Source organism: Cervus elaphus, chromosome 24, assembly GCF_910594005.1.
Source record: "Cervus elaphus chromosome 24, mCerEla1.1, whole genome shotgun sequence".
In the NCBI taxonomy this organism is placed as follows: domain Eukaryota; kingdom Metazoa; phylum Chordata; class Mammalia; order Artiodactyla; family Cervidae; genus Cervus; species Cervus elaphus.
The window spans coordinates 12,617,154-12,668,308 of record NC_057838.1 but is presented as its reverse complement, the minus strand read 5'-3'; the positions used below and the strand labels follow the sequence as shown (position 1 = coordinate 12,668,308).

General features: G+C 36.8%; 2 protein-coding genes and 1 pseudogene across 4 annotated transcripts; all 3 read right to left on the bottom strand.

Moving 5' to 3' along the window:
* Positions 1-10,362: 10,362 nt before the first annotated feature.
* On the bottom strand, positions 10,363-12,593 carry LOC122683102 (olfactory receptor 1030-like). Of its 3 annotated transcripts, none has more exons than XM_043886663.1 (2): positions 12,582-12,593; positions 10,363-11,289 (listed from the first exon to the last, which is right to left on the bottom strand). In XM_043886663.1, exons 1-2 carry the CDS (start codon positions 12,591-12,593, stop codon positions 10,363-10,365), a joined length of 939 nt encoding a protein of 312 aa, XP_043742598.1. The 3 variants fall into 3 exon arrangements, with proteins under 3 accessions (XP_043742598.1, XP_043742596.1, XP_043742597.1); XM_043886661.1 differs by lacking the exon at positions 12,582-12,593 and adding an exon at positions 12,186-12,200; XM_043886662.1 differs by lacking the exon at positions 12,582-12,593 and having other exon boundaries at positions 10,363-11,301.
* Positions 12,594-23,507: 10,914 nt separating this feature from the next.
* LOC122683280 lies at positions 23,508-24,445 on the bottom strand (annotated as a pseudogene).
* Positions 24,446-38,063: 13,618 nt separating this feature from the next.
* On the bottom strand, positions 38,064-46,239 carry LOC122683211 (olfactory receptor 5M10-like). The gene is made up of 2 exons (XM_043886823.1): positions 45,322-46,239; positions 38,064-38,210 (listed from the first exon to the last, which is right to left on the bottom strand). Exons 1-2 carry the CDS (start codon positions 46,237-46,239, stop codon positions 38,064-38,066), a joined length of 1,065 nt encoding a protein of 354 aa, XP_043742758.1.
* Between the last annotated feature and the right edge of the window lie 4,916 nt (positions 46,240-51,155).

The window sequence follows — 51,155 nt, the reverse complement described above, 5'->3', positions numbered from 1 at the left end:
TCAGTATTTAATTTAAAATAGAGCACATTTACATAGTTTCAAATGTTTTTCTGCAAGTCTTTTCACAGTTGAGAAACTTAGATCTTTTCTACAAATCATTATCATGAATTGGTCACTTACACTCCCTTTAAATATTGCTTTTCTTTAAAACTATGATTCTTTTTTTCAGAATAATTTTGATGTAGTATCTAAAGTGTCAGCAATTGAAATTCATTGTTTTTCCCCCACAAGTGGATGATTTAGGGAAATGGAACAGATAGATCTTTATAGAACCAGTGTCTATCTACCTGCCACTCTAATCTGAAGGTTATTTTCTAGGTAGTCCCTCATCCTGTGTTGCATGTTCATTTTATCCACCCTTGCCTACCTCAGGTGACCCTCACGTGACCAAATCTTACTTCAGTAAGATATCCCAGGCTATCCTTAGCTTTGTATATTTCAGCCAATTATTTAGGGCAATAATTGGCTTATGGGACTCAAAATTAAACCAGTGTTTTTGTATAAATAACAGGGAAAAATACAGTACCTAAACAATATGTGATTATTTTTATATATATACACATTTATCAGTGGTATTAAATATTAAGAGAACGAATAAATTAGGTAAAATTATGTGTTAAAAATGTCCCTTTGAGGAGAAGACAGTCTTTTAAAAAGTGATTGACAGACCCTCCCCAAACCGTAATAATTTTGTTGTAACTTTACCTCATTTTAACTCTTTCAGAAAATAAGAATAAACTGTATGATAGGGGTTCAATTTGAGTTCTGTAAAGGTCACACTGTTAATAATAATCATATTATCTATAAAACTGAGACAGTATGTAAGAAATCATAAAGTGTTTTTCTCAACTTTCGTACATGATAAAGGAGACCATCGCCTTGGAAGAAAATCTATGACGATCCTAGACTGCATATTGAAAAACAGAGACATTACTTTGCTGACAAAGGTCTGTCTAGTCCAAGCTGTGGTTTTTCCAGTAGTCATGTGTGGATGTAAGAATTAGACCATAAAGAAAGCTGAGCACCTAAGAACTGATGCTTTTGAACTGTGGTGTTGGAGAAGACTCTTGAGAGTCCCTTGGACTGCAAGGAGATCCAACCAGTCCATCCTAAAGGAAATCAGTCATGAACATTCATTGGAAAGACTCATGCTGAAGCTGAAAATCCAATACGTTGGCCACCTGATGTGAATAACTGACTTAGCAAGGAAAACTTAGAGAGAAGTGGACGGAAGTGGCTCTGGGCACTATAAAGCTTGGTATTCTTGACAGACACTCTCAGCCTGAGGCTCTGTCTTGTGGCCTTTGATCTGTTTCTTTTTCCATTGTGAAACCACTCCATGGTATATTTTTAAATACTTGTACTGTGAGAAAAATAGAATTTAGCTCAGCTGGTAAAGAATATGCCTGCAATGCAGGAGACCCCATTCTGATTGCAGGGTCCAGAAGATCCCCTGGAGAAGGGATAGGCTACCCACTGCAGTATTCATGGGCTTCCCTGGTGGCTCAGATGGTAAAGAATCTGCCTACAATGCAGAAGACCTGGGTTTGATCCCTGGATTGGGAAGATCCTTGGGGGAGGCCATGGCAACCCACTCCAGTATTCCTGCCTGTAGAATCCCATGGTCAGAGAAGTCTGGCGAGCTACCGTTGATGGGGTTCCAAAAAGTCAAACATGACTGAGTGACTAAGCACACAGCCCAGCAAACTGTTCAATACCTAGTCCTACCTGTCAAAGAAGAGTGATTTCCCAGTGACAGCATGGATATGAAGCAGCTGAGGAATTTATACCAAAATTGTCACAGAGGGATCAGCACCCTAGGGTTCAATTATTTTTCACAGAAAGTCATCTAGACTATAAATCACCATGAGTGATTTACTCTTTTAAAATCTTAAGCCCATTGAGGACATGATTCTTGGCTCTCCCCAGTATCTTCAGGGAATCAAATCTGAAATGGTATACTAATGGGACCCATTGTTTTTTTTTTTTTTTTTTTTTTTTAACTTATGCCTAAATGTCTTGATATTTTGAGACTTAACTTGGGGAAGTTAAGTTTTCATGCAGATAGAAGACTGAATGATATAGGAAAACCATCAGATGGTCAGATAACTTTTGCTGCATTTGAACTACTTATTTACTGATTCTGAACATTGCTCTTTATATTTTAAATTGTTGTAGTAATAAATACCTAGCAAAGGGAACACCATGGATATACAGATAATATAAATGTGCTGATGCTTCCTTTGTCAGTCTAGACCATCTATACAGCTTGTCTTTTTCTTTTCTTTTTTTTTTTTTTTTGCCTACCTGGAGCTTAATCCTTAAATTCCATCAATAGAGCTCTTCAAGTGTCTAGTTTCCATATGAGTTAGGCCAGCGAGAGAAACCAGGAGCATAACAGAGATGAGAGGAAGAGAAAAGTATCCAAATTTCATTTTCATTTTCTCCCAGTTTCACAATGAAGTGTTAAGGCGGCTGCATCTTTTCAAGGAAAATCCCTGCTGAGGTGTGTGCTGAAAAGGTGGCCTGGCACGTTCTTCCTGGATCTCGTGACACTAGAACCCTGACAGAGGCCCTTGTGTTGACTACTTCAGGACTTGTATGAAAATCGCCTTATGAACTTAGCCTCCAGATGCTTCACATTCTTGGACTGATTTATTTAACTCTGCCAGTATTCTCCTCATTAAATTAAATTCTTTCCATTAAATTCTCTTCAGTTAAAACATGTGAGTAGGATTTTGTTTGACATCCCTGAGCTCAGACCAGAGTGTTACACAATAATTTCTCAATAAATGTTGTGACTAAAGTGAAATTTCTGGCTTTAACCATTGCTGGATACTAAAGGGGCCATTGAATCACCATCCTTCTGGGTCATGGATCACTTGCAGACTCCACACAGGAGTCAGAGATTAAAATTACTAGCATTGTGCTGTGCTTATTCACTCAACAGATCTGACTCTTTGTGACATCATGGACTGTAGCCTGCCAGGCGCCTCTGTCTATGGGGATTCTCCAGGCAAGAATGCTGGAGTGGGTTGCCATGGCCTCCTTCAGGGGATCTTACCAACCCAGGGATTGTACCCAGGCCTTTGCATTGCAGGTAGAGTCTTTACTGTCTGAGTCACCAGGGAAGCCCGAGAACACTGGAGTGGGTAGCCTATCACTTCCGCAGGGGAACTTCCTGACCCAGGAATTGAACCAGGGTCCCCTGCATTGCAGGTGGATTCTTTACAAGCTAAAACACCAGCATTGTTGCAGATAAAACTGGATATGAGAATGCAGCTTAGACATGCTTCTCTTCCCCTTTTTCGAGAATTAGAGTCACCCAGGCACAGCAGAATAGTCAGAGAACTGTTGCCCCCTCCTCCCCTTTGCCATGACCAAGTAGCACGTCTGATTGAGATGGACATGGGTATCAACCACACGGAGCAGAAAAGGACATTTCTATCGATGATGAGGCACCTGCAGTGATCTTTTTCATCATGTCATGTATTTCCATTCACCAACCAGTGTAGGCAAGTGGGAATCTATAGAGAGGATCTGAAGTGTCCTTCAAAATCAGCACTGCTTTTACACTTGCCTCTGGATATCTTTGAAATAAAGATCCTGCTCAGTAGACTACCAAAAGCACAATCACTTTAGAGGATGCACACACATAACGCACACCAGTCACGAGAACTAACATGTGATTCGACATGTGAACAACACATTCACATCTTTGAAAATGCACAGCTTGAAGGTTCATATGTAAAGGACTTATTGTATATGAATACAGTTTTGCTGTTTGTGATGACATGGATTCACTTGGAGGGCATTAAACTACTGAAATAATGCAGAAAGAGAAAACACACAAATGTTGTATGATATCACATGTATGTGGAATATCAAATACATAACAAACTTGTGAATTAAGCAAAAAAGAAGCAAACTCAAAGATATAGAAACCAAGCTATGGCTGCCAGTGGAGAGAGGGAAATGGGGAAAGGCAGTATAGGGTTGGGGAAAATCGAGTTATTATGAGAATATGTAAAATCATGTGTATGAAACTCTTAAAAATTTTAAAGCACTGCAGAATTTAAAAAATCTTTCACTAAATAAAAAAGTGTAATATAAAACACATAAAATGTATATATATATATATATATATATATATATATGTATGTATGTGTGTATGTGATGCAAAGACACCATATCACCATATATGATCTTACTTTGGAAACTGTAGGCATGTGTGTGTGCACACAGTTAACACAGAGCACTGCAGAAAACCATGTGTGAGTTGCTCCCTCAAACACAAAGGTTTTACTTCATTGAGGCTGTGACTCATTTCTGTCTATGAGTTTCCAGTCAAGATGCCACAACCTTTGCTGGAAAATAGGAGTTAGCACCGAGTTACAGGTGTTCTGAAAGGAGTGTGTAGGAGAAAATGCTCTGAAACAGCATATTCATTTGTATGACAGCATCAAGATGGCTTAGGAAATTTTTCATGATCTTTAACACACAAGAAACTCAGGAGAGAAAATAAGTGGTGATTACTAAAACAGAGAAAAATGGAAGGAACATGATCAAGACTTGGGAATTTCAAATGTATAAAGATGTGGCAGGAAACTGAACTAGAGAAGATCATTTGAAGAAGGATTTATTTATTACATATCACTTGATGTTTGCCTGTGGGACCAAAAGTGGTCTTGACTCATAAGCTCAATGACTTATGTGAGATCCAGACGTAACACCTACTGAAGTAGAATAGAGCTACTGATAAATGGAAAGACAAAAAAGAAAAAAAGTCCATTGAGAGAATTTGGGTACACAGAAAATAACAGTTGACCTGGCTGCCTGGTAAGGCTGGAGGGAAGATGAGAATCTTCTGAACAAGGTACTTATAGGTTAACTGGTTCATAGCCAAGAAGAGCCTCTATCTGTTGGAAAAAGTATATACAAAAGGATTAGCTCAAGGACAGTTCAGTTCAGTTCAGTCGCTCAGTCATGTCTGACTCTTTGCAACCCCATGAATTGCAGCACACCAGGCCTCCCTGTCCATCACCAACTCCTGGAGTTTACTCAAACTCATTTCCAATGAGATGGTGATGCCATCCAGCCATTTCATCCTCTGTTGTCCCCTTCTCCTCCTGGCCCCAATCCCTCTCAGCATCAGGGTCTTTTCCAATGAGTCAACTCTTCGCATGAGGTGGCCAAAGTACTGGGGTTTCAGCCTCAGCATCAGTCCTTCCAATGAACACCCAGGACTGATCTCCTTTAGGATGGACTGGTTGGATCTCCTTGCAGTCCAAGGGACTCTCAAGAGTCTTCTCCAACACCACAGATCAAAAGCATCAATTTTTCAGCACTCAGCCTTCTTCACAGTCCAACTCTCACTTCCATACATGATCACTGGAAAAACCATAGCCTTGACCAGATGGACCTTTGTTGGCAAAGTAATATCTCTGCTTTTTAATATGCTATCTAGGTTGGTCGTAACTTTCCTTCCAAGGAGTAAGCGTCTTTTAATTTCATGGCTGCAGTCACCATCTGCAGTGATTTTGGAGCCCAGAAAAATGAAGTATGACACTATTTCCACTGTTTCCCCATCTATTTGCCATGAAGTGATGGGACCAGATGCCATGATCTTAGTTTTCTGAATGTTGAGCTTTAAGCCAACTTTTTCACTCTCCTCTTTCACTTTCATCAAGAGTCTCTTTAGTTCCTCTTCACTTTTGTCATAAGGGTGGTGTCATCTGCATGTCTGAGGTTATTGATATTTCTCCTGGCAATCTTAATTCCAGCTTGTGCTTCTTCCAGCCCAGCGTTTCTCATGCTGTACTCTGCATATGAGTTAAATAAGCAGGGTGACAATATACAGCCTTGACGTACTCCTTTTCACCTATTTGGAACCAGTCTGTTGCTTCCTGACCTGCATATAGGTTTCACAAGAGGCAGGTCAGGTGGTCTGGTATGCCCATCTCTTTCAGAATTTTCCACAGTTTATTGTGATCCACACGGTCAAAATCTTTGGCATAGTCAATAAAGCAGAAATAGTTGTTTTTCTGGAACTCTCTTGCTTTTTTGATGATCAAGGACAGTAGAAAGCTACAAATTGTTAAACCTGAAAGTAGGACTTTGTACACTACAGATAAGATCCAGTACAATAGCAAATATACTGTATCCTTGTCAGAAATGATCAAACATTGCAAGACAATGAGATGAGAGCATTGCATCTAATATAAGGGTTTCTGAGACCAGAACACTGTTAACATATTAGTTGTATGTACACAAACATGCCATTCCTGCAAGACAGAGGACAATCTACTTGTATAGATGAATTTTGTAGGATATTTAATTACAAGTCAATGAGAAAATATTTTGTTTCAGAAAAAAGCAGTAAAGGTAAAATTTTAGCATGAATTCACTGTAAGATGGTTTTCACATCCTCTGTTTTATTTGTTTGCTTTGCTTAATATCTCATGAAAACCTTCAAAAGGCTATTAAAATCATGGATCCTCAATGAAAATAAGGCACCCCCACACAATCTTAACAAGAAATAAAAAAATCAATATGCAAGTGGTTCTTAGGTGTCCACCTCTAATGATAAGATCTCTTGTACTATGATCAGGTCCATCATATGCCTGAGGACAAGTCCTTATATTAGTGTGTGGGGAGCAGAATGTTTGCCTTTCTTGGTTCTTCTGCACCACTGACGGCTCTGTAAAATATTATTCAGAAAGAACAATAGAAATTTCAATAACTTTGTTGCCCAGGAAATTAGTTGAATTTCAAACTGACACTGAAGACAAAAAGGAATGTCTGTACATAACTTGATAAAACAGTGTGTAAATTGTAGGCATTAGATTGAGACTTTACTAAAGTTTCTTTTGACTAAAAAGAGAAAGTGGAAGCACAGAGACTTACTTCTGGTTTGGATGTGCACTTGTTTTCTCTAACTCTGATTAAGATAGTTCATTGATCCTCTCTAAGCCGAGAAATGTAACCACATTTCTAGCAGGATATGGGAGGTAGGGACCCACTTTTAAAGCAAATCTCAGAAGAACTTAGTGGTAGCCAGGAGTGTGACATTGGGAATCAGCCCCCCTCAAAATTCATTGGAACACCTGGGATCAGAGAGAAAATCACATGTCTTAGTTTTATTCTCCATAATTTCAAATCACTGTTTGCCTTAAAAACTATATGTGGGAACACAAAAAATATCAAATTGAAAGTTTGATGGCTGCTTGTTTTATGTTTTCCCTTTCTTTTATAATGAAGCGACGTCCTCTCCAAAATTCAGAGCTCTTATCAATATCCTTCATGATGAACGTGGATGTCTTGAACAGGTCAGGCATTAACAGGAGTTTGAAACTGGCAAAGTGATTGGCAGACATCATTTATATAGGTAGGCTGACTCCTCAAAACAATCCAAAGAGGCAGTTGACTCACACTTGAAGTTTCATCTAAACAGATAGAGGTTCTTTTAATGGAAAATTGAGTCACTAACTGACCTTGTGCTACATGGCTAGTATGTGTTAGGGTAGGGTTTGAGCTCCTGCCTTCACAAACCCAGTTGCCTACAGTTTCAGTCACAGGTAGTTTCCCACCTCAACCTGAAGACCAGTTTCCACAGTTAGCGCAACACTAAAACAGAAAAGAAGAAAACTAAGGATGATAATATTTTACCCACAGAGAAAAACAATCCGAGAGTGCATCTATCTCTATAATCAAACTAAAAGAAGCCGGAAAATAAAATATTTTTTAAATACTGAAAACAAGTATTTGTCTTGGTATATTCATATCCAAATAAATGCTCCATTCCAAATGGACAAGCGATATTCTTAGATAAGTGGATTGAAGGGAGTCTTACTAACAGAACTAATTAAGGGTTTATAACACTCAGAAGAAAACTAAGCTATAAATGAAGAGTGACAGCAAAGTGAATTGTTACAGAAACATGGATAAATGTCACTAAAGTTAAAGGAACATGGATATGGAATCAATATTTAATATAAATATACTTGAAATCATATGCTACATAGGTAATGTGTAAACTTTATTATTAAATAATTTATTATTAGTGATGAATTCTATGCCTGTAATGAAAGTTTGTTAGTTAGAAGCAGGGTATATTTGTAATTAAAATATTCTAAACCCCTTTTATTATTTAACAGTAAAGTAGATGTACTGATTAATGACTAAGTTAAGACAAGTATGAATATAAAATTTAAGGAAATTTATTGAAAATAGATGATAGAATGTGTCATAGTCAAACAAGGAGTAAAAAGAAAAGAAATTTAGAAAATATGATTTAATTCACAGTGGGTAAAATCAAAAAGCTTTGACCAATCTAGACAGCATATTAAAAAGCATAGATATTACTTTGCCAACAAAGGGCCTTCTAGTCAAAGCTATGGTTTTTCCAGTAGTATGGATGTGAGAGTTGGACTATAATGAAAGCTGAGCGCTGAAGAATTGATGCTTTTGAACTGTGGTGTTGAAGAAGATTCTCGAGAGTCCCTTGGACTGCAAGGAGATCCAACCAGTCCATCCTCAAGGAGGTCAGTCCTGGGTGTTCATTGGAAGGACTGATGCTGAAGCTGAAACTCCAATACTTTGGCCACCTGATGTGAAGAACTGACTCACTGGAAAAGACCCTGATGCTGGGAAAGATTGAAGATGGGAGGAGAAGGGGACGACAGAGGATGAGATGGTTGGATGGCATCACTGATTCAATGGACACAAGTTTGAGCAAGCTCTAGGAGTTGGTAATGAACAGGGAAGCCTGGCATGCTGCAGTCCATGGGGTCGCAGAGAGTCGGACATGACTTGAGCGACTGAACTGAACTGAACTGACTGAACTGGAAACAATAAACATACTGCTAAAGAGCTATGATTATCAGAAACAACTTCTAGTTTTTAAGTATCAGAGATGGGATATAAACTATATATGATATGAGGAATAATACTAACTTATTACTTGACATAATTTAATAATATAAACTCCATGTTTAGAGAACTATGAAAAGAAAAAAATCCACAAACATCTCTCTCATGTCTTATGTGTGAAACAATAAAACTTGTGTGAAGATACTGAAGATCTGAAAAAAGCAGAGAAGTCAACTAACTTGGCCGAATAGAGCCGTATTCTGTTCAACTGCCATCTCTTCTGAGAGTTTTCCAGAACCCATAAGATTCCCCCACTTGTATGCCTCAGGAGGAGATGCCAAAGGTTGAGCAGTAATGTCCATGACATGGAGATGTGTGAAAATCCTAAACAAAAGTGTCATTGTGTGAATACTTAGTGATGATTTCTTATGCCTTGACAAGTGCTCTTTATATTATTTTGTGTTTATGGTTGTGAGCTGGTAAAAGACCATAATAAAAAATAATGAATGAAAGTAAAATATCAGTTTTAAAAGCAGAACACATATTGATAAAACAAATCAAAAGATTTTTTTTTTCAAAATCTAAAGGCAATTTGGATTTTCTGCCAAATGATTTAATAATGAGGATTACGATGGACCAGTACTAACATCTAAACAAGTTTCTTAGAGTAATAACTTAAGATACCCAACGATCTTCACTGACACACAAGGTAAACAAAGGAAAAAAAATCAAGCAAACAAAGGAAAAAACCTTTCTTCCTGATATGGCTGACAAGTTTTTGAAAATATTTCAGAAACTATAAACCCTCCAAATCAAACAAATTTTATTGTCTTAGCACCACTTGGTAAATCTGTCTTCTATAACTTTGAGTACTGTGAATAGAATTTTCCGTCCTTAGTAATTTCACAGAGCAATAACAATGCTGTCTGGTCTTGTCATTAAATTCCTATGTGACATTTACTTTAAATACACTAAAATAAAATGATCTGACACATTCCTCCAAGTCTCATAAGCGAATACAAAAGAAAATAAAGGCCAATAGGAAGAGTGATTTATTAATTGAAAATTATCTCTGATTAGTTAGAGAATATCAATATATTATATACCTCTGGTGAAATGTGTATCTGATTTGACAAACAATTTCTCTTGAAACACTTGCTTATTGCTCTTTTTACATCTTTGGAAGGCTGTAGGTTTGTATATTAAGACTTATATTAAAACTCTGTACACTTATGAGTAAAGTGGATTGAATAAACTGTCCTTTATTAACTTTATACAGCAATAACAATGCTGTCTGGTCTTGTGTTTTAATTTATATGCAGCATTTTTTTTAATACACTGAGTCACACTAATAATAGGCTAACATTCCTCCAAGTTTTATAGGTGAATTAAAAAAAAAATTCATAGTCAAAATGATTTTTTAATTTAAATAACTCACTAACTGATCAGACAATATGGATATGTTACATACCTGTGATCAAAATGCGCACTCTATTTGGCAAAAAATTTCCTTTGTATCATTCTCCTTACTGAGTTTTTAACATCTTTGTTCTGAAGGCTGTAGATCAAAGGATTTAGCATAGGACTCACAAAGATATAAAAAACAGCTACAATTTTGCCCTGTTCTACAGATGTCTCAGAAGGGGGCCTCAGGTACATGCAGAACAGTGTCCCATAAAAGACAGTGACAGCTGTCAGATGGGACCCACAGGTAGAGAAGGCCTTTCGTCTCCCTTCTGCAGAGCGGATACGCAGAATGGCCGTAAAGATGAAAATGTAGGAGATGAGGATGATGGTGAGAGAACATGTGAGGTTGAAACCAGCCCCCACAAACATGGCAGTCTCATTGAAATTAGTATCTGAGCAAGCCAGGACTAAGAGAGGTGGGTCCGCACAGTAAAAGTGGTTGATTTCATTGGGTCCACAGAAGGTGAGACGGAGCATCAGGATGGTCTGGGTAAGACCATTTGCAAAACCATAAATGTAAGGAGCAGCAACAAGAGAGATGCAGACACCTCGGGACATTTTGCTGGCATATAACAAGGGTTTGCATATGGCCATGTAGCGATCATAAGCCATCACTGTGAGCATATAATAATCTGCAATCACCAGGGCAATGAAAAAGTGGAACTGTATAAAGCAGCCAAGGAAGGAAATGGTTTTTCTCTTGGATAAGAAGTGAACCAGCATCTGAGGAGTGACATTGGTGGCATAACAGAGATCTACAAAGGAGAGGTGGCTGAGGAAGAAGTACATTGGAGTCTGAAGATTTGTGTCAGTTCTGATTAACAAAATCATGCCCACATTTCCAATGACTGTGATCAGGTAGATGACTAGGAAGACCACAAAGAGGACAGGCTGCAAGTCAGCTCGATCTGTCAGTCCCAGGAGAAGAAACTCAGTCACTTCTGTGTAGTTCTCCTTTAACATTGTGTTTGCTTAGCTTCCAATGAAGTCTAAATTAAAGGAAATAAAAATGAATTTATCCTTTGTCTTTTTTCCATTACCCACATCATCACCTTATGCCTACTCCTCTCAAACTTGTAAACACATGTGGCACAAAGTAGTAACCTAGGGGATTTCCCTGGAGACCCAGAGGTTAAAACTTCACCTTCCAGTACAGTGGGCAAGGATTTAATCCCCAGTTAGGGAGCTAAAATCCAACATGCCTCGTGGTCAAAATACCAAAACATAAAACAGAAGAAATATTGTAAGAAATTCAGTAAAGACTTCAAAGATGGTAATTTGCGAGGGAGAGATTTGGGGAAAATAATGTATGTCAGACTTTATTTTTGGGGGCTCCAAAATCACTGCAGATGGTCACTGAAGCAATGAAACTAAAAGATGCTTACTCCTTGGAAGGAAAGTTATGACCAACCTAGATAGCATATTAAAAAGCAGAGACATTACTTTGCCAACAAAGGTCCATCTGGTCAAGGCTATGGTTCTTCCAGTAGTCATGTATGGATGTGAGATCTGGACTGTGAAGAAAGCTGAGCACTGAAAAATCAATGCTTTTGAACTGTGGTGTTGGAGAAGACTCTTGAGAGTGAGTTCCTTGGACTGCAAGGAGATCCAACCAGTCCATCCTAAAGGAGATCAGTCCTGTGTGTTCATTGGAAGGACTGATGCTGAAGCTGAAACTCCAGTGCTTTGGCCACCTCATGCGAAGAGTTGACTCATTGGAAAAGACCCTGATGCTGAGAGGGATTGGGGCCAGGAGGAGAAGGGGACGACAGAGGATGAGATGGCTGGATGGCATCACCGACTCGATGGACATGAGTCTGAGTAAACTCTGGGAGCTGGTGATGGACAGGGAGGCCTTGCATGCTGCGATTCATGGGGTCGCAAAGAGTCGGACAGGACTGAGTGACTGAACTGAACTGAACTGAATGTATTAAAAATTTCCTCTTGGGGAGGAGACAGTTTTTTCAGAATGATTGACAGAATCATCCCCAAATCATTATGACTTTCTTGTAACTCTAGTTCATTTTCACTCTTGCAGAAAGTAATATAAATCTGTGATAGGAATTCAATTTAAGTTCTTTAAAACATTTAAAAGGTCCCATTGATAATAGTAATCATATTACCTGTAAAACTGAAACAGCATACAAGAAATGATAAAGTGCATTTCTCAACTTTTGTGCATTATAAGGAGACTATGAAGGTGATGCTGGAAAAATCTACAGTTTCCTTTAGTAGCACATAACTAGGTATGTCATTGTCATAATGACTCTTATTAATAGCTACAAGGCCAGGGATGGATATGGATCATATTTAAAACACTTTGTAAATGAAGCACTCCTGCTTTATTGCCCATTTGCACTATTTCATTGCTCTTGATATATCTGAACTATTTGACCAGGATGATAAAATACAAGTTGTTATCTAAATCAATGAAATAGCAACCATTTGGTATTTCTTCTATAATTTCCTAAGATTATGGTTATTCTCATAATAAGGAAACATTCTTTTGGTTCTGATTGTGTCTTCAAAGTGTGTATTTAATAGATCATCCCCCAAATAATTAGCATGTCCATTCCATTTTTACTGTGAGGAAATAAGACAGTAAAAGCAATGAATAATCCAGATCATTTACCTGAATACTTTATGGTAATAATCTTCTTTTAACAGAGACAAATCACAACATCATACACGATTGGGCAAGGAAAACTCAGAGAGAAGTGGGCAGAAATGACTCTTGAGGCCAACAAGCTTTGTCCTCTCGACAATCACCCTCAACCTGAGGGTCTGTCCTCTGGCCTTTGACCCATTTCTTTTTCCATTTTGATACTACTCAACAGTATATTTATAAATATTTGTACTATGAGAGAAATAGCACAGTTTAAACCTGTTCAGTTTCTTCACCTAATGTTAATGAGGGTAGCAATTTTCACCAAATGAGAACATGCACTAACCTCCCCATGAGGTATGTGTCCAAAACAACTAGTCTACTACTTAGAAATGACTCTTGAATCTGAGAGTCACATTTTTCATACTGAATTGTGTTTTATATTTGATGTGTGTGTTTATGACATCGTTTTGGGGGGAAATATTATATCAGCTTCATCAGGTGAAAGCTGGTGACAGTTAGAAGGTCAATATAGCAGAAAGCCAGCTTTGCTGGTGCCTCAGACTGTTAAGAAACACCCACAATGCAGGAGACATAGATTCAATGCCTGGGTCGAAGATCTTCTGGAGAAGGAAGTGACTACCACTCTAGTATTCTTGTTTTGGAAAATCCCGTGGACAGAGGAGCCTGGTGGGTTACAGTCCATGGGGTAGCAAGTAGTTGTATATGACTGAGTGACTTTCACTTTCATTGCAGAAAGTACTCAATAAGCTAACTACTTAGCTGATGATTTAGATAATACTGCTATTCTTTTACCCCCAGTATAGAGAAAAATAAGAAAAAGAGCTTTTTAAAAAGAACTTTGCCCAATTTATAAAATAAAATGATTTCATGAAACTTTTAATGAAGACTACTTCTCTCATTGTATTTATTCTAAATATGTACTGTTCTTTTCTATGTAAACTCAGAAATTTTATTAAAACTTATTTAAAAGGTGTTAAAAGAAGACATTTGCTAATTTATGAGAATAGCTTTCAAGCCAAATATTTTTATTTTTATTGATTAAAATATGTATTTCTAGATTTCAAAATATATGTTAACAATGCCTAGTCCTACCTGTGAAAGAAGAGTGATTCCCCAGTGACAGCATGGTTGTGAAGATCCGGAGGGGTTTATACCAGAATCATCAAGGAGGGGCCACTCCCCAGGGCTCAATTATTGCTCACAGAAAGTTTTTTAGCCTGTAACTAACCACGAGTGTTTTACTCTTTCTAAAATATTAAGACTATTGAGGACATGGCTTCTTGCCACTCTCCAATATCATCAGGGAATCAAATCTCCTGAAATTATAAAGCAATGGGACTCATTCTTTGTTTTAACTTATGCCTAAATGTCTTGATATTTTAAGACTTTACTTGGAGGACATAAAAGTTCTCCTGATTACAACATGCAATATAGAAGAGTGTGTGATATATGAAAGCCATTGGAAGATCAGACAACCTTGTTGCATTTGGGATACTTATTTCCTGATTAGGAGCATTGTTCTTTACATTTTAAATAGTTATAATAATACTTAGAAAAGTCAATACTGTGGGTATACAGATAATATAAATGTGCCAGTGATTCTTCACTTGTCAGCCTACCCCATCTAGACCTATTGTCTTTTTTCTCTACATTTTTGTCCCATGGAGTTTAACCCTTAGATTCCATCGATAGAGCTCCTCTAGTGTCTTGTTTCCATCTGAGTTTGGCCAATGGGAAAAACCAGGAACATAACAGAGGTGAGAGGAAAAGTGTCCACATTTCTCTTTCAATTTCTCCCAGTTTCACAATGAAGTGCTAAGGTGGCTGCATCCTTCCAAGGAAATTGCTTTTGCTGAGATGTGTGTTGAGAAGGTGGCCTGGCATGCCCATCCTAGTTCTCGTTTCACTGGACTACCCAGCAGTCCTTGTGTTGGCTGCTTCAGGTCGGTATGAAAACTGCCTTCTGAACATAGCTTCCAGTTGCTTCAACTTCTTGGGTTGATTTCTTTAATATTGCCAGTGTTCTCTTCATTATTTGAATTCTTCCCATTAAATTCTCTTCAGTTAAACCATCTGAATAGAAAGGTGCTTTGTCTCATGTCCCTGACTCTGACCAGAGTTCACACAATATTTACTCAATAAATGTTGCAATGGAAGATATATTTTAGTTGCACCATTGTTGGGTGCTAAAAGGGCCTTTGAATCACCATCCTTCTGGGTCATGGATCACTCGATGGCTACACACAGGAGCCAGAGATTAACATTACTAGCATTATTGAAGATAAAACTGAATTTGATATGTGACTTAGATATGCTATTCTTCCCCTTTCTTGAGAACTGGAATGACTCAGACACAACAGAGCAATGAGATAACCAGTGCATCCTCCTCCCCTTTCCAGAGCCATAATCAAGCAGCCTATCTGATTGAGATGGGACATTGGTATCAATTACAAAAAGAAAAGGATGTTTTCTATTGATGATGAGGTACCTGTAATGATCTTTAAAGTCATGTATGCCATCAGGGTAAGTACATAGCAGTATATGGAAAGAATCTGAACTGTCCCTCAAAATCACCACTGCTACACTTACTTCAAGACATCTTTGGCGTGAGGTAAAGATATTCCACCACTGCACTCTATACAGTACTGTACAGGGGAGTACAAAAAAGTGCAACCAGTTGTTAGAGGATTCACGCACGTAATATATGCCAGGTGTGAACTAACTTACGTGATTTGCCATAGGAACACACATTCACATCTTTGAAAGTTTTCAACTTGATGGTTCATTTTTAAAGGACTTACTGTACGTGAATGCAGTTTTGCTGTTTGCAGGAACATAAATGGATTTGGAGGATGTTATGCTACTGAAATAAGGTAGATAGAGGGAAAAAAAGACAAATATTGCATCACATACATGTAGAATATATTTTAAAAAGAACAGCATGTATATTATCTATGGTGAAACAGGTCACCAGCCCAGGTGGGATGCATGAGACAAGTGCTCGAACCTGGTACACTGGGAAGACCCAGAGGAATCGGGTGGAGAGGGAGAGGGGAGGGGGGATCGGGATGGGGAATACGTGTAAATCTATTGCTGATTCATGTCAATGTATGACAAAACCCACTGAAAAAATAAATAAATAAATTTAAAAAAAAAAAAAAAGAGAGAGAGCTCAGGCCAGACCGCTTCATTCTCTGATCAGAAAAAAAAAAAGTAAAACAAACTTGTGAATTAAAAAAAAAAGAAGCAAACTCACAGATATAGAGACCAAACCAGTGGTTACCAGCAGGGACAAGAAAGCAGGGGAAGGCTATATACATTAGAGGAAATAGTAGTTATTATGGGAATATATAAAATCATGTGTATCAATCTTTTGCAAATGTTGAAGCTCCACTGAATTTAAAGAATCTTTCACAATATAAAATTTAATATAAAACATGCCTGCATAATAAGTCGCTTCAGTTGTGTTTGACTCTTTGTGACCTATGAACTATAGCCTGCCAGGCCCCACTGTCCATGGGGATTATGCAGGCAAGAATACTGGAGTGAGTTGACATTCCCTTCTCCAAGGAGAGATAAATATGTGTATATGGTGCAAAGACACCATATGTGATCTTCCTATGGAACTTGTAGGCACGTGTGTGTAAAGAAAGTAGTGCTAAGTGAAGAAACAAAAATTCAAAAAAAGAATCTAAGAATGGAATTTTTGTTTCACAAAGAAAGAAAATCACAGGTGAACTTGCTGTCTGGTCAGGCCAGAGTGAAGATGCATCTCTTTCTCTTCTGAACAAAGTACTTTTGTACTTATGGGTACAGCAAAGAAGAGCCTGTGTCTGGGGGAGGAAGAATATACCAAAGGAGGAATGCAAGGACAGCAGAAAGTTACAAATTCTTAAACTTGGAATCAGGACATTGTATACTATACACAGCATCCAGCACAAGAGATAATGCACTCTATCATTGTTCAAAAGCTATCAAACAGTGAGAGCAGAACTGATTTAAAGGGCTTCTGAGAACAGAACCGTGCTAACTGCACACGTTTTATGTTCCTGAAGCCTGCAATTCACAACACAGATGTCAGCAGAGCTGGCAACGGGGGTAGGGAGTGAAATGAAATCTTCTTAAATCCTACAAAAGAAAATGGAAAAGAGGAAGGAAAAACCAGTCCCAAAGCAAGGGTTAAGCCGTGTGCAGTGTGCAGTGTGTATGCTCAGTCGCTCAAGTGTGTTCAACTCTGCAACCCCATAGACTGTAGCCCACCAGGCTCTTCTGCCCATGGGAATTTTCCTGGCAAGAACACTGGAGGAGCTTGCCATTTCCTCCTCCAGGTAATTGCTTATGAGATTGCCCTAAAGGGGAATCCACCTGTCTAATGAATTTTGTAGGACTTTCATTTACAAGTGAATGAGAAAATGTTTTGTTACAGAAAGAAAGGAGTAAAGGTAAACTTTTAGCAAGGATTCACTATAAGAATGGTACTCAAGCTTCCTATCTTTTTTTGTTTTGTATCTCATGGAAATATTTGAAAGACTAATAATAACATGGATCCTCAATAAAAATAATACACTCACACAAATCTTAAATAGCTATCAACAAATCCATATGCAAGTGGTTCTCAGAATGCTTGGCTCTAATGATAATATCTCTTGTATATGGGTCAGCTTCATTCTACACCTGAGACGTGTCCTTGTATTTGTGTGTGAGGAGTAGAATGCTTGCTTTTCTTGGTTCTTCTGTACCAGTTATAGCTCCATCAGATATTGTTCAGAAGATCAAAGAAATTTTAATAACTCTATTGTCCAGGAAATTAGTTGAATTTGAAACCAACATTGAAAACAGAAAAGATTGCATGTACATATTTTGAGCAAAGTACAAATTGTCAGCATCAGATTCAGACTTTACTAAAATTTACTCTTGACTAAAAATAAAAAAAAAGCTATGACAAACCTAGACAGCATATTAAAAAGCAGAGACATTGCTTTGCCAACAAAGGTCCGTCTAGTCAAAGCTATGGTTTTTCCAGTAGGGATGTATGGATGTAAGAATGGACTATAAAAAAAGCTGAGCACCAAAGAATTAATGCTTTTGAACTGTGGTGTTGCAGAAGACTCTTGAGAGTCCCTTGGACTACAAAGAGATCCAACCAGTCCATCCTAAAGGAAAGCAGCCCTGAGTGTTCATTGAAAGGACTGATGCTGAAGCTGAAGCTCCAATACTTTGGCCACCTGATGCAAAGAACTGACTCATTGGAAAAGACCCTGATGCTGGGAAAGACTGAAAGTAGGAGCAAAAGAGTATGATGGAGGTTGAGATGGTAGGATGGCATCACCTACTCAATGAACATGAGTTTGAGCAAGCTTCAGGAGTTGGTGATGGACAGGGAAGCCTGGCATGCTGCCGTCCATGGGGTCGCAAAGAGGCAGACATGACTGAGTGACTGAACTGAACTGAACTGAAAAATAAAGAAAGTAGAATCACAGAGGCATCCTTCTGGTTTGAGTATGCCTCTGTATTCTCTACCTCTGATTAAGAAAGTTCATTGCTTCTCTCTAAGCTGAGAAAAATAAACACATTTCTAGCAAAATATGAAAAGCAGAGACCTGCTTTTAAAGCAAATCTCAGAAGGACTTAGGAGCAGTAGTCATGAATGTGACATTGGGAGTCAGACCTCTCGAGATTCACTGGAACACCTGGGATCAAAGCAAATCATATGTCTCAGTCTTATTCTCCATAATTTCAAACCTCTATTTGTCCTAAAACTTTAAGAAGACACACAAAAAATTTCAACTTGAAAATTTGATGAGAGATTGAGTTTATGTTTTCCTTTTCTTTTGTACTGAAACTGTCTCCTCTCCAAAATCCAGAGCTCTTCCCAGTGTCCTTCTCGATTAATGTAGATATCTTGGGCAGTTCAGCTGTGAACAAGATTCTGAAACTGAAAAGTGATTGCAAACATCTTTTGTGCAGGTAATTTAATTGAGTCCTAAAAAAAAAAAAAAAAAAAGAATCAGCGACTAGCTCTTGAAGTTTCAGCTAGAGATAGAGGTTCCTCTAAAGGAACAGTGAATCTTGTCTTTTGCCATTTGGCTAATATGCCTCAGGGTAGGGTTTGAATTCCTGCCTTCACAAACCCTGTTGACTGCTGTTTCAGTTGTAAATAGCTGCTATTCCTCAAACTGAAGACACAGCTTGTCTTTCCCTCCTTCACTATTTTGTTAAACATTCTCTTAGCTTTCCCTGAGTCAGTGCTTTCCCTGTTCTCATCAGATTTTGGTTAGTCATGGAGCTAATTGAAAGTGGAAATAGAAAAATTTACAAAGACACTTTCTGTGCCTCCATGGTTTGACCTCCATCCTCCATGCTGTCTTACCTCTCTGCCCCATCCTTGGCTGACACACTCTACTTTCATTACTAACATCGCTATTGTGACAAGATTTCAAACCCTTGTGAGCAGAGGTGTGATTTCCACAGCTAGCAGAGTCCCTGGAGATGAGAGCTGAGAATAAATGTATGCTACATAATTTAAGGAGTGTGTAATGTGTATTTAATTCAGTAACTGTACAACAAATCTTAGTTTTCCTCAGCATTTCATTGAACACATAATCTCATCCTTCAAAACTGGAAGTCTACAGGGAGAGGATATGGAATGAGTGACTAACTTGTTTAAAAACCACAGGAAAGAAAACAGAATGAGAGTCATTATTTACAGGAAATAGCATTGAATACTTAATATGTGCCAGCATTAGGCTTAGCCTTCGACAAGCATTAACTCTGTTAATCCTCACAAACTCTGTGGGTTCTTAGTATTAATACCTTCATTTTGCAAATGGGAAACAGAACAAGTAGAGATTAAATAACTTTTCCTGGTTCCTATAGTTTATAAACTGTGGGGCTGGGATCAAACAGACTACTAGACAGTACTGCTTAGGAAAGAAATGTGAAGTCCACACATTGCTGCCTATTCTCTTCATATAATGATATTCATTCATGCATTAATCCATTCATTCCTCCACCCATATAGTTATCAAATATTCATAGAAAATCTTTTTGCCACCTTGTGGTCAGTGGAGAAAGTGTAAGAAAAAGATAAAAGATGTTTTTGTCCTTCAAATATTTCTGTTTCTTGGTGAGAAGAATGAGGCTTAGAAGTTGTAAAATCAGATTTTAAATAATTTAAAATGAATGAAAATGATGTTGAAAACTGGAAGGGAGTAGAGCTTTCACTACTCAGAAAACTATAATACAAAGGACACAGTGGTAGTTTATGAACTGAACAGATATTTATAGAGAACGTCTATATTCCAGGTTTTTGGATACATTCTGACATTAAATTAGTGAACCAAGTCACATATGGACTATAGACCTGGCCCTCATGACATTGAGAATGGGGATAATATAATCATGAGTCAATAACAGTGATAATATTAAAATGACGGTTGCAAAATTTCTATGAACTAAAGTTATATGATATTATGAGAACATATGCTAAGAGGATGTGACTTTAAGAGATCAGCCATGGAGGCGCTGAAAATGCAAAAGGATATATATAACTAAATCCTAAAATACTCTGAGACTGAAAAGTACCAGATTAAAACAGATTTTATCTTATCCACAGAGAAATAACAAATAATTTGGTAGAGCATCCATCTGTACTAACAAACTAAAAGAAGCCAGACAATAAAATATTTTAAGTGCTGAAAGCAAGTGTCTGTCTTTCTACATTCATACTCAAATGAGTTTTTCTTTGAGAATGGACAAGTGATATTCTCAGATAACTGGAAAGAGAGGTAGAACTGATGAAGGGTTTATATCATGCAGAAGAAAACTGAACCATAAATGAAGAGTGGGAGCAAAGAGAATTGTGAGAGAAACATTGATAAACCTCACTATAGTTAAAAGAATATGGATATGAAATCATGGTTAATATAATTATAATTATAATCACACATGATATAGATAATATTTAAACTTCATTATTAAAAATTTATTGTTAATGATGCTTTCTCTACCTGTAAATGACAGCTTATAATTTAGAAGCAGAATGTATTCATAATTAATATATCCTAAGTTCCTTTAATTATTTAATAGCAAAATAGATACATTGATTAACAAAGACTAAGTTAAGACAAGAATGCATATATGATGTAAGTGAATTTATTAAATATAGATAATAGAATGTGCCATAATCAGATAAGGAGTAAAAAGAAAAGAAACGTAAAATATGCTTTAATTCACACTAGATGGGGAAAAAAAAACACACAAAGAAAATTTGTGAAAAGCACAAACTAAGTTGTTAGAAAATATTCAAAAGTGTCAATATCCACAATAAAATAAAGAGCACAGTGATTAAAAGGGCTCAGGACCTGAAAATGAAATAGTTGAAATATACATAATAAGCATAACAAAATAAAAACAATAAAATACTGCTGAATATGTGTGAATATCAGACAAATTAGACTTTTAGACTTTATACATGATAGAAGGGATAGAAACTATAAATGATAAAAGGAATAATACTAGCTCAGTACTTGACATGATCTGGCAACCCACTCCAGTATTCTTGCCTGGAAATCCCATGGACTGAGGATCATGGTAGGCTATACAGTCCATGGGGTCGTGAAGAGTCGGACATGACTGAGTGACTTCACTTCAGTAATAAAACCTCAATATTTTAAAATATAGAAAAAATAGGCAAATCCACATTATGTTTCTCCATTTTTATATATGAAAATTCAAACAATTGTAAGGATACTGAAGATCTGGGGAAAAAATTCACTATGTGGATATAATAGAACTCTATTCTGCTCAATTTTTATCTCTTATTATCACTTTTCAGCATCACAGGTGTTCCCCCAGGTATGCCTCAGGAGGAGATGCCAAAAATGTGCTGTAGAGTCCATGATATGGAGAGGTGCAGTATCTGAGTTTCTAAAACATAAGAAACAAAGCTAAGATCATGACATCCAGTCCCATTACTTCATAGCAAATAGATGGGGAAATAATGGAAACAGTGACACTCTTTATTTTCTTGGGCTCCAAAATCACTGCAAATGTTGACTGCAGCCATGAAATTAAAAGACACTTGTTCCTTAGAGGAAAAGCTATGATAAACCTAGACAGCATATTAAAAAGCAGAGACATTACTTTGCTGACAAAGGTCCATCTAGTCAAATCTATGGTTTTTCCAGTAGTCGTGTACAGATGTGAGAGTTAGACCATAAAGAAAGCGGAGCATCAAAGAAATGGTGCTTTTGAACTGTGGTGTTGGAGAAGACTTCTGAGAGTCACTTGGACTGCAAGGAGATCCAACCAATCAATCCTAAAGAAAATCAGTCCGGAATGTTCATTGAAAGAACTGATGCTGAAGCTCCAATACTTTGGCCACCTGACGCAAAGAACTGACTCATTGGAAAAGACCCTGATGCTGGGAAAGATGGAAGGCAGGAGGAGAAGGGGATGACGGAGGATGAGATGGTTGGATGGCAACACTGACTCGATGAATTTGAGTTTGAGCAAGCTCCAAAAGTTGGTGATAGACAGGGAAGCCTGGTGGACTGCAGTCCATGGGGTCACAAAGAGTCGGACATGACAGAGTGAACTGACTGACTGACTGACTGACAAAACCAAATGACCTGTTCTTTTAGCACAGGGAGGGCTGTTAATATTCTGAAATAACTTAAATGGGAAAGCAATTTGAAAAATATAGATACATGGGTTTGTATAACTGAGTCACTTTGCTGTGAAACTAACACAACATCGTTAATCAACTACACTCCAATATAAACTTATAATTAAAAAGATGAAAAACATGGCATTGCATGAAGATATTTCTTGTTAGTTATACTGACACTGGTGGCTTTTATATTAATTTATATTTTGACTGTGCATTTGAAATAGTTCATAACAACAAAAGCGAAACCACAAGACTAGTTTTATGTTAGGGATGTAAATTGGTTTAGAACATAAAAAGAACAATAAAATATTCAATAGGATATATGATATTTACATCAAAAGTCTTATGAGTGAGGAGTATATTGGATCAGTACTATCATGTAAAGATGTGACTTAGAGTAATAACCTGAGATTCTCCAACATATTCATCCTTATATAATTTGAATAAAAGAAAGCAAAAGAAACAAGCCAATAGATAAGTATATGCATAGTTGACAAGTTCCTGGAAAAAAAGATTGGAAAACATTAAGCTCTGGAAATCTAACAAATTGCCATTGCCTTAGCATCATTTTGTAACTCTGTTAAAACTCTGTACTCTTATGGGAAATGTGGATAGAATAATCTGTCCCTAATTAGTTTTATAGAACAAAGCCAATGCTATTTGATCTTCTGTTTTAATTTATATGTGGTATTATTTTAGTACACTGATTCATAGCTAACAATTTAAAAAAAATTTCTTCCAAGTCTCATAGGTGAATTACGAAAGACAGAGAATACGTCCATAGACAAAGTGATTTGTTAATTTAAAGTGCTAACTAACTGATCAGAGAATATGGATATACTACATACCTGTGACCAAATGTCTACTTTATTTGGCAAATAGATTCCCTTGAATCACTATCCTCATTGCTTTTTTAACATCTTTGTTCCAAAGGCTATAGATCAAAGGGTTTAGCAAGGACTCAAAAAGATATAAAACACAGCAAGAATTTTACCCTCTTCAACAGATGTCTCAGAAGGGGGCCTCAGGTACATGCAGAACAGTGTCCCATGAAAGACACTGACAGCTGTCAGATGGGACCCATGGGTAGAGAAGGCCTTTCGTTTCCCTTCTGCAGAGCGAATACAAAGAATGGCTGGGAAGATGAAAATGTAGGAGATGAGGATGATGGTGAGAGAACACGTAAGGTTGGAACCAGCCCCCAAGAACATGGCAGTCTCTTTGACATAAGTATCAGAGCAGGCCAGGACTAAGAGAGGTGGGTGCACACGGTAAAAGTGGTTGATTTCATTGGGTCCACAGAAGGTGAGATGGAGCATCAGGATGGTTTGGGCAAGACCATTTGCAAAGCCATAAATATGAGGAGCAGCAACGAGAGAGATGCAGACACCTCGGGACATCTTGCTGGCATGTAACTAGGGTTTGCAGATGGCCACATAGAGATTGTAAGCCATCACTGTGAGCATATAATAATCTGCAATCACCAGGGCAATGAAAAAGTGGAACTGTATAAAGCAGCCAAGGAAGGAAATGGTTTTTCTCTTGGATAAGAAATGAATCAGCATCTGAGGAGTGACATTGGTGGCATAACAGAGATCTACAAAGGAGAAGTGGCTGAAGAAGAAGTACATTGGAGTGTGAAGATTTGTGTCAGTTCTGATTAACAAAATCGTGCCCACATTACTGATGACTGTGATCAGGTAGATAACTAGGAAGGCCACAAAAAGGACAGGCTGCAAATCAGCTCGATCTGTCAGTCCCAGGAGGATAAACTCAGTCACCTCTGTGTAGTTTTCTTTTAACATTGCATTTGCTCAGCTTCCAACATGTTCTAAAGTAAATGAAATAAAACTCATTTTTCATTTTTCCATTACTCACATCATATCATCTGATGCCCACTCCTCTCATAATGTAAATGTATGTGAAATAAATAGCCTAGTAAGCATGAAATTAATACTTTGAATATCTAAATTAATACAGAGCTTCTTTACATAAAGACAATCACATTCAAATGCTTTTCTCCAAGTCTTCTCATAGTTGAAAAATCTTTATCTTTTCTGAAAATTGTATTCATGAATTACTTACAATTCTTTAAGCATTGCTTTTCATTGAAATTATGACACTTTGTTTTTCAATATAACTTATGATGTGGTATCTAAAGCATCAGTCATCAAAACTCATGTGTTTTCACAACTTAGTGGACTTAAGTTCATGGAATTGATAGGTCTTTATAGAACCCAGATTCTGTCTACCTGCCCCTTCAAACTCAAGATCACTTTCAGACTGGTCCCTCACTCTTCAATGCATATCCTCCTTCCCCACTCTTGTCTATCTCAGGGGGTCCTAAAATAATCAAATACTATTCAAATTTTAAGACAGCTTAAAATATCTTTTCTTTGTATTTTATAGCCAATTATTGGGGGCACAATTGCTTCGTGAGATACAAAATTAAATCCCAATTTTTAGGATAATGACAGAGAAGCATATAGTACATATATAATGTGTATGTTTGTGTTGGTGGATGGGTGTATATATATTGTATATCAGTGTTATTAAATATTCAAGTATAGAGTGATTGGGGAACAGAGATATTGCATTAAAATCTTCCTGGTGTGAGATATGTGGAATCTAGATAAGTGATACTAATGAACCTATTTGCAGGGCAGAAATAGAAATGCAGACATAGAGAACTGGCTTCAGACACAGCAGAGGAAGGAGACGGTGGGATGAATTGAGAGAGCAGCACTGAAACATATACATAAGCATATGTAAAACAGAGAGCTAATGGAGAGTTGTCGTACAACACACCTGGGGCTCTGGGACAACTGAGAAGGGGGCTGATGTGCAAGGTAGGAGGGGGTTCAGGAGGGTGCGTATGTATATGTACGGCTGATTCACATTGTCCTATGGCAGAAGCCAACACAATTTTGTAAAACAAATTATCCTCATATTAAATATAAATTTAAAATGCAATCAAAAAAGGTTGTCAACAATATCCTTGGATCATAATGATTTTGTTATAACTTTACCACATTTTACCTCTTGCAAAAAGTAAGTATAAATTCTAAAACTGGAATTTTCAATATAAAGTTCATTAAAGCATGCAAAAAATCATACTGAAAATAATCATATGATCCATATAACTGAGACAGTATGTAAGAAATCATAAAGTGCATCTCCAAACTTTTGTGCATGATGAAGGTGACCATGAAGATTATGATGGAAAAATCTACACTTTACTTTCATAGCACATAAGGGCATGTCATTGTTATAACGATTCATTAATAGCTACCATTTCAGTGATGGACAGAGGTCACCTTGTAATGTACTTAGTAAATGAAACACTCCTGCTTTCTTGCCCATGTGCATTATTTCATTATGCACCTGAGAAATTTAGACTTACAGCATAATAAAATACAAGTCTTCTAAATCAATGAAATCATAATCATTCTGTATTTGTCATAATAAAGCATTTTTGGTTCTGGGATTGTATTTTAGTGTCTCTATTTATTAAATTATTAATCAAAAGCCAAAATAACTAATACAGTAAACCCCCTACATACAGATATTCAAGTTGCAAACTTTCAAAATGTGAACATAGGTGTCAGCTCCTGTTTGCCAGCCACTGCACAGTACTAGTGAACTTTTAAAGGTACTGTACTTAAGATTGAAAGTGTTGTCTTTATTTTTGTGTTTGTTCTTTATGTGTGTATTATTTGTTTGTACTATAAACATATTACTGCACTTGTTATGAACGTATATTGCCAATTGTGTTAATTGGGTACTTAGGTTAACTTAGTTGGACTTACAAATTGTGATTAAAAGTGCACTCTCAGGAACTGCATCGAAACATGTATATTATCAAGGGTGAAACAGATCGCCAGTCCAGGTTGGATGCATGAGACAAGTGCTCAGGGCTGGTGCACTGGGAAGACCTAGAGGGATGGGATGGGGAGGGAGATGGGAGGGGGGTTCAGGATGGGGAACACATGTAAATCCATGGCTGATTCATGTCAATGTATGGCAAAAACAAACAAACAAAATATAATAATAAAATAAAATTTAAAAAAAGAAAGAAAAAATTTTTAAAAAATGCACTCTCAGAACTGAGCTCATTCATATGTAAAGGACTTTTTGTCTTTCCATTTATTTTTACTATGGGGTAATGAGGGATTGCAAGCAATGAGCATTCCAAATCATTTGAGTATTTGATGGCAATGACCTTCTTTTACAAAAATAGAATATACCATCTTATGCGATAGGGCAAAGAAAACTCAGGAAGAAGTATTTGCAAGTGGACAGAATTGTCTTTGGAGACTAACAAATTTGTACTCTTAACAGTCACTTGAGTTTCTGTCATTGGTCTAGTTCTTTTTCTACTATGATAGCACTCCACTGTACAGTTATAAATATTTGTACTCTAACAAAAATAGCAATTTAAATCAAGACATTTGCTAATTCATCAAAATATGCTTCAGGCCATCACTTTTTTTTTTTTTTTTGCTGTACCTTATCCTACCTGTGAAAGAAGAGTGACTTCCCAGTGATAGCATGGATGTGAGAACCTGAGGAGTTTATATCAGAATTGTCACAGAGGGACCAACTCCCTAGGGTTCCATTATTTCTCACAGATAGTCATTCAGACTATTAATAACCACTAAGGTTTCTTTTATTTTTAAAATCTTATGCTCATGAGGACACGGCAATTTGCCACTTCTTAATATCATCAGGGAATCAAATCTCCTGAAATGACGAAGCAATGAGATTCACTGTTTATTTTCAGTATGTATGCTGGTTGGTCTACATAATTCGAGACTTGACTTGGGGAGTGGGGTAACAGTAAGTTTCATTGTTTTCATCATGCAAGATAGAATAGTGCCTGGTATTTGGAGTTTTAGAGGCTAGGAAACCATTGGAAGATCAATTAAATTTTGTTAAATTTGAACTAGTTATTTCCTGATTCTGAGCCTTTTCATTTTTTAAAAAATACATATAAAAACACAATAGCTAAGAGAATTTCATTGTTGTTCAGTCACTCAGTGGTGTCTGACTCTTTGTGACCCCATGGACTACAGCATGCCAGGCTTCCCTGTCCATTACCATCTCCTGGAGTTTGCCCAAACTCATGTCCACTGAGTTGGTGATGTCATCCAACCATCTCATCCTCTGCATCCCCTTCTCCTCCTGCCTTTTATCTTTCACAGCATCAGGGTCTCTTCCAAAGAGTGGGCTCTTCTCATCAGGTGGCCAAGGTATTGGAACTTCAGCTTCAGCATCAGTCCTTCCAATGAATATTCAGGACTAATTTCCCTTAGAATTCACTTGTTTGATCTTGTAGTCCAGGGGACTCTCAAGAGTCTTCTCCAACACCACAGTTCAAAAGCATCAATTCTTTGGTGCTCAGCTTTCTTTATGGTCCAACACATACATACACACATTTACTACTGGAAAAACCATAGCTTTGACTATATGGACCTTTATTGACAAAGTAATGTCTCTGCTTTTTAATATGCTGTTCTAGGTTTGTCATAACTTTTATTCCAAGGAGCAAGTGTCTTTTAATTTCATGGCTGCAGTTGCCCTCCACAGTGATTTTAGAGCCCAAGAAAATAAGTCTGTCACTGTTTCCATTGTTTTCCCATCTATTTGCCATGAAATGATTGGGAACAAGGGTATATTGTAAATATCCAGATAATGTAAATTGCTGGCAATTCTTCCTTTGTCAGCCTGTCCCACCCAGAACTGTTGTCTTTTTCCATCTGAGATTGCTTTCTCCATCTGAGGCTGAATTCTTAGATTCCATCAATAGAACTACTTTAGTGTCTGGTTTCCATCTGGTTTTTCCAGTGAGAGAAACCAGGAACACAACAGAGGTGGCAGGAAGAGAGAGGTATCCCAATTTCATTTTTATATTCTCTTAATTTCATAATGAAATGGTAGGGTGGCTACAGTCCTTCCAAGGAAAATTCTGCCTGAGGAGTGTGTTGAATATGTGGCCTGGGACACTCTTCTTTGTTCTAGTTTCACTGGACTCCTGACACTAGTCCTTGTGTTGGCCACTTCAGTACTGGAATGGAAATTGCCTTCTGCAATTCCTCCAGGAACTTCATATTCTTTGTTGTCTTTAACATTTCCATGTTCTCTTTATTAAGTTAAATTTGTTTTACTAAATTCTCTTCAGTTAAACCATCTGAGTAGACTTTGGTTTTGTCTCAGGTCTCTGACTCAGACCAGAAGTTGTGCAATAGTTACTCAATAAATGTTGCAGTGGAAGAGAGATTTCTGTCTTCACCACTGAATCCTCACTTGGAGAAAGTTGAGCATTACTTTGCTAGTGTGTGAAATGAGTGCAATTGTGTGATAGTTTGAACATTCTTTGGCATTGCCTTTCTTTGGGACTGGAATGAAAACTGACCTTTCCAGTCCTGTTGCCACTGCTGCATTTTCCAAATTTGCTGGCATATTGAGTGCAACTTCATATTTTAGAATATGAAATAGCTCAACTGTAATTACATCACCGTCACTAGCTTTGTTCATAGTGATGCTTCCTAAGGCCCACTTGACTTCACACTCCAGGATGTCTGGCTCTAGATGAGTGATCACACCATCATGGTTATCTGGGTCATTAAGATCTTTCTTGTGTAGTTCTTCTGTGTATTCTTCTCACCTCTTCTTAATATTTTCTGCTTCTGTTAGGTTCATACCATTTCTGTCCTTTATTGTGTCCATCGTTGCATGGAATGTTCTCTTGGTATCTCTAATTTTCTTGAAGCAATCTCTAACTTATTCTTATTCAACTTATTTCCCATTCTATTGTTTTCCTCTCTTTCTTTTCACTGATCATGTAGAAAGGTTTTCTTATCTATCCTTGGAGAAGATTCCTGAGAGTCCCTTGGAATGCAAGTTCAAACCAGTCAGTCCTAAAGGAATTCAGTCCTGAATATTCATTGGAAGGGCTAATGCTGAAGCTGAATCTCCAATATTTTGACCACCTTATGTGAAGAACTGACTCATTGGAAAAGACCCTGATGTTGGGAAAGATTGAAGGAAGGAGGAGAAGGGGATGACAGAGAATGAGATGATTGGATGGCATCACTGACTTGATGGGCATGAGTTTGAGCAAGCTCTGAGAGTTGGTGATGGACAGGAAAGCCTGGCATGCTACAGTCCATGGAGTCAAAAAGAGTTGGACATGACTGAAATGAACTGAACTGTATATATATATATATAAACACACATGTATATATGCATATATATATATATATATAGGAGAAATGTATATATATATATATATATATTTCCAATATTCAGGATCTTCATCTGTTAAAAAGAAATCATAATTTCTATCACAGGGATATTGTAAGTGTTAAAGAAACTGTTACTCCTTACTAAAGGACATGTGTGTTCATTTTGAAATGCTTAGCACAGAAATGTCTCGTATCTAATAAGTACTTAGAAGGTGATATTAGCTGTCTTACTAAAAAAGTTGTAAATATATGAGCTCTACAACCTGGTAATGTAAATAAATTCTGAAAATACAGCTATTTAAATTATCCATAACTGCCTCGATCTACCATATATGTCCCATTCAACTGAACAGGAATATAGGAAAAATAATATTTTGAAATATGTTTTATACCGAATTTAATATAAAGCCAACAATTCTATTTGTTCAACCTGAAGTTAGGAAAATCTCAAAATATTTGCAACTATTAAAAAGATGTAGTCACAGTTTGTAAGGTTGAAGTCAATTGGAAAAACATTTGCAAGCTCATTGCAACTTATCAAGCATTATAAGGTTAGTCAGCAAATTCAAATTTCTACAATGAAGCCTATGGATCACCTTAATGAAGAAACAATTTTTTAACTCCACATTAAAATATAATGTCTCCCAACCAAAATATTTAATATAATAACAGGCATATAAGTTAAGTGATATAAAATATGAGGTAATTATCAATATAATTTTATAGGTGAGCTTTTACCCATATCCACAAACCAACTGGACTGAAGAGCATTTTCAGAATGACATAATAGTTTATATGGATTTTGTTTTTCTACAAAGCAGGGTCTTTGTCCACTTCACAAAAACAGTGCATTATTTATTCTTTGCATGTTTATGATAACTGATATACAAATATTTTGCATATTTCTCTCATCTTTTGAGATAAGTATCTTAATGACCCAACATCTTTAATTATTGTATTACCTGGGTTCTAACATCAACATATAATTATATAAAAGGACTTGTGAAGTATGCCTTTCTTTGAAAGAGTAGTTTTGGACTTAGGAGAGTCTATTGTTTAAATAAACTCTTTTTGTTGATTTTTCTCTTTAGGCAAATGCCTAGCCCTTCATATTTTAGTCCTTTTTTCCCACATATGACTTAAGAGAACTTCCAGCCCTGGAAAGGGAGTCTGTAATCTGCTTGTTATCTTTGTGCTTCTTTCTGATCTTTCTTGGCCTCTAATCTGCAAGGTTGATGTTTGTTCTGCTGTTGTCCACCAGGATGTGGGCATCTTGTGGGCATTACTCTCTCCTGATTGGACGCAGCCTGCTAATCTTACCTGCTGACCCAGCTGCATCTTGACTTTTAGGGGAATTGCAGACTTAAATCTGTTCTTTATATTTCCTTGGACCTCTCCTGGAAAGTTTGCTGTGTGGGAATCAACTTCACTGGCTACACTTCCCAGACTTCAAATGGTAGCTATCTTCATATTCCTCTATTTGGAAGATACTAGAAATTTGGAAATCTGGCTACTGTTCATGTCTCATAGAGACTGAAATAACTGTGGGAGTATTAAGTCAAGTCCAAGTGTAAACTGTTTAAGTAAGCTGGGCACAAACTTCAGCTTGCTTTGGCTGACCAACAAATTGACTCAGTACTGAAGCCTCTAGCAAGGAAACTGGGACAACCGGTCTCAGAGAGATCTGCTAAGGCTTTGAATCATCTTTTGCTTTTTCTATCAATTACTAGTATTTCTTTCCCCAGAGGTATTATTCAGGGGTATTTATTTTTCCCTATCATAGTCCCTGCTTTTTAATGTGAAACATGAATGGAAGATAGAGATTGGAGAGGAAGATTGGCTTAGTCATATGCAAGATATAAAACTACTATATTATTTTTGTTTTTCATAAGAGTATTATAAGGAAACTGGGTCAGAAATACTAGGAGTTGACTCTGCTTTCAAATATTAATGTAGATATGATCTTAAAGATTGAATATTATATGTTATCAGGAATCATAAATTAAACACATCTGTGCTGATGTCTAATTTCATTGAAATTATCTCCAATTAGATCTGAATGTCTAAAAATAGATTCCTTGCAAATTGCATTTTAATCCATAAGATGAAATTATCTTCAATTACTAGTGAAAATGAGGTAAAGTACAGTTTACATGAAATGCCAGTAATTCAAACCCTCTCTCTAGCATCATTGTTCAGTTATTTATTCAATGTTAGTGTTAGTTTCTCAATCATGTCTGACTCTTTGTGACCCCATGGTCTTAGCCAACCAGGTTTCTCTTTCCATGGAATTCTCCAGGCACAAATACTGGAGTGAATTGCTGTCTCCTTTTTTCATGGATCTTCCTGACCCAGGGATCAAAACCTGGTCTCCTCTATTACTGGCAGATTCTTTACCACCTTAGCCACCAGGGAAGCCCATGGTGGTTTACAGCCTTACAAAAAAAAAAAAAAAAAAGGTGTTTATTCAATATCTCTTTATTAAACATTAACTATACACTCAAAATGTTTATAGACTGCTACAGATTGCTACTCATGATATTAGGGCTTCCAAGGTGATTCAGTGGTAAAGAATCCTCCTGCCAATACAGGAGATGGAGACCTGGGTTTGATCCTTGGGTCAAGAAGATACCCTGGAGAAGGAAATAGCAACCTACTCCAGTATTCTTGAGGGAAATCCCATGGAAAGAGGAGCCTGGTGGGCCTACAGCCCATGGGATTACAAAAAAAGAGTAGTATACAACTTAGTGAATAAACAATAAAGGGAGCTCAGGATATGGAATTGACATTAATTTTGTCCTCAGACACTTATATCCTTAAATAGAATAGTTATGAAAGGAGGCATGTACCACAGAGGAGGCAGGGAAACAACAATGTGAATTCAGAAGAAGGAAACACTATTCTAGCTGAAGATAAACAGATACCATTCATCATTAAAAAAAATTATCTGCTTGAGAACTATTCCTAGTATTAAAATCAGTACTATGTGTTTTTGTACTTACTAAAAGACAATTTGCGCATCTAATGATTAACCCATAAATAAAGATCCTGTTAATTAAGAAGTGACTTTTGCTGATGCCTCCAGAGGGAGCACTGATAATGTCCCTTAGGTGATTTTGTGATGAAATCTTCTGGCAGGAATCTCCCAAAGTTAGCCTTTCTTGTATAAATCCTCCTATTTAAGGGACCTTCGTGGAGCTAAGAAATCACAGTCCCTTCATAGGTAAGTCTAACAGTTCTGAAAATCAAGAACTCTTTAGAAATATTGTTTGATATTTCTTCTTTGGAGCATAAAACAGAGTTAGTAGTGAGTGTTAAGAATTGCCACATGAAGACCAAACAGTAGGCAGATCAACCCCAGTATTTTGGATGAAGGCAATAAGTGACTTGTGATGTACTGGGAGGTCAAGCAAGTCTTGCAACCATCCTTGACCTTAGTTACAGACCCATTTCACAATCTATGTGAATTTCTAAATCCAATTTCTAAATCACAGGTAGGATTTAGAGTAGGCTTACCTGTGGAGCTTTAGCAAATTCTAGGTATTCAAGAAGTTCATACATCATACTTCCGTTATAACTTTTTTTTTCCTTCAAGCTTAGAGCCTTAGAATTTGGCACAAGAAAATATACTCCCAATTTATATGATAATTTTGCACATTATTTTTAAGGGATGAATTTAAAGGAATTTGGGTACATGAGTGTAAGATTAAAGGTGAGAGGGAAAAACAATGTGAACACGTTTCCTTTTTCACCTGCAAGGTCTTGCATTAGGTTTTCTGCATTGAAATGTGGTAGCTTTGGTGTATCCAGGACTACCAAAGCAGGTGCACATTGCTTTACTCAAGAAGAATATGCTTCGCTCTGCTGTGCTTGTGTCCCTTTCAAACACTGCTATGGGTTTTATTGAACTTCCAGCTGAATCATCCCATTTGGCCAACATTCTTAGAAAAAAATTATGCAGGATTTATGGTTTTTGGATTTCATCCCCCTGCGTTGTGTATAGACCTTTAATTCATACCTACCCTAAGCATAAGCATCGTTGTTTTCAGTACTTCTACTCTCTGAACTGTAATGATGTTATACCTTTAACTGTTATCTTTTGGAAGAATATTCTTATTCCTCCCATTTTCTCACTCACCTTCCTCTTTGAATGAAGAAGAAGATCTCAATAATTAACACAAGCATTCTGTACAGGCATTTTCACTACCCTGAATACTTTGTGCTAAGTCACTTCAGTCATGTCCGACTCTGTACTCCATGGACTGTAGCCCGCCAGGCCCCTCTGTCCATGGAATTCTCCAGGCAGGAATACTGGAGTGGGTTGTCATGCTCTCCTCCAGGGGATCTTCTAGACCTGGAGATCAGACACACATCTCTATGTCTCCTCCATGGCAAGCGGGTTCTTTACCACTCAGCCAATACTTTAGTGAGAATGATAAAAATGAATCCTTCTCCTTCACTCACTCACTTCTGCTAGTAACTTGGAAAGTAACTATACTAACTCTACTTTTACGATGGGTGTTTCCCATGTGAATCCCAGAAACTAAGCCCCAAATTGCATGTAATGAATAATAGAATGGTGTGATCCTTAATAAATTTTTCTCTTCTTTTCTTTCCATTTCTTGAGTGCAAGACAAAATTGTGGAGTCTCTCAGAAACATATTTTCTTTACAAGCTTTGTGAAACCAACAGAATATTATACAGACTGAAGTCAGAGGCTGGAATTTTGCTTTAATCAGAATAATAGAAAAAGAACTTTGTGTACTGTTGATGACAGCAATTTCCATAATTAGGAGGAGTTTGTGGCAATATCTCAGAAATCACTGAATGGGGAAAGTGTAAGTTTTCAGAGGGTAAATCTATGTGTTAAAAACTTACTTAATTCAAGCATATCATTTCAGTTGTCCCATGCAGCACTTCAGCCCTGGCCATGCATTAAAACCCTGTAGAAAGCTTGTTAAATATGCCAATGTGTGTTCTGACCTCAGCTGAGCTAATGCTCAAGGATTGGTGCTATTAGAAACTCCACATCTGATTCCAGTATGAAGCCAGAGTTGATAACCCCTCCTCTGAGTATTATATTTATGAAAAAATGAATTTAATAAAGCAATAGAGTTGTCTTTTAAAAAATGTGACCATTCTATGTCCTTCTGGACTTGTTAAGTTTACTGTAGTGATTAAAGATAACTCATTTTTCAATCAGCTTTTACCTGTTTCCAAGGATTCAACCAACAAGTTTTAGCTGTTAATTATTGAGATTTAAAACATGTACAACTATCACTAGATTGTGTTATTAAAATCACCTCTTATTTGTGCTCCCTCTAGAGAATTTTGTAGTAACTCAGTCTCCATTGGCAACATCTGGGAGGCAAGAAATATACATATCATGGAAAATCAGCTGATGTGATTGGCAAAATTACCTCACCAGTTCATCATTTCTACAACTAATGGATACTGTTTTCTTGACCATAATTCAGGCATTCACCCAAATTCTGGGGATATAGCACAAATAAAGTCCATTCCCTCCTGTGACTAGTATTCCAAGGATGGAAGGGGTTATAAAAAATAATACTTTTAGAAGTGATAAATGATATAAGAAAAATAGATCATGATGCTTGATTAGAGAGCTATTTGGTATTGACTAATTTAGAGAAGAGGCCTAGGTAAGCTTTCCAGAGTAGGTGTCATGAGAAGAGAGATCTAAATGAAGTGATGAAGTGAATCATTTAACGATCTGAGAGAAGAACATTCTAGGCAGCTAGAACAGTATGTGCAAAGGCCCTCAGGTAGTAACATAATAGTCATGTTTAAGGCACAACAAGACAGTCAATGTGGCGGGAAAAAAGGGCCAAAGAGAAACTGATGGAAAAATTTGGAGAAATGTATGAGAAGACATCACACAACCCCTTGCGGACCCTGATAAGAAGTTAAATTTTAAGCCCAAGTGTGATGGAAAGTGTAGTGCCATTTTACCAGGTCACCAACATAATGTGATTTGTGTTTATAAAAGATCAGTGGCAATCTTATATTCCTGGATATGTTCCAGTGTCTTCTCATTTATACTCTATGGAAACTTGAATAGAATTTGTATACCACTCTTATGTTAAAATTGTACAAATCTTAATTACATTGAATTGGTTCACAGTGCTTTTCAGTCTAATATATCCTTCTACTTCTTTGTATATTCATTCAATTAATTTTTGAGAGTTTGATATGAAAATACCAACTAAAGATCTTAATTTACCTATTTAAAAATTCCAATATATAGTGGAAATATATATAACTTTGATATGTATTTTCCAAGGATCCTGCAAGTGTGTTAGCATCTTTTCATAATTTAAAAATTAAAAGAAAAAGTAAATATGCAAAAAAATAAAAGATAATTGGCTTATGTTGGAGGATAGAAGATTTCAAATGTGGAAGAAGGAAAATCATTATAGTAGCTTAGACATTAGAGTAGCTTAGATTTGACTGGTAGCAGAGAAAATGCTGACAAGCTGCTGAAATATTCAATAAGTAATGTGTTAAAGGTAAAGCAGACAAGACTTTCAGATAGTTGAGATATAAGGTATGAAGTCAAAGGTATGAGATTAATTGAAATGTGAATCTGAAATACACACACACACACACACACACACACACACATACACATATATATGTAATATAAAATAAACTGAGATGTGTGAATTAATAAGAAATTAGTGAGGGGCTTCCCGGGCAGTCCAGGGGTGAAAACTTCTCTTTCCAGTGCAAGGATACCAGTCCAACCCCTGGATGGGGAGCCAAGATCCCATGCCTTGTGGCCAGAAAACCAAAGCATAGAACAGAAACAGTATCGCAGCAAACAGTGAAGATGCTAAACACAGTGTACATCAAGATAAAGAGTGAGAGATCAGTGAGATCATAGTGCGGACCAGACAAAGAAATAATCCTGTACTATCTACTGTTGATTTGAAACAAAGGAAATGGGAGGGACAGAATATCGAGGAACCGGGAGAAGTTTATTGCTGCTGGGAAGTAAGTAAGAAATAAGGAAGAAACTGAATCTGAATAAATGTACACAGGCTCTCAAGAAGAGTATACTACTCTGATTATGGAATGTTCACCTTTACTGACAAAAATAGAACCAATGTACAGAAAACCAACCATTTTCTCCATTCCTTGATCCAGCATTATGTCATGATCAAACAAAGGCAGTAGTTTGTTTGAGCGTCAGTGCTTCCTAGTCCATAGACTAATGAGGGACACCAAAGAGTTAAGTCAGATTCTATACATTTTAGTAGAGATAAGTGGAGATTGCGGAGCAGCCTGCATTGATGCTGCATGGACTTCAAAACTTGCTCATGAAATAGAGTATCCAGTTTACTCAGCATCTGAGGCATCTAGTGGAATTCTTCCATCTCTCAGGGTAGTAACAACTTAGATCTCTCTTTTGAAAACCAGTTTGTCTTAGTGCTGATTTATTTTGTCTATTTTTGAATTTCATACAACCTATTTCTTTTTATATCTGAAAACATTTCTTCTCTTATTAGAGAATATGAAAATGGATACATTTCCCTCACACAATGGCACAGAGGCAACTGAGTTTATTCTGCTGGGACTTACCAGTCAACAAGAGCTGCAGCCCATCCTTTTTACGGTGTTTCTCCTGATTTATCTCATCACCCTGACTGGGAACACTGGGATGATTTTATTAATCAGATTCACTCCCCAGTGCAAACCCCCATGTACTTTTTCCTCACCCATTTAGCATGTGCAGACATTTTTTACTCTACAAATGTCTTTCCTCAGATGCTCGTTAACTTCTTATCAGAGGAAAAAATCCATTTCCTAGGTGGGGTGCCTAGCACAATGTTTTGTTTTTGTGACTGCTTCTTACTGAGCATTACATGCTTGGCGTTATGGCCTATGACAAGTACATAGCAATCTGCAACCCCCTGCATTACAGCGGAAGGATGTCCAGGTCACTGTGCATCTGCCTGGTCACTTTCCCCCACCTCTGGGGGTCTATGGTGGGCACAATGCAGGTAATATTGACTTCCTGCTTGTCCTTTTGAGGATCCAACACCATCAACCATTTCTACTGTGCTGACCCGCCCCTCTTAATGTTGACATGTTCTGACACATAAAACAAACTGCCTTGTTTGTGTGCACAGGGATTCACCTCACAGGATCCCTACTCATTATCCTCATCTCCTGCATTTTCATTTTTGTCACCATTATGAGGATCCATTCCAGTGAAGGGCAGTGCAAAGCCTTCTCCACCTGTGGCTCCCACTTGACAGCTGTCACTGTGTTCTACGGGTCCCTGACTTGCATGTATCTGAGACCCGCAAACAAGCAATTTGTGGAACAAGGGAAAATTGTGTCAGTGATTTGCATTTTTGTGAATCCCATGCTGAATCCATTTATCTATAGCCTCAGGAACAATGATGTAAAACAGGCTTTAAGAAGAATATTTATGAGAAACCTTGGTACAATGAAGAAGAGTTCTCTTTTGACAGTTTCCCAGTTTAAAAAGAAAGGAAGGAAGGAAGGAAGGAGGGAGGGAGGGAGGGAGGGAAGGAAGGAAGGAAGGAAGGAAGGAAGAAGGAGAGAGAGAAAGAAAGAAAGAGAGAGAGAGAGAGAAAGAAAGAAAGAGATAGAGAGAGAGAGAGAGAAAGAAAGAAAGAGAAAGAAAGAAAGAAGTGTCTCAAAAGCAACCCTAGAATATACATCTTGCCTGGAGAATCCATTCCACTCCAGTATTCTTGCCTGGAGAATCCATGGACAGTGGAGCCTGGAAGACTACAGTCCATGGAGTCGCAAAGAATCAGACCTGACTCAGCACACATGCACACTCACATACATATTTGCAGAGCTTGGGATCGAGTCTAATGGAAACAAAGAATGGAAGTGTAGTTTGGAAGAAAATGCAACAACAGAAGTCAGTTTCTTATGATTAAGCAGGTTTAAGCTTTTAGTCTCACTCAAGGACTCATTTTCACTTGCTTGGCATATATTTCTTCCTTTTTCTTCCTAAGTCTTCAATATTGAGCAACACTGAGGTACTCTTACCAGCAAAGCAATGTGTATTACAGTATATTTCCTCAATAAGAAGCTAATTTACTTCCCTGTGATATATGACATATTCCCTTAATGAAAGCTGATTATCCTCTCAAAAATCTCATTTCTCTAATCTTCAATGTGTGTTCTGAATAAACCTTTGATGAATGCTTGTCTATATCATTTGAATGTAAAACATATATGTTTTATCATTGTTGTTCACTCAATCATGTGAACTCTTTGGACCCCATGGACTACAGAACACCAGACTTCCCTGTCCTTCACTATCTCCCAGTTATTATTTGAAACAAAGCCCTGATATTGTAATTTTAATAATCTAATAATTTATTTCATTAGCTTCCTTTAATCAAAGCAGACACCCTTATGAATGGAAGTTACACTTTCCTGACTTGGAGTTTTCATTTCTTATATAAGAGATTTATATCACTTTTTCCTACAATGTTAAAAATTATTGTGCCATAATTTTACATATTACCTTTCAGTTCTTGTCTATCCACAAACAATTTTAAAATAACAGCTATTCTAATATGCATGGAAACTTGGTTTTAGTGTTTTGAAACTAAGCTGTATTTTCCAGACTGCTTGATAATCTTTGGAATTGATCTTTATTTAAAAGCATAATGTAAATTAACATTGATATGGCACACATATTTCACCACTTCCTTTTAACGAGTTTTTGTTTTTTCTAACTTTAGGAAAATATGCATATAAGTTATGGCTTCTAGTGTAACTATTACATTATGGTAGACTTCCACCATTTGATTCTTAGTTACCTTTATATTATTATTTTCTTTCTGGATTTAGTCATGTATGACATCAACCCCAGCAAATGAGTACCATAATTTTCTCACACCCTTAATAACACTGGGAATATCATTTTATTGTGTGAAGATAGTAGACACAAATGCAACAAAGAAAACATCCATGTATCAAAAACAACTTATTGGAATTCAACTTTTATTTATTTTGCTATTTCTCAATTTTATAGTATAGTATCATAGCTACTGTGATATTTAATCTCAAGAAGAAAAAATCCTTTACTTGGATGAATTTTCTCTCGAGAAGTAAAATAAAAAAAAAATGGTTCCAGATTAAAAAATAATAGAAATATTGATACTTGTCTTTGTCACTCACTCTTAACAAACAAATAAAGACGGCTTGTTTACCCTTGAACATCTCAACCTATTCACAAGCACCATATTTTTAAAAGGAAAAGGGAGCTTGAATTACAAGGACCTTGGATCACCAACCAGTTGAATACTTTTAGAGAACAGATTTTGAACCCCTGCTTTTTTCTCTTTTCATATTCCAATATTACTTTTAATAAATAAAGATCCTTTAATTTTATATTTTGGGGTTGGATGAGTTTGGAAATTTTCATTTTTCATTTTCTTGTTTATTTAAATACAATAATTGATTATCATGGAAAATTGGTACACAGAAAGAACTAATTTTAATTTTCCTTAAGCCTAGTATTTTACAAAGTTATCATCATGTACATACCTTATCCTTCATAAAGTAACATAAAATACTTTGACCTTTTCTTAATTGGAAACTTCTTTAATGTCTGTGTAACATTCTAATGCAAAATCTGTCACGTGATAGTCAAATTCCTCTTTAAGATCACAACCAACACATCCTTCCGGGTGTTCTAGTTACGCACGTACAGCCTCTGGTCTGTCTGGTGTCTGCCTGCGCCTAACCCAGTACTGAATGCAGGTAGTCCTCACTTTGCCCAGTGCCAAGGTCGCTTAAATCCACATGAAGTGAGGACACATTTCCAGGTTCTATGGTTTCAGTTAGGTGAGATCATGCAATACGAGGGCTGTCTGTTTTAATATGTCACTTTTTTCCTTTCTCTCAAATATGAAACAAATATTATAATGAAAATCTTCACTTAGTTTTCTCATTATGCTTCTGCACATGCTTAAAATTGGACTTACTGAAAGTGTACATTTTTAAGACTCTTGAAACATGTTAAATAAATTTCTAGAAAAAATGTGTATTATTATTTTTCTTGACATAATCAGTGTATAAAAGCGCTGGTCTTTTTAAACTCTCTTAAATACAGATACACAAAGCAGTATCTTAATTCATGTTTTTATTAACAATAATTTTATTCACTAATTTTAACATTTGTTAATTTTTATCAATTCAATATGCATAGCCTTCAATATGTCATTTTTCATATCATTTCTATGAAATTAATAACATCATATTTTTGTACTATTTTCACTTTTTCTCATTTGCAATAAAATCTTTTGTCAACTTGGGTGGTGCTCAGTTTTAAATTATTTTATGATAAAATCCAAGAGACTCACAGACTTAGAGAACAAACCAATGGTTGCCAAGGGGGAAGGCTGGGGCAGAGAGAGAGACTGGGAGTTTGGGATTGACATGTGCACATTGTTATATTTAAAATAGGTAAACAACAAGGATCCTGTGTGTTAGCCCAGAGAACTCTGACACATGTACATATATAACTGGAAAAAATATTATATAGCTAAAAGCATCTGATTTATATTCTTCTGGGATAAATTTGAAAGTGAAAAATATTGAAGATGAATTTTCTCTGTGCCTGCATCCTCAGTGGCTTCAGTCATGTCTGACTGTTTGCATGACCCTGTGGACTGTAGCCACCAGGCTCCTCTGTCCGTGGGATTCTCTGGGCATGAATTCTGGAGTGAGTTGCCATTTTCTCCTCCAGGGGATTTTCCCCACCCAGGAGTCTCTTGTGGTCCCCACATTGCAGGTGGGTTCTTTACCACTGAGCTACAAGGGAAACCCAGATTTTCTCTATAAGAAATTAAAACACCAATCTATAGCAAGTTTAGGAATTTTGCTTAAAATGCAAAATATACAATATAATATATTGGCTTAATCAACATACTGGTTAAAGAAGAAATAACAATGAATGCATTTAGTGTACAATGAAGATAACATCACAAATTAGTGAGAGATAAAAGCTTGATAAATTGTAGGAAGAAATAGATGAAAATGTGAGAGAAAAGTTATACGCAATATTACAACATACAATAAAATTGTATCTAGAATGAAAGTGGAAGTGAGAGTGTTACTTGCTTAGTTGTGTCCCACTCTTTGCGACCCCATGGACTGCTGCCCACCAGCCTCCCTGCCCATGGAATTCTCCAGGCCAGAATACTGGAGATGGTTGCCATTTCCTTTTCCAGAGGGTCTTCTCAACCCAGGATCAAATCTGGATCTCCTGAATTGCAGGCAGATTATGTACCATCTGAGCCACCAAGGAAGCCATATATAGAATAATTCGAGATATCTCTATAAAATATGGCAATGAAAAATAAAGAACATAATATAATAACTTGTTTTACTACAGAAATTGTGTATAGTGGAGAAAAGTCATAGAACTAAAAACAGAAAAAAAAGCTATATATATATATATATATATATTCTCAGGGGAGGAATCATCAGAAATAAGATTGATAGCAAAATCAACCAACATAATGTATATCATTTATTTGTTAAACATTTCTTCTTTTGTTTTAATTAAAACATATTCCTTCCCTAAGAACTTCAGTTGAGAAAACAAGGAAATAAATCATTTTAACTGATATTTTCTAATGTTTTTAAGGTACATTTATATGATTACTCTCAAATATTAATTAATAGTCATAAGTATAAATGTTCAATGCTTTCTGGAGAAAAATTTACCTGTATAAAAACTTAGGCAGGTCTTTTAAAAAATTCAAAATCTTTAATTCAAAAATTATACATTTTGAATATCCTCAAGAAACAGAGGGATATGTACATACAAATGTGAGTCAATTATCAATATAAAAAAATGGGATATATTGATATAATGAAATAATGGTTTGCAATATAAACTAAATGAAAATATACATATGCCAAATGCTCAGAGCACTTTTCTTTAACAGGAGATTACAAGTAAATTGTGCTTTCATTCCAAAATTGAAATTTAATTTTATCTAGAATATTTCAGGGATTCCCTGATAGCTCAGTTGGTAAAGAATCTGTCAAGATTTCAGTATTTTTCAATTTATGTATCTTTAAATGAATTGCAATATTTTTGTAATTAAGTTCAATTCTTTAATTCTGTGTATTATACCACATTAAAAACAATGTTCACTAAAAATACATAGTCCGTAGAAAGTTACAAGCACAATACTATCAAGTAAAAATTAATCTTCAAACTTATACATGGAAAGTGCTTTGAATTTTGTCATATTAATTGTAAGAATAACTAAATGTTTTAACTTATTGAGAAAATAGAACAACTAAATACAGAAGCTATTCTTTGATTTGGGACATACTACTGATGAATGTTACTCCCTCATTTCTGTCTGCTTTTTTATTTATTTATAAATAATGTTTTTGATAGAATTAGCCTCAATCAACTGAGACTTAAGAATGAAGTCCTGGTTTCTAAAACTTGAGGTTATTTGGATGATTTTCTGGAAAGTGATTTGAACACATTACAGTAAATATAGCAGTTCCTTTCATATGACCACTTATTATTGTGGTCTTAGTTAAAATTGGAATGCACAATATTGGAATACTTATGTATGTACAGAATGTGAGAGTTGGACTATATAGAAAGCTGAGTGCAGAAGAATCGATGCTTTTGAACTGTGGTGTTGGGGAAGACTCTTGAGAGTCCCTTGGACTACAAGGAGATACAACCAGTCCATCTTAAAGGAGATCAGTCCTGGGTGTTCATTGGAGGGACTGATGCTGAAACTGAAACTCCAGTGCTTTGGCCACCTAATGTGAAGAACTGCCTCATTTGAAAACACCCTGATGCTGGGAAAGATTGAAGGAAGGAGGAGAAGGGGACGATAGAGGATGAGATGGTTGGATGGCATCACTGACTCAGTGGACATGAGTTTGAGTGAACTCCAGGAGTTGGTTATGGACAGGGAGGCCTGGCATGCTGTGGTCCATGAGGTTACAAAGAGTCGGACATGACTGAGCAACTGAACTGAACTGAAGCATTCAAGGCCATTTAAAATTCAATATATGTTTCAATATAGAACAATATAGCCCACTAATAGTGCAAGGATCAGTGTGGATGAATTATGTATCTTTTTATATAACTTTCCTTGCTACTAATTTTCTCAAAAGACAGCTTCCCATGTATCTCAACTGGAAAAGAATCTGACTGCAATGCAGGAGACCACAGTTCCATTCCTGGGTTGGGAAGATCCACTGGGGAAGGGATATACTATCCACTCCAGTATTCTTAGGATTCCCTGGTGACCCAGCTGGTAAAGAATCAGCCTGCACTGCAGGAGGTGTGGTTTGGATCCCTGGGTTGGGAAGATCTACAGGAGAAGGGAAAGGCTACCCACTCCAGTATTCTGGCCAGGAGAATTTCATGGACTGTATAATCCATGGGGTCCCAAAGAGTTGGACACGACTAAGGGACTTTCACTTCTCAAAAGATATTTTGGAAACTATTGGAACATACTTGCCTAGAAAATAATGAGCAACCACTTTTGTATTTTTTTTTAATTGTTAGAAAATTGTTTTACAGTGTTGAGCTGATTTCTGCCATAGTTATGAACCAAATAAAACATCACTGTTCACTTTCAGAAAGATATCTACACACCTCTTCATTTGTATATTGTTTTAGGGCATTCTTGTGTCTACAGAAGCCAATTGCTAGGCTATGTTTACTCAATAAATTTATTCTAATTTAGAGCAAAAACATGAAAAAATATATCTAGACTGCCATTATACTATAATAATGACTGAATTGGATCCCTATTCCTGGAAGCTCATAAGCAGGTGTTGAGACTTCATTTTCAAAATTTCAAACCACAACCAATATTTATAATTGGGTAAAAAGTTTCTCAGGATATCTATAATATTGGTTGGGGTGAAATTTATAAAAAATTTAAAGCTATGGGTGATCCATGTACTTCAAATTTCCCTGAAGTGATTCCAGTGACTAGTGAGGCACTGGAGTGATTGCTCTATATCACACATTGAAGAAGAAACTTTTTTATAAAGTTTTAAAAGAAGCTAAAAAGCAATCATCCTATTTTGAGCCTCACTATGGCTCTGTAGACCATTTAATTCAAAGAAGATGGATTGGCAATGTTCACATCAGAGTGAATTAATATTAATATATTACTTATCCCCAAGTGAATAAATTTAGTAAAAATATTAAATGAGCTTATTGAAAACATTTGTCTTTAAAGTATAAATTTTGAGGAGAAATATGCAATATCAGTGAGAACTCATGAAGATAAACTAATCATGATGATAGACTAATAGGTTTTTCCTTTGAAGGAACCTCTGTGTTATTACAGACACCTTAAATATGAATAAGCACCTAAACTGTAATTCTATGAAAAAAAAGTTACCTTAATCATATGCCTCATGGCATGGATCACATGCTTGTTCCTTACACTGTAGATCAATGGGTTCAACATTGGGCTCAAAAATGTATAAAAGACTGCAATTATTTTGGACTCCTCTACAGAGTTCTTAGATGGAGGCCTTAAGTACATGCAGAAGAGGGTTCCATAAAATAGAGTGACTGTTGTCAGGTGGGAACCACAAGTAGAAAAGGCTTTGTACCTGCCTTTTGCAGAATGCATCCTCAAGACGGCTGCAATGATGAAAATGTAGGACAGAAGAATGATGAAGAGAGAGCTTGAGAGAGTGAAACCAGCAACCACAAACATTGACATCTTTTTGACATAGGTGTCAGAGCAGGCCAACATTATCAGAGGAGGATCAGCACAGTAGAAATGGTTGATCTCAAGGGAGTCACAGAAGGACAAATGAAAGGTCAGCAGGGCCTGAGAGAGGCCATTGAGGAGACCACAAGTATAAGGGACTGTGACTAGAAAGATGCAAACGTCCTTGGACATCCTGGTGCTGTAATGTAGAGGGCTGCAGATGGCTGCATAGCGATCCAAGGCCATTGAAGCAAGGAGATAAAGTTCAGTGATCACCAGGGCAATGAAGAGAAGACACTGTGTGAAGCATCCAGCATAGGAGATGGTCTTCTGGTCTGAGAGGAAATTGTGCAGCATATTTGGAGTAATATTGGAGGAATAGCAAAGGTCTACAAAGGAGAGGTGGCTGAGAAAGAAATACATGGGGGTCTGGAGGTGAGGATTGGCCCTGATGAGCACGACCATGCTCAGATTTCCCACCAGTGTGATTAGGTAGATCACCAGGAACACCGCAAACAGGGCCTTCTGTAGTGCCGGGTCATCTGTGAGTCCCAGGAGAATGAATTCAGTCACTATTGTGTGATTTGGGGAAAACATATTCTTATTCCTTGAGAATTGAAAGTGACAAAGAAAGTGAAGAATTCTGTGTGATACAGGCTCTGCATTCATTCCATATCTTTAACATTTACTCATTGATCAATTCATCTATGAAGAAATTTCTATTTGGTTTTTCAACAAATTCATCAGGATTTCTGCACAAATATTGAATCCTATATCTCAGTACTATTCTGGCTTTTCTCACTATATCTCAAGCTCTCCCTTGTTTGTATATATACATATATCATTAATCAAATATTAGTATATAATATTATATATTACATACCACAATTTTATATCAATTATTTATTAATATATTAATTATATATGTTATAATATTATTTAATATTATATATCAATTATTACAATTTATATATGATTATATATTAAATTTTATACATAATATATTAATTATAATATTAATTATTCTATGTTGATTATTAACAATATATATTAATAAATGCTATGATCTTGCATATTATATATATGCATACATTTATATCTTTTAAGGGGACTATACTTTGATTTTTTTTTCAAACTTTGTGGGAACAAAAAGCCAAAGATATGAAAATCAGGTATGAAAAGCAACAAGGCATCATCAACATCAAATAAACAAATGAAGAAAACTGTATTTCAAGAGCCCCATCATTTCCTACAGCCTATTGTTTCAGATCCCTCCAAGCAGCATTGGACTATAAAGTGAGAACTGTGCTATGAAGAAAGCTGAGTGCCAAAGAATTAATGCTTTTGAACTGTGGTGTTGGAGAAGACTCTTGAGAGTCCCTTGGACTGCAAGGAGATCAAACCAGTCAATCCTAAAGGAAATCAGTCCTTAATATTCATTAGAAGGACTGATTCTGAAGCTGAAACTCTGATGCTTTGTCCACCTGATGCAAAGAACTGACTCATTGGAAAAGCCCCTAATGCTGGGATAGATTGAAGGCAGGAGGAGAAGGGGATGACAGAGGATGAGATGGTTGGATGGCATCACCAACCTGATGGACATGGGTTTGATCAAGCTCCCAGAGTTGGTGATGAACAGGCAAATCTGGCGTGCTGCAGTCCACGGGATCACAAAAAGTTGGACACGACTGAGCGACTAAACTGCATTGAACTGATTGTTTCAGAAATAGAATATAAATGTTCAGTACTGCATTTTCAGCTGAAACCCATAGTTGTATGACTTTATTTCATTCAAAGGACATTAAATTAGTGAAATTTATCTCGATATGACTAAGAATAAACAGAAAGAAGAATTCATACATGAACTCATTTATTCTTTTACACTGTAAATATTGATTTTTTTTCCCCCTGTTCTAGGTTCTAGTGCTACAACACTGAAACAAATCTCCAGCCTCACGAAGTATATATTGTAGGAGAAGGACTAAACACTAAACCCAGAGATAAAGGTGTGTCCTGTACTGTTTGGAAACCACAGCAGTACTTGTCTCCTCTGAGTTGGAGTCATCTTGTGGGGCAGCTGTCTTTGACTTGTTAAACTCTGATTTATCCTTTGAGGCAGCACAGTGGTTTTTACAAGTACAGAAGTGGTCCTTGTATTTAACTGTGCTGCCTGGAACACACTTCTCATCTGTTTTCTGTAGTTTACATAAAGCATTAGTTCATTTCCAGGAGTTGGAAAATTTGAATTTTAAAAGGTTAAATTCACATACACACACACATACACCCCCCCGACACACACACACACACACACACACACACACACACACACTCACACGGAAGCCCATCGGCATTAGAATTCCTATTTTAGGCAATGCGTGTCCTTTTGTATTGTGAGCATGATGGCTCTCTCTGCACTGTCTGGCTGCAGAGCCATCACGCTGGCACTTCTTGCCCCTGTATACTTTCCATCTTCTTCCTGGTGTGATCCCAGGACTAAGAATGAAGACATCTGGAGCTTATGATGAAGCCAAATATTTGAACCTAGGAATTCTGTGTATCATTTTCTTTCCTGGTCCCTTTACAATTTCTAGACTTGCTGAAATCTTCACCATTAAAAAAGACTCATTTGGTCGGGGGAAGATATATGACATAATCTCAGTTAGAAGCAAGTACTGTGAAGAAAAATGAATGTGGGATGCTTTTAAATGCATTTTTTTTTTTTTTTTGCCTATGGTGAATACTAATCTCCACAAAAAAAGAGCAAAACTTATACTTAGTGAACAAGTATATAAAATGACTTACCTGTAAAACTGAAATTAAGACATTTTGAAAAAAATAAGAGGGGGCGATTTATATTTCTTAAGTATAGTCCCTAGAGTATAAAAAAAAAAACCTAAAAGCCAATTAAAATTGCCTTTGTTTCTCAAAAGTGTAACATTAATTTGATGCTTTGGGAACTATAGTCTCCTCTGAGGCTGATGTTGCTACATAGCATTATATACAGGATTGATACTGTGTGTGAAATCTTTAACAGAGAGACATTAGCCATCACTTTTAATACCATGGAAGTAGGGAATAGGTTAGATCAATTTAGTACTTACATTACAGTAAGGAAGAATGAATATCAATTATTTTTTTAAACGTCATTTTCTCTGTAAACGCTAAGGTGAGGCCACATACTGATAGTGAGAAATAGGAAAAAAGTGAACTAAGGGAGAGTTTTGAGGAGTACAAAGACTAGGGAAGCCACAGACTAGGAAAAATATTCATACTGAGTAATGTTGGCAAGGATTTCTACTCAGAATGCATACAGATCCTCCACTATTTCATTTACAAAAATATATGAATTGTCAAAAACCATACGAAAAGAATTTCAATATGCATAATTGTTAAGGAAATATGAATTGTAAATCCCTTGAGATACCACTGCACATCCTCATTATTAAGAATTGGGAGAGTGGTGTTGAGATATATACACTGTTGATATAAAATAGGTAACTAAACTGTCCCAGGTGGCACTAGTTGTAAGAACCCACCTGCCAATGAAGGAGACATAAAACATGCAGGTTCGATCCCTGGGTTGGGAAGATCCCCTGACGGAGGAAATGTCAAACCCACTCCAGCATTCTTGCCTGGAAAATCCCAAGGACTGAGGAGTCTGGCAGGGTACAGTCCATGAGGTTGCAAAGAGTAGGACAGGTTGAGCAGCTGAGCATGCGTGCAATGAGAACACCCTGTATAGCACAGAGAGCTCTCTTTAAGGCACTGTGGTGATGTAATGAGAAGGAAGTCCAAAAAGGCGGGGATATACTTACTATGTAAGGCTGACTCATTTTGAAATACAGTAGAACCTAACACAACGTTGTATAGCAACTATACTCCAATCAAAATTGATTTAAAAAAAAGATTGACAGAAAAAGATGGATAAAGATGATGTGAATCAACTGTAACTCTCATAATATATCACATGAAGAAGTGTAAAATGATTCAGCTACTTTGGAAAACTAGTTTTTTCTTTTGAAATGCCTTATGATGTCTTAATTTTCCTATAAAACTATGGCTCGGTAAGTATTAATATTTTATCCAAGAATATAAGAAGGCATACACCCACAAAGAAATTCAAACATATAGAGGCAGATACGTAGATAAACAAATTGTGATATATCCACATAATGGGACACTACATAGAAATAAAAACTGAATGAAGTACTAATAAAACCTAAATGAATCTCCAAAACATTGTAACAGAGGTATATCAACTTCTGAATGGCAGAGTAATGGATTCCTCAAACCTACTTCTCCACAAAAGCAACAGAAACAGGGCAAAGTGGTCAAAATTGCTCTTTCAGAATTCTGCATATTAACGAAGGCTTGCGACAATCCCACGAGTGTTTTCATTCAAGTAAAAATGTCAGAATATTTCTTTTTAAAAATTTCTTTTAAAATTAATTTTTTTTTTACTTTAAAATATTGTATTGGTTTTGCCATACATTTACATGAATCCGCCATGGGTGTACATGTGTTCCCCATCCTGAACACCCCTCCCACCTCCCTCCCCATCCTGTCCCTCTGGGTCATCCCAGTGCACCAGCCCCAAGCACCCTGTATCATGCATCAAACCTGGACTGGAGATTCATTTCACATGTGATAATTTACATGTTTCAATGCCATTCTCCCATATCATCCCACCCTCACCCTCTCGCACAGAGTCCAAAAGACTGTTGTATACATATGTGTCTCTTTTTCTGTCTTGCATATAGGGTCATCATTATCATCTTTCTAAATTCTATATATATGTGTCAGTATACTGTATTAATGTTTTTCTTTCTGGCTTACTTCACTCTGTATAGTAGGCTCCAGTTTCATCCACCTCATTAAAACTAATTCAAATGTATTCTTTTTAATTGCTGAGTAATATTCCATTGTGTATATGTACCACAGCTTTCTTATCCATTTGTCTGCTGATGGACATCTAGGTTGCTTCCATGTCCTGGCTATTATAAACAGTGCTGTGATGAACCCTGGGGTACATGTGTCTCTTTCAGTTCTGGTTTCCTCAGCATGTATGTCCAGCAGTGAGATTGCTGGGTCATATGGCAGCTCTATTTCCATTTTTTAAAGGAATCTCCACACTGTTCTCCATAGTGGCTGTACTAGTCTGCATTCCCACCAACAGTGTAAGAGGGTTTCCTTTTCTCCACACCCTCTCCAGCATTTATTGCTTGTAGACTTTTGGGTAGCAGCCATTCTGACTGGCGTGAAATGCTACCCCATTGTGGTTTTGATTTGCATTTTTCTGATGATGAGTGATTTTGAGCATCTTTTCATGTGTTTGTTAGCCATCTGTATGTCTTCTTTGGAGAAATGTCTATTTAGTTCTTTGGCCCACTTTTTGATTGGGTCGTTTATTTTTCTGGAATTGAGCTGCAGGAGTTGCTTGTATATTTTTGAGATTAATCCTTTGTCTGTTGCTTCATTTGCTATTATTTTCTCCCATTCTGAAGGCTGTCTTT

Coding starts and splice junctions, on each gene's coding strand:
- LOC122683211 (XM_043886823.1), bottom strand. CDS start 46,239: ATGTTTTCCCCAAATCACACAATAGTGACTGAATTCATTCTCCTGGGA. Junction 38,211..45,321: donor CCATGAGGCATATGATTAAG/GTAACTTTTTTT, acceptor TGCGGGTCTCAG/ATACATGCAAGTCAGGGACC.